The 72,089-nt window shown below is 43.1% G+C and overlaps 1 protein-coding gene and 2 long non-coding RNA genes across 3 annotated transcripts; 1 reads left to right on the plus strand and 2 right to left on the minus strand.

Annotated features, from left to right (window-relative positions):
* Positions 1-5,138: 5,138 nt before the first annotated feature.
* Positions 5,139-25,940, plus strand: col1a1a (collagen, type I, alpha 1a). The gene is made up of 49 exons (XM_079644802.1): positions 5,139-5,378; positions 7,317-7,508; positions 8,365-8,387; positions 8,654-8,680; positions 10,109-10,201; positions 12,152-12,220; positions 12,402-12,446; positions 13,110-13,163; positions 13,250-13,303; positions 13,513-13,566; positions 13,661-13,714; positions 13,800-13,853; positions 14,487-14,531; positions 14,634-14,687; positions 14,833-14,877; positions 15,033-15,086; positions 15,709-15,807; positions 15,908-15,952; positions 16,046-16,144; positions 16,264-16,317; positions 16,405-16,512; positions 16,788-16,841; positions 16,937-17,035; positions 17,121-17,174; positions 17,262-17,360; positions 17,464-17,517; positions 17,609-17,662; positions 18,115-18,222; positions 18,313-18,357; positions 18,713-18,811; positions 18,902-19,009; positions 19,144-19,305; positions 19,631-19,684; positions 19,772-19,879; positions 19,969-20,022; positions 20,358-20,411; positions 20,501-20,662; positions 21,204-21,311; positions 21,694-21,801; positions 21,889-21,942; positions 22,500-22,607; positions 22,691-22,744; positions 22,833-22,940; positions 23,032-23,085; positions 23,178-23,285; positions 23,372-23,651; positions 23,747-23,937; positions 24,063-24,305; positions 24,503-25,940. The coding sequence occupies exons 1-49, from the start codon at positions 5,297-5,299 to the stop codon at positions 24,647-24,649; spliced, it is 4,335 nt and encodes a 1,444-aa protein (XP_079500928.1). The 5' UTR covers positions 5,139-5,296; the 3' UTR covers positions 24,650-25,940.
* Positions 25,941-32,923: 6,983 nt separating this feature from the next.
* LOC307016399 lies at positions 32,924-38,742 on the minus strand. Its single transcript, XR_013801795.1, has 3 exons — positions 37,724-38,742; positions 34,368-34,538; positions 32,924-33,568 (listed from the first exon to the last, which is right to left on the minus strand). It is a non-coding gene; the product is annotated as an uncharacterized lncRNA (long non-coding RNA).
* A 7,423-nt stretch (positions 38,743-46,165) lies between these two features.
* LOC307014527 lies at positions 46,166-53,377 on the minus strand. Its single transcript, XR_013801242.1, has 3 exons — positions 52,523-53,377; positions 47,804-47,974; positions 46,166-46,888 (listed from the first exon to the last, which is right to left on the minus strand). It is a non-coding gene; the product is annotated as an uncharacterized lncRNA (long non-coding RNA).
* Between the last annotated feature and the right edge of the window lie 18,712 nt (positions 53,378-72,089).

Consider the following 72,089-nt stretch of genomic DNA (forward strand, 5'->3'; position numbering starts at 1 on the left):
CCTGTAGGAACTGATCTGAACCGAAACCATGCCAACGACAAACCTTCACTTTCCAAACCGTCTGAATCCACTGACAGCTAACTTTCGAGCGCTCCGTGGATCCAGTGTTTGCTATGACTCAGGAATCAGAGTCTTTGTGTTCATGTTTAGAGTTACAGAGACTCTTTAATGTACGTCCCAATATCTTCTACGCCAGTGCTTCTCAAACTGTGTTCAGTACTGTACCCCCTTTGAAACGTTTCTCAGCCACGTACCCCCTGACCGACCCTGAACATTTTTGATCGAAAAAGCCTATATAAATAATTCCAATGTAGTGATGTTCCCTCAGTGTGTGATTTATTAACTCTTCGTGCATTCCAACAAACTAAGGATATTTTCATTTTATGCATGAAAAAAAAAAAACATTTTTATAAAACACATTTTTCCAAGGAGTTTTTCAACTGAAGTAATATATGTTTAACAAACTAATGAACAAAATGATATAATTTGAAAAACTATCAAATACAATACACACATTTGACATGTTTATATGAGGACCCCCTCAAGGTGGTTCTAGGAATATTTTATACAAAATTGTGTTTTCTATTTGACTTATTGTACTAAGATTATTTTGTAATCATGCATGGGTTTTTATTAACCTTTATTTTTATTTTTTTTAAATCTCACGTACCCCCTGCAGTACCCCCATCGTACCCCTAGGGGTCCGCGTACCCCCATTTGAGAACCCCTGGTCTACGCTAAGAAAAGGATCAATCATCAACACGGTTTGTCCAGAATAAACACAAGGAGTGTTTTTGTTGCGTGCAAAATCAATTTGAACGCATTTTGTGTTGGCCCAAAAAAAGCATTTCAGCCAAACATACTTTCATCATATTCTTAGAAAGCTTGTTTTGAACATGCAATAAACATACCATAATATATAATCAGCATTTAACGTGGTATATTCAGACAGTTCACCAACAAGGAAACACATGAGCAGATGTGACAGTTTCAAACAGCAGAGATCAAACCTGAGCTGACAGAAATGCTCCGTTTTAGTTTAATACACACAGTTAAGCTCACACACACTATTGTATGAACATATAGGTTCACCTGCTGAATTAAAAACAGAGTTTACATTTCGAAAAAGTGAGCATCTTTATAAAAAGTGAGATTCTTGAAAAAAGTCAAATTTTATTTTTTTAAGAAATTTAGATTTTTGAAAGAAAGTGAGAATTATGAAAGGAGTCAGTGTGTGGATGGGGTGTAAGGAATGTAAAATTGTTGGGGGGGGGAATAAGTTTGAATTGTTTGGGACAAATCAGGATTTTGAGAAAAAAATTGCGAATCTTTGAAAAACATAAATAAATCTGGATTCTGAGAACTTTCTAAAGAAAATGATCAGAGCCATGTGTTCGAACATTCACCGTGTGACCCTACAGACACGCTCACAGAGAAGAGATAACATCTGATCAACAATATGCTCTTCTTAGGTTTCTCCTAACACTGTAATCCTGCTAAAGTAATCTGATTACATTATGTCACTGTGAGGAAGTTACTGATGTCCGTGTGCTGAGAGGGAATCTTGATGAGTTTGTTAGGGAGTGGTCGTAAACAGCAAAATGCATGAAAGAGAAAAAGTGTTGAAGCCACGGGAACAAAAAACTATTGGTGTCTATTTTTATTCTGTAACTTTGAGTCCGTAAGTCTACGTCTTTGCATTGTCTCGTCTTTTAAAAGAATATTGAACAAGAAAAATCTAAATGTGTCTATCCGTGTGTGTGTGTGTGTGTGTGTGTGTGTGTGTGTGTGTGTGTGTGTGTGTGTGTGTGTGTGTGTGTGTGTGTGTGTGTGTGTGTGTGTGTGTGTGTGTGTGTGTGTGTGTGTGTGTGTGTGTGTGTGTGTGTGTGTGTGACGCCTCTGGAGGTCGACCCGGGGAATGATGAGGTGGCGCTTTCCTCCCTTTCTTCTTCCACTCTGCCTCGTTTCTTCCTGAAAGACAGATTTGCATTCCATCCTCTTCCCTCTAAAAAAAAAGGAACAGGCAGACACATGGATAATGGGAAGGGGTGTGTTTGTGTGTGTGTGTGTGTGTGTGTGTGTGTGTGTGTGTGCGCGCGCATGTGTGTGTGTGTGTGTGTGTGTGTGTGTGTGTGTGTGTGTGTGTGTGTGTGTGTGTGTGTGTGTGTGTGTGTGTGTGTGTGTGTGTGTGTGAGAGAGAGAGAGAGAGAGAGAGAGAGAGAGAGGGAGGGAGGAGGAGCAGTGAATTAGAGGCTTGCTTGGCAGTCCTCAGACTGTGCAACGTGTCTGCTGCGCTGCTTCAGGATCAGATGTTAGCGCTGCAGCTCCTCTCCATAATGTCTGCTTTCTGTTTAATTACAGCTCACCTGCAGCCGGGCCGGCGCTGCACAGCTTCTTCAGCGAGGGGGGGGCGGCGGTAGAATCGCCAGTATGAACCTTTATTTGGGGAAATATGCAGCCACTTTAAAAAGGGCTTTTATTATTTAGAGCCAATAACAATCATAATGTCTGCAAACCCCGCAATTGTGCAGGTATTTCAAAACAGAGGCGGGCTCAACAGCTCGTTTAAAAAAAAGCAAACATCTGGTTCACGTGTACGAATTAGTGAAGCCTTTTTTACAATGAGCTGCTTCACCCTTTCATCCATCTATCTGTGGGTAATTTGGGTTTGTGGAAGAATAGAGTAAGCATTAAAGATTAAACTCAAGTTGTCCAAGTACATATCCTTGTGGAACGCCATGTCTACCTACCTACCTACCTACCTATCTATCTCTCTATCTCTCTATCTATCTATCTATCTATCTATCTATCTATCTATCTATCTATCTATCTCTCCATGTATCTATCCATCTCTCTATCTATCTCTCTATCCATCCCTCTATCTATCCTATCTATCATCTTGAGCATTTTCTATCCAAATCACATGTTTCTTTAATTTAGCCTCCGTAAGATTCTTCTAATATTAGCTTCTGGTTGTCTTTAAGGCCAAACATTCAGCTTCTGATCTCCAGGATAGTCTTAAAAACATGCATCACTCTTTTAAAAGGCAACACAATTTAGCTCAGACTACAATGAGATGTCAAATTAAACATGCCCATTAAAAAAAAATGAGTTTTTGTTTATTTGAGATGAGATGTTCGATGCTGCATTAGCTTCTACTAGAATAACACCCGTGTTGCATTGTGGGTGATGTAGGACAGTGATTGAAGGGTTCTGCTGATCATTGGTTTGAGCTGTTATGACAGTGAGTGCTATCCAGAGCTGCAGCCCCCCCTCAGGACGCTGCTGTGGATGTGAAAGCTGATACAGGAGAACTCAACAAACATGAAATGAGATAACAGTTTTCAGCATTCTCAAAAAGTAAAGTTTGCAGTTCATGTATCTGGATCTGAGTTGTGTTTAGAGGGCCATTTGTGATACTTAAAGGAAATATCTCCAGCACACTGATTTTCTACAAATTCATGGAGTCATTTTGTGCAAAAGAGTTGAGATAATTAGCTCATGGACTGTTTTATTTTTTGGTTTTTGCTCGGGCTAGGGTTAGGGTTGGGGTTAGGGTTAGGGTTGGAAATCCCATCCAACCAGAAGCTCAAAAGAGAGATATCAAGTACATAGTATAATATAAGAATATACATATACAGTTAAAGTAACTAGGACTTGCTTTCCCTAGTTTGGGCAAAGCTCAAAACAATTCTGGATCCTACACTTCCCATAATGCAACTTGATATTATCTTTTCAATAGACCAGTCCTGCCAAGTAGAGGCCTCCTTCTTCCCGTCTCCATGCATCACGTTTGTGACAATTTGATGTTCAAAATGTTCTCAATATGCTGTCAATGTAAAGTCGTAAAGGAGACGTGATATATCCCAAACTGAAAATGCACAAACATCGTGTTGCCTCTCTAGTTTTAGCTTTTTGCCGCACAAAGACAATCCTACATACAAAATGAATTTTAAATCACGAGAGCCGTGCAAACAAATAATTATTCCTGTTGTTGTTTGTTCAGTTACTCAAATGTGTATTCTCTCTATCCTGTGAACTCTTACCTGTCCTATCCCGTCTTTCACTTTCCCCACAGGGGTTAATAAAGGTTTATGTTATCTTATCGTATGACCACAAGTGAATTAGTTCCAGAAACAACAGCTAAGTTAACCCTACAACGAAACCAAACACCTCTGAGCCTGCAGACACGCTCAGCGCATGTTTACCCTCAATAACATGTACATCCTGAAGACTGATTTAACACCAACTGCCACACACTACACTGAGCTGCTGTGACCTTAAACTGGAGCCAACCTCCTCGAAGAAGTCTACTGAAATTCAACAAGAATCAAAATCCTGAAGCAGACCAGAACCAGAAATGAAAGTCAGGATTTGACCCATTTCTGCAGGATGAACTGAAGCACTGCATAAACTACATTTAAAAAAAAAAAGGAAATGGATTGAACCGTCCTGTTCTGAGATGCTCATCCATTCTCCCTGAAGAAGTCTACTAAAATCCAACTGAAAATAAAATCAGAAAGTGGACCAGAACCAGAAAACACCAGCTGGTTCAGAGCAGGGCTGGAGGAACAGATCAGTGGAATACCTTTCACCTAAAAACTGACAAACTACAAGCCGCCAAAACTAGACAACATGTTTTCTCATTTTCTGAGCCCAAACTGGAGCCACTTTCCCAACATCCCCTCAGTCAAAGTGAATCAGGAAGAAGACCAGACCCAGAAATAAAGGTCAGGATTAAACAGGTGTCTGCTGAAGTGAAGCACTTGGACCTAAAAACGAATTTAAAACTAAACTAAAACTGGACTAAAACTTTATTTGTGACCCTGAAACTAAAGAAGTGTCCAAGTCATCTGAATGAAAGGTAATGAGGAAGCAGAGCAGCAGCAGAAATCACAGTCAGGATAGAAGCAGTGTGCAGGAGCAGACCCTCGATGCTCCTCAGGGTCAGGTTTCTGCAGCTCGGCCCCCCTCCGCTCGGCTCTGGAGTTATGGAAGGAGGGCCATTCTGCTTTTTTCTGTTTTTTCTGCTTTGAAGGAGGGGTCCGCTCTTCCCTGTTGGGGTGATGAGGGTGCAGTTCCCGGCACCTCCCCTCCTGAAGCCTCCCATATAAAAGCCCTGGTGGAAAGTGAGTGTAGGCAGTAGGGAGTTTTCTGTTGGGGTCGAGGGACAGTGAACAGACGACGGACCCTGCCCAAACACCAGTGTATGAGTGGAGTGTAGCAGGACAAGAAAACATCCCCAACTTTTTTTCCTCTTTCCTCGAAGAGTCTACATGTCTGGTGGCATCTAGACATGTTCAGCTTTGTGGATATGCGGCTGGCGCTGCTTCTGAGCGCCACGGTGCTCCTGGTGCGAGCACAGGGCGAGGACGACCGTAAGTCAGCACTCTAACGGAGAAACCTTTGCCTTTTCCCTTTTTGCTTTTGAAACTTTTTGGTTTGTTTTTTGGATGGTTGTGGATTTTCTCTTCGTGGGTGGACGGCCGCTGAGATCTTAGACAGAGGAGAGAGTTTGAAGAGGAGATAAGAAACTTTGATGGGATCTACTCCTAGATAGATAGATAGAGAGAGAGAGAGAGAGAGACAGAAGGAGAGATAGAGAGATAGATAGAGAGAGAGATAGATAGATAGATAGAGAGATAGATAGATAGATAGAGAGATAGAGAGAGAGATAGATAGATAGATAGATGGAGAGATATAGAGATAGAGAGATAGAGAGATAGAGAGATGGACAGATAGAAAGAAAGATGGATGGATGGAGGAGTCTCTGCAGGACTTTAAACAGTACAGGGTGTACGTAATGCATTGGGCATCTTGAGAAGGCCCCTCTCTCTCTCTCTACCCCCCCCCCCCCTCTGATGCATGCATGCAGAGCGAGTTGCTGCAGGTTTTCCAGTCGTTCCTCCAGGCGAACAGAAATGCATGTCTTATCTAAATTGAACCCCAAAGAGGTTTAGTTTGACTTCTTGTACGTGGCATTTTGTTTATTGAACCCCCCCTTAATGATGATGTCCCCCCACAACAAGACTCCCAAAGGAGGGTAAAAGAAAGAAAAGGTGGGATGGGTTAGGGGCTGGAGGACATAGGGACAGATGTCCTCGGATCTGATTGATGTGGATTCACCGCCTGGAGCCAAGTGATGAGTTGGCCAGGTGAAAGGGGGAGGAGTCAGAGAGGGAGGGGTAGTCTCGTCTGCCGGAAACATTTGACCTCCACAACCTGAGCGCTCTCGCCCCTTTGTGCCACAGTTTAGAGTCAGAGAGAACACAGCTTCTGCAGGACAAAGAAACGGTGGAGAGCTCAGAGTCACTTTTTCCAGATGTTGTCTGGAAAGATCTCAGCTGTTGAGAAGCAGATGTGGTGTCAGAGCGCCACCCAGAGGCAGCTAAAGGTGCTGCAGAAACATCTGGCCGCCACGTCCCCCACCCCTCCTCCTCTTCCTCCTTCCTCCTCCTCTTCTTCTTCTTTCCACTCTTTTTTTTTTTGTTTCCTCTAATTGCAAACACATGCAGTGTTTCCAGCAGCTGGTGCCAAGCCGCCGCTCTGAGCTCAGCGCTGAGGCATGCTGGGAGGTTTCTAACCCCAGAGAGGAGGCCCAGTTTGGGTTCAGCTGAGAAACGCTCAGTGATGCAACGCAGCTCGGAAAAAGTGACTCTGAGTCAGAGCAGAGGAGCCGAGGGTTTTTTAGTGGTGGTTGAAAAGAACATGAAGTCACGTTTACTCCGTGCTGACGTGACCTCTCCGTCACCTGCTGAGTTCAAACCTTCATCATCCTCAGATCTGCTTCAGGTGTTCACGACACTGCCGTCACCTTTCTCCTCTCTTCATCACGCCCGTGGCAATATATTGCATCACGTGTTGTATAGCTTTTACTCAGGGGTTAAGTATTAAGTAATAGGACTCTTCCACAACCAGCTCTGATTGGTCGATGCAGATTGAACCCTGATGCCACGTAGATGGTCTCATTATCACCCTTTTAATGCTAAGAGTGATAGAAATATATAAAAACTACACATTTCATTTGTAACATTATTCTACGTTTTAGGTGGAGTGTTATTGGTTGAAAATATGTGAAATCTGGAAAGCTACGAACTGGGATATTACATCCGTTCAAATGCTTCTAGAGATATTTTATAAATATATTCAGATTTGAGTTAAACGCACTTTCTAGATTCTTATAATCTTTTGTTTGGATGCAACTTTCAATTCCTGCTTCCTTTTAAGACTCTCTTCCACCTCGACACTTGCTTTGCATTTCTGTCCACACATGCATGTATCTCACCTGTCCCTCTACCTGCCCCCCCCCCCCATAGGTACAGGTGGCAGCTGCACCTTGGACGGCCAGGTGTTTGCGGACCGGGATGTGTGGAAGCCTGAACCCTGTCAGATCTGTGTGTGCGACAGCGGCACGGTGATGTGCGATGAAGTTATCTGCGAGGACACGACCGACTGCCCCAACCCCATCATCCCCCACGACGAGTGCTGCCCCATCTGCCCCGACGATGGTACTGCACCCTCATATCTGCATCAAACTACTGCCAAACACATGCGTCACTGCACCCACGTAGATCACGGCACCCACATACACGTATTACTATTTGAAGAATGCTAACAGCGACACAGTTACAGGCCATTTTAAAACACACAATCACAACGCAGTGATACGACGAGTTTAGCCAAAGCATTCACAGACACAGCGGCTTCTTAAAGGACAACCGCCTACATCACTGCACCCACCTACATGCATCACTGCACCCACCTACATGCATCACTGCACCCACCTACATGCATCACTGCACCCACCTACATGCATCACTGCACCCACCTACATGCATCACTGCACCCACCTACATGCATCACTGCACCTCTTCTACACCTGTGCTAGTCTTTATTAGCCCTATCCACATAGCTACATGTCACCTGTCCTAGTGTAGTATATCATAGAACTGCTCTATGCCATTGCAGCAGGTCCAGCTACATTAACCCTGACGGTGCATTTCCATGTCAACAAGATGTAAACAAATATAGATTGCTGTATGCATGTTGCTGTGATTGATGCATTCAGTGCTATTTCCATGACGTTGACCCCTCCTCAGGCACTCTGCAGGTTTAATGTCCCCTGCATTCACTTCTTATTCATTTTACATTTCTTATTAACAAAAAAGCAAAACATTTCCCGTCTTTTTTAAATCCTTCACATTTGGCTGTAACGTGCTGAAATGCTTGATTTGCTCTGCATTCACTCCGTCGGCCTGTTCTGATCGATTCAGGACGTATTTAAGGATTCATGTTTTCACCTCTGTTGTTCTGTAAGATGTCGCTTTCCATTTCTAACCCCTGTTATCCCCCGTCTCTCTGCAGGCTTCCAGGAGCCACAGGTCGAGGTAAATATTCATTTGATTTATTGTATAATCCATAATAATGATGAACCTTATCTGTTCCATGTAGCTATTGATAGCAATATTGATCATTGAGAGTTAGAACATTATATTCATTTAACTAAATGTAAAGATATTTGATCAGATCAAGTTATTTCATAGACTCTTATGTCTAACTCGTATCTTTTTGGGATCTGATCCCATACTCTATGAACCATGTGGGTCATTCTTCTCATTATGTGAACTTTTGTTTTTGTTTTGTTCTCTTCTAGGGACCCAGAGGACCCAAGGGAGACAGGGTACGTCCAACACTCCTTTAGCATTCACTTTTTAATCTGTGGTGGTGCGTTCACTGTCTGAGTGGATTCCTGAGCGTCTGTGGTGGGGTTCGGGTTAGAGCAGCTGTGCTTAGAGAAACGTGTGGAAACAGGATCTTTCTGAAGAAGTAGGAAAGTAACAGCGCTCACATCACTCATGTCAACAGAAGCTAGTCCAGGTAGCATCAGATCTCACTAGCATCGTTTTTATAATGGGTTTTGCAAAGCGTGCATAAAGACACATGGAATCAGGCTCGAATAGAACATTAAATGGCGCATATAGATCCTGAAATGTGTGTAAATTAGGGGCAGGACATGTGCTTTACTGAGAGCAGGGAGCAGGGAGGGAGGCATGCAGGGGGCAGGTTGAAACGTGCACACTGAGGAAGACGCAGGATTGTTAGAAAATGTGAGTTTTGGGACTTTTCACACAGAAAAGCCCAATGATCTGTGATCACCATAATGCTACACACATTAAGGCTTATGGTTGCTTTGCAGAGGTGATGCCAATCTGCTTATTTTATAATGTTTGCTCTGAAAACACAACTTATTTACATTCTGACATAAAGGGGTTTCATTGAGACCGCAAAGACATTTTATAATCTTCTAATAATAACTGAATATCATATTTATTATGAATACGTTCATATTACTTACTATGTCAAATTCATTATGAACATTTATTTTCAGTTGTTGATCAAAAATAGAAGGTTTACCATAAAAAAGTAAATGGTGGTTCTTACCTAATTCCTGTCTGCTGAGGTCACATGACCACGAGTCCATTCCTGATTGGTCAGTCTCACAGGGCTTTGAACTGCCCCTCCTCCAGGTGTAATGCTGCTTCCATCCCTACAGACACACCTGAGATATAAAAGATTACACACCATGATGAATGAAGACTAAAAGCAGTCATGTGATCGGGTTGAACCAATCCAACAGTTTAGATTTTTAGATTTGATTTATTTTGAACGTGTAAAACAATAATACAAAAGATAATTATGATACAAACATAAGCAGTATCAAATTGATCAACACAAATATAATTGACTTACAAATGATATATAAACAAATGATCCACCTCATTACACATCTGAAAGTTAAGTTTACACGTATTGAATCCCACCCCAGGTGAGACACATGCACAGACAGACAGACAGACAGACAGACAGACAGACAGAGAGACAGACAGACAGACAGACAGACAGACAGACAGACAGACAGACAGACAGACAGACAGACAGACAGACACAAAGCAAGGGTCGAGGTGGAAGGGAATCTTAAAAGGAAGCAAACATTTAAATGTGCATCCAAACCAAACAAATCCTAAGAATCTAAAGAAAGTGTGTTTTCAGTGGATTTAAAGAAGGTGATTTATTAGGATCCTGACCCCTTCCTCTTCTCCCCCTGCAGGGTTCCACTGGTGCCTCTGGTAGAGATGGTATGGATGGCCAGCCCGGCCGCCCCGGCCCCCCCGGCCCCCCAGGACCCCCCGGCCTCGGAGGGGTAAGTTGCACATCTTATATTTGCAGTTCTGTATCTGACTCGTTGGGGTCCAGGAGAGCCTCCGTGGGGATGGGACTCATGTGAGAAGCTTCTGGGAGTTGTGGCGTCTGAAGCACGTCTTCCTCTGTGGGGGTCAGACAAACAAATGAAGAAAGCAAAGCCATAGAAGTATTGGTTAGTTTTGACTCCACTACCCATAATCCCTATTGTAGTTTGGAGCATTCACACCTCAGGGCTTTGGTTTGACTTTCTTTGCTCATCAAAATGGAGCAGTACCAACCCGTAAGAGGCTGTCAACACCGCTTCAGAGAGGACAGGAAGTGCCGAGAGACTGGATCCCACTCCAACAGATCAAACTCAAGCGTTTCATTGATCTCTAAAAACCCATCTTTAGCTTCAGATAACTGTCTGCGTTTGGCTTTCAGACTGAGGTCAGACTGAGGTCAGACTGAGGTCAGACTGAGGTCAGACCTTCATTCGGGGCAAACAGAGATATAGAGTTGGTCTTGAATGATGCTCAAACTCTTACCACATCTATGCTAACATTCCCAAAGCTTCACAATCTAAGTTAGCATGCTAAGATCTGGTTAGTCAGCAACTTGTATACTAAACTAACATTCCAATTGACCCTCATCATAATTAAGCTGACTAAACTAATATTCCCACTAATTGTGATTTGTAGCTTAGCATACTGAGCTAACAATTGCTGGCTAATGTTGGTTTATTATGTAGAATTGATCATTGACTCATATACTACTTCACTATGCTAAGCTAACAGGGCATACAGTGTTACCCCAGTGTTATTAAGCATGCTAACAGAGAGACATTAACTAGCATGCTAACAGAGAGACATTAACTAGCATGCTAACAGAGAGGCATTAACTAGCATGCTAACAGAGAGACATTAACTAGCATGCTAACAGAGAGACATTAACTAGCATGCTAACAGAGAGACATTAACTAGCATGCTAACAGAGAGACATTAACTAGCATGCTAACAGAGAGACATTAACTAGCATGCTAACAGAGAGACATTAACTAGCATGCTAACAGAGAGACATTAACTAGCATGCTAACAGAGAGACATTAACTAGCATGCTAACAGAGAGACATTAACTAGCATGCTAACGGAGAGACATTAACTAGCATGCTAAAAGAGAGACATTAACTAGCATGCTAACAGAGAGACATGAACTAGCATGCTAACACATATTGCTAATAGTATCACTGTCTAATCCAGAAAGCTTCATTCCAATAAGTTTATGATTGATTTCTTTCCTATTTCTGGTTGTGTGTGCAACATGCTAATATGACATACCATGCCAGTCAGATGTAGCATGCTTGTTTAGAGCTAGCCAATGACTCAAAGGCTTATTCGCCACCGAAGACTACCGTTTCACAATTGAATTAAGCATGCTCTGATTCACTTTGTTTCTGACTTCCATCCTAACCTACCACAAAATATAAACAACAGACTTCCATCGAACGCGCTAAGCTAACAGAGCCGCTAAAGCCATCAGCTGCAATATCTCATATAAAGCTCTTCAGCATCTAAAGTCGAGATCAAGACAGATGGATTTATTCTTCATTCATCCCAGACTGGGAGGTTGTTTGGGATACATTAGCAAGAGATCAGCTCAAAGGGTTTGGGTGATCCCGGCTGAACTGACATGATGAGATATCTCAGAACACAGATGGAAACAGGAGACTGGTTTATATGTTCAGAAAGCAGCTTTCCCTTTTAGGATATCATTCATTTGGGATATTTCGGCTGGGATGCCCTAAAGTTCATTTAGTTCAATATTATACCCAGAGTGCATCCTGTATCAGATAAAGGTCCTGCACAACACAGAAAGTGCATTGTCTTCATGTCATCATAACCTAAGCATCATCCTGTGTGTCCCCTGAGAGCTGGATTGTAATATTTAAACCTCTTTTCCCTTTTTCCAGAACTTCTCTCCTCAGATGTCCGGAGGCTATGACGATAAATCACCTGGCATGTCTGTGCCCGGACCCATGGTAAGACACTCACCAACACACTCACACACACACACACACACACACACACACACACACACACACACACACACACACACACACACACACACACACACACACACACACACACACACACACACACACACACACACTGTTAATCAGAGCGATGCAGTGTCTGATGTTGCCTCTGTTTGGTTGACAGGGACCCATGGGATCCCGTGGACCCCCCGGAGCTCCTGGATCTAGCGTAAGTACCCACTTCCTCTATTCAAAACCCAAAAAGCCTGATCTTTGATCATAGAGAAGTAGAGGGCACTCTAAAGGACTTTGAAAATGCTGCAGAAAGTGTTTTGTGTGTTCAGACCGAATGTAATTCACAAGTGCATCCACATGAAATGGAAAGACGCGGGGGAATTCAAAACGGTCTGAAACGCACGGAACTGAAAGCAAAAGAATAAATCTGTGTTTCCTTCATTGATCTCCATGTTCCTCACTAAAATAGGGACTTGTCAGACCCAGGAAGGATCCTTCAAACTTTGCAGCCAGTGGGTTAGCTTTGAGCTTCTGGGATTTACCAAAAGAAATATGATATATTAAAATAAATGTCTTGATCAAATCTGGACTTTGCAGCAGAATCCTGTGAATTTAGTCGGAGCCAGAACTCCATTTATTCATTTTTCTATTCAATTAGTTTTCCCGACAAAGTGGGCAGACCACATTAAACACCTTTCTGGGACAAATGAACCTGAAACGAAACCTAGCAAACGGATCTGAAACAAGCTCAAATGAAATTAAGAAAGTCAACACTTATTTAAAGTCAATTGGAATTGAACCAGGTTGGATTTAGATTGGATTACATGTACAGTATTGGTGTTGTATTAATGGTGTTTATGCCCCCCCCCCCCTACAGGGACCTCAGGGATTCACCGGTCCCCCCGGTGAGTCTGGAGAGGCTGGATCTTCTGTAAGTATTGGCATAATGGACATTGATATTTACCCACAATTCACCTTGAGAGTCTGTCCTCATTCTCAGTGTTTCTGTCTCTGCAGGGTGCCATGGGACCCCGTGGCCCCGCCGGACCCTCTGGCAAGAACGGAGAGGATGTAAGTCCTTCTGCTCATATTCATTGATCTCAGAGTAATGATGATGCACTCTTCAGGTAGCTGCACTTTCCCTAAGTCTGCTCCCCAAATGCTTCAGTCAGGGTTTGAATGGCTGACCTTTACTTACCTGAATATCTTTACAATCTAGTGTTGCTAACTTCCTTTTAGTAAAACATCAGCACCAAAGACTAACTTTCTCCATCTCTTAGGGTGAGTCTGGCAAGCCCGGTCGCAACGGTGAGCGTGGACCATCCGGCCCACAGGTGAGTCACCATGCCAATTAGCACATCTTATATTCTAATTGATGCAATGTTGAAGCAAACTGTGATCATGAACGTGTCTTCTCCTTCCTCTCAGGGCGCTCGTGGATTCCCAGGAACTCCAGGTCTGCCCGGCATCAAGGGACACAGAGTGAGTCCAAGCTCCGGTTCAACAAGACACCACCATAGCATCTCCGCTAGCCGAGCGCTAACTTTAAACCTCTCTCTCTCTGCAGGGATTCAGCGGTCTGGATGGAGCCAAGGGAGACGGTGGACCCGCTGGACCCAAGGTGACTGCCTCTCTCAGAAACATGACAGTACTCTTAAACCCACATGCATCTGGGTATCTGTAAAGCCTACCAACACACCAACTCTGTAATCACACACCTGGTCAGTATCTATAGGCAGCCTTGGGTCAGAAAACATGGGATTCAACAAAGCCAGCACAAGCAGGCTTATAAGAGTATAACACACACAGATCTCCACTCAGCATGTCGAGCACTGCCTTTACAAAGGTGCACCATACTTTTCTTGCAAGCCAATGAAAGCAAGTGGGGCTTTTCCAAAGGGCTCGTAGAGAAAGTCATTATTATGATTATATATTAAGAGCATTAGTGTATTGTGCCCCCTTGGAGGGGGACACAGAGGGGGCTACAGAAGTTGAGGAAACCTTGATTTGAGTCCCTTACATAAGGGGACCTTGTCCGGCTTCGTAAATACCCATAACTTGCAAACTGCACTGACCCAGTTTCTTCTGCAGAGTTTCTGTAATAAATATGTGATTTTGAAGCCGAACTCAAGAACACTTGTCCTCCTCACGGCTAGAGCCAACTAGCATGAGCAGGAATGGAAGCAGCCATATGAGATTGGCATTGAGTAATGACGCCACACTCCTTCCTCACCTCACCTGTTTCTGTCTTTAGGGAGAGGCTGGATCTGCTGGTGAGAACGGTACCCCCGGAGCTATGGTGAGCAAAACAAACGCCCCCTATCCGACACACGGATGCTATCTTGGATTTCCCCTCCTTTCAGATTGACGCCATTTTAAAACTAACTTTTCTCTGTCACAGGGACCCCGTGGACTGCCCGGTGAGAGAGGTCGCAACGGTGCTTCTGGAGCTGCTGTGAGTACACACACACACACACACACACACACACACACACACAAACATACAAATACAATACTGCAATCATCATGAGTTGGTCATTGAACACATCATCGTTGGTCATTGAACACATCATCCAATTCTCTGTGTCTGTGTGCTGCAGGGAGCTCGTGGTAACGACGGTGCCGCTGGTTCTGCTGGACCTAACGTAAGTATACTTGCTTTTCTTACTCTCAAAATGTTCTCAGTGGTTCTCCCGAAAGTACCGCTTCGATCGACCCTGGGTTAAAAACCCCAGGGGGATTCTCAGAGAAAGACTCTGCTGCCGTGACCTGAACCTGTGTGTGTTTTGTTTCCTCCCAGGGACCCACTGGCCCATCTGGACCCCCTGGATTCCCCGGTGGCCCTGGATCTAAGGTACAACACCAACACCCATTATGATCCAATCATCTCTAACAACCTCCATTCCTAATGTCTCACAACATCTTCCTCAATCCTCCATGGCCTGTCAATCCCAAGTAACACCACACCATGCCATTTCTCGTTCTCTTCTCAAGAGAGGTAGAAGCAGTCATTAGATACTCATCTGACTCTGTCGTGCTTTCAAGCATTGATCTTTAAATATTTGATCGTTAGTTTGATTTTCAAACAGGGGTTGGATAGGGTTTAAACAAAGTGACAGAATATCAAACACTATGGATATTAAATATAGTTATTTTTGTGTACTGTTGATGGCCAATATTATACAATACAATTCTTAATGTTGAATATTCCTAATTAAGATATGCACCCCGTGTTTGCTGGGTTACATTTCTTGCATAGCATCCGCAAAGGTTTGAATGAATTGTTCACAGATATTGTAAACCTTACGCCATTTAAAACGCCCTCATCTCATCACTTTAAACTCAGTCCAACCCCAACATACACCTGTCTTTGTGTCCGACCTGCATGTTCATCCCGCTGAGGGTCTTTACCCATGATGCATCCCAGCCTTCTGGCGTTGGTTCTGATGATCTAACGGTTGTTTGTCTACCCTCAGGGAGATGCTGGAGCTCAGGGAACTCGTGGAGCCGAAGGACCCGCTGGAGCCCGTGGTGAGGGCGGTAACCCCGGACCTGCTGGCCCCGCTGGACCTTCTGTAAGTACAAACAAAAACCTGCTTTCAAACAATGTCTTCATCATTTCTTCATCATCTTCCGGTCTAAATATAACCCCTTCCCCTTCCTTTCACCTCTCAGGGAAGCCCCGGTACTGATGGAGCTGCCGGAGCTAAGGGAAACCTTGTGAGTGCCCCTGTCTGAACATTTACTTCCTAAAGGTCTGGTTCCTTGCAGTCCAGCATGAAATTAACCAGTTGTGTGTGCTGCCCCCTGCAGGGTGCTGCTGGAGTTGCAGGAGCACCTGGTTTCCCCGGACCCCGTGGACCCCCTGGTTCCCAAGGTGCTGGTGGTGCCCCCGGAGCCAAGGGAAACACTGTGAGTGGAACCGATCATCTCAGTTATTGTTTATACATCACGTGCATATTTGAGTTACATTATTTGAGTTGATGCTGAATTCGTTTTTTGAATCTTTTGTTTCTGCTCGTGTCCCTCAGGGTGAGGCTGGAGCCCCAGGATCCAAGGGAGAGGCTGGAGTCAAGGGAGAGGCTGTAAGTTGAAGTTCACCACAGTCAGCATATTGATGTATACACACACATGTATGAATATGCATCTCTAACGCTGTGTGTGTTGTGCAGGGTGTTGCTGGAGTTCAGGGAGCCCCAGGACCAGGAGGAGAGGAAGGCAAGAGAGGATCCAGAGGAGAGCCCGGTGTTGCAGGATCCCGTGGAGGCCCAGGAGAGAGAGTATGCATCTCATCTTACCTAATGTTCACTATATCATAATGTTTACTTTAATATGACTAATTATGAAGTGAGGGGAAGTCATAGCAGCGCCCCCTGCTGGTGGGAAATGACTCTAAAGAGAAGAAAGACTTGAATGCTAATGCAGGAACAAAGCATACCTAGATATTAGAATACAAACAAAGCTGGACCGACACTGCAATATGCCTCACAGTGTTTTTGCAATGCTTATGCTATTTAGATTATTTTGCAGCTAACTGAGCCTTCCCTTTCTGCAGGGCGCCCCTGGCGGTCGTGGTTTCCCCGGATCTGATGGACCTGCTGGTGCCAAAGTGAGTCAAACACAAATGTTCTCCATTCTTGTATTTAATTGACAAACTGTTGATCTGTTTCTGATCGAACTATCCCTCCCTCCCTCCCATTGTAGGGCGCCAATGGTGAGCGCGGTGGCCCCGGAGCCATTGGAGCTAAGGGTTCCTCTGGTGAGTCTGGTCGTACTGGTGAGTCCGGTCTTCCTGGAGCTAAGGTGAGTTTCCTTCACAATCTGTTGTCAGGAACATCAATAAAGTCCTTGCCCATGCCATGTTTTGACCCCTGACCTCTTCCTGTAGGGTATAACTGGTAGCCCCGGCAGCCCCGGACCCGATGGCAAGACTGGACCTGCTGTAAGTCCAGATTCACTATAACAACACAATCTCATCAACACACAGAGATGTTTTGTGCTTAAATTCAATTCATCTTTTTTATACCAGGGATCCACTGGACAAGATGGTCGCCCCGGACCCCCCGGCCCCGTTGGAGCTAGAGGTCAGCCCGGAGTTATGGGATTCCCCGGACCCAAGGGAGTCGCTGTGAGTCTCTTCACGTAGACCATATATTCCTGAATATTTGACTGAACTGAGAAACTGAAAAGTGGTCTACGCATCCTGTAACATGTTCTACTTCTATGTGCAGGGTGAGGGTGGAAAGCCTGGCGAGAGAGGAGTGATGGGACCTACTGGCGCTCTTGTAAGTTGTCTAAACTGCACACTTTGAGTCCATCTCACTCGACTGTCTTCCTGTAATGCTGTGTCTGAAAGACTGCCATCTCTTTACCCAGGGTGCCCCAGGAAAGGACGGAGATCTTGGTGCTCCAGGACCATCTGGACCTGCTGTAAGTAAAACACTCACTACAAAGACACGAACAAATCTAGAGCACACGCCTCCATCGAGACCGGAGTGGTCCCATTGACTGAGTTGGAAAGTTCTTATACTGACTTTGGTGGGTTTGTTAGCTTCAGGTCTGAATATGGAAACAAAATGGAAGCCACACCAAGATTGTTCTGTATGCTCTTACTACGACTTCTGGCAGCACATATAATGGAGCACAGATTCCCTATTCTTATTCCGATCCATTCCAAGATGTGACTTCCTTAGCGCATGCAACACATCTTCCACCAAGGTTCACGAAAATCCAAGCTGGAGTTTGCAAACAAACAAACCAAGCCTGAAAGCTGTTTCTCAGACGCAACCTCACAACCAAGAGGGAAAACAGATCATACTTTGCCCGACTTCTGGTCACTTCCTGTTGGCACTAACAGTCCTCCCCTTGTTGCTTATGTTAAGGGACCTTCTGGAGAGAGAGGAGAGCAGGGAGCTGGAGGAGCTGGTGGATTCCAGGGTCTTCCCGGACCCCAGGGTGCCATTGGTGAGAGTGGAAAGCCCGGAGAGCAGGTACTGACCCAAACATGACTGATTCAGATACCTGATCATATTGATACTGTCCACTAAATGAATTCATGAATTGCCTCTCTTTGTGCTTAGGGTCTGTCCGGTGAGGCTGGAGCATCTGGACCCGCTGGAAACAGAGTAAGTCATTTAGTAGAGCACCTTTGGAGATAAGTCTGACACGGGCTACAAACGGTTCCTACGTGCTGTTGCCATCATGCTAATAGTCTGAAGCTAGGTACCGGCACACATGCATGTATATGTATGACTCAAGTATGTTTATATATTCATTGAATTCATTTCTTATTTTAAAGTTACCTAACTGTATATCATTTGAATTAGTCCATCTTATCCTATCTGATCTTATCTTCACTACATACAGGGAATATCCTGCCCCTCATAGTTATGCAATCCAGCAAGATCGATCCAAATGATTTCTTTGACCACTCTTGGAACTTAAAGTAACCCAATGATCTCCCCCCCCCCCTCCCCTCAGGGTGACAGAGGTTTCCCCGGAGAGCGTGGATCTCCTGGTGTAAATGGACCCGCTGGAGCCCGTGGATCCCCCGGATCTGGTGGAAACGATGGCGCTAAGGTAAACAACGTTAGCAATGACGGAACACTCTTGATGAAGTTCTGATTGAGTTCTTGTGTAACCCTTTGTCCCCTTCCTCCTCTTCCACAGGGAGATGCTGGAGCCCCAGGTAACTCTGGAGCTCAGGGTCCTCCAGGACTTCAGGGTATGCCCGGTGAGCGCGGTGCTGCTGGCCTTCCAGGACTGAAAGGAGGCAGAGTGAGTCCACAACCATATTCCTAGTAGTCATGATATTTCCAGTCGTACATGTGATGGTATATATAGAACCATCCATAGTAGCAGTCCAGTATTCATGCATGAACCTCACACCCCCCTTTTCCACCCTCACCCAGGGAGACCAAGGAGGCAAGGGTGCTGATGGTGCTGGTGGAAAGGATGGCCCCCGTGGCTTGACTGGACCTATTGGACTTCCTGGACCCGGTGGATCCTCCGGAGATAAGGGAGACGCTGGAGCACCCGGACCCGGCGGACCTGCTGGATCTCGTGGAGGCCCTGTAAGTAACAAGTCCCATTGGCACCACTCTGTTAGAAGATAACGCTTCATCTATGTTGGGAACATCCTGAGTGTCCTCTTCCAACATGAGAGCAGCATGCTAACTAAGGTATCAACTGTAGCTGAGAACATGACAGGATGTGGAACTCCCTCTCTTGGATATCAGCATGTGAAGGACACTGTTCAGGAACTAGTTGATGCTCTGTATGTGATGACTCCTTCCATTCTGGAGAGGATCACAGATACATGGATCCTGAGGCTGAAGCCGGGAACCACAATCTAGCTGCTTGAATCAGTGACTGACTCTTCTTCTTCTTCTTCTTCAGGGTGAGCGTGGAGAGTCTGGACCCCCCGGACCCGCTGGATTCGCTGGACCTCCTGTAAGTCATCTCTTCCAGAATATCTTCACACCAACTGTTCTCCTTTAGTTTGAAGTTGACTCATTTCTGACTTCTCTCCATCCACAGGGTGCTGACGGTCAGCCTGGTGCTAAGGGAGAGTCTGGAGATAACGGTGGAAAGGGAGATGCTGGTCCCCCCGGTGTTTCTGGACCCACTGGTGGCGCTGGACCTCAGGTGAGTAAACTCATCCCGTGACTCAGTGAACATAAGAAGCTGAGGCTAAATGCTGACATGTTTACTGACAAAACGTTGTGTCCTTTCAGGGTCCCAATGGAAACTCTGGCCCTAAGGGAGCCCGCGGAACCGCCGGACCCCCTGTAAGATTTATTTGACTCTTTCTTCTACTCATGAGCAGCTAGTGTAGAAGTCAGACATCATGGTGCTTATACCCAAACAGAGCTGAGAGCGTAATCTGGAGACAGTCCCAACATGTTCAGGCAGCTGTTTATAAATTCATGTACTGTTTTGGATGTGAACAATATACTCATTTCAGAACGAGTTTTCAAAAATGATCTTTCACTCTACTTTTCCAACTTATATCGCAATTGCAAAATAATCCTGCAGCTCTTTGCATCATGTAATGTGCACAGCAGTTTTTGGATTAAAATGTGCACTGATGTGATCCAGCTAACGGGCCTCTGTGTGTCTGCAGGGTGCTACTGGATTCCCCGGTGCTGCAGGTAGAGTCGGAGCCCCCGGCCCCTCTGTAAGTCTTCCCCTTCATTGCATTACATATTATTCTCACTCTCTTATTGTACTGTAGCAATGCTAAATGTCCCCCCTTCTCCCTCACAGGGAAACTCTGGCCCTGCTGGAGCCCCCGGAGCCGGTGGCAAGGAAGGACCCAAAGGAAACCGTGGAGAGACCGGAATTGCTGGTCGCGCTGGTGAGATGGGAGCTGCTGGACCCCCAGGATCTGCCGGAGAGAAGGGTGGTCCCGGTGGTGAAGGATCCTCTGTAAGTTATATTCAAACTTTCATCCATCACTAAGCTAGTGCTGACTTTAAGCCTCTTTAGGGGGGGGGCACTATCGATGAACAAGGTCAAGAATGACATGATAGACACCCTAGCTGAATAGTCAGAGGTTGCTAAAGAGGGGATTCAGGATATCTCTCTGGATCACTCCATAAATCACAAACTACTGCCATTAAAAGGTATTTATTCTGCATGTGTTTTAGGAATAAAGTGTTTGAATGAGTGTGAATGATGTAAACAGGTTTGGTGTGTCAGAGAGTAGGAGAGGCCTTTAAAGGTATGGATGTTAAAATGCATACATGTTGTACTCACAGGTGAACAGGGTAACAACTGTAAACCTTCCCGCTTCAATCCAGACCTTAAGACAGTTATTTGTAATATTATAAGTTATCTGGCAGGTTGTGTTCAATAATGCAAATCGATGAAATCTCCAGACTCATTTGCATAAACTCCTGGATGTTGATGTGTTTCTTTCTGTTGCCTGATGTCTAACCACTGCCTCGCTCTCTGTCCCCCCCTGCAGGGAGCTCCTGGTACTTCTGGACCTCAAGGTATCGCTGGATCTCGTGGTATTGTCGGTCTGCCCGGACAGAGAGGAGAGAGAGGTTTCCCTGGCATGAACGGACCCTCTGTGAGTTCCTAAATTACTCTACAGAACCACAACCTGCACCATGCATCTGAACCAGCGCGCTAAAACCTCTTCAAATCAGAAAATATGACGAATCAAATATGACTCCAAATCCACTTCTAAAGGATGCAATGACCACAAACTATGATTTAGTCAGAACAAACTGTACACATGTGATTCTAAGGGAGTATACATTCACTTTATTAGTAACTTCCTGTCTTGCTGCCTTAAAACATGCAGTAGTTGAACTGATTAAAGTGCATTTACTCAAGTATTAAGGTATAGTTCAAATACCTCAATATTGATGAGACTCACAGCCCAGGTGATATATCAGGAAAGTAACTGAGATGGTTTAAACTTGACTGACTGTGGCTGTCCTCTACAGGGAGAGCTTGGAAAGCCTGGACCTTCAGGACCCGGTGGAGAGCGTGGACCCTCAGGACCCATGGGCCCTGCTGGTCTGGCTGGAGCCTCTGGTGAGACCGGACGTGAGGTAAGAAGAAACACCTGTACCTGTCCACCGTGTTTCTGTCTGAATGCTGAACGGGTTCCTTACAAGTTGACATGCTTTGTGTTTTAGGGAAGCCCCGGTAATGAGGGATCTTCTGGCCGTGATGGACCTGCTGGACCCAAGGTGAGTTCAGAAGGCTTCAAGCCCCGAAGAGTGGACTGACCAATCTTAGATAGACTTGATTCCAGATGGTACAGTGACACATTAGAGTATCATTCAATAGGGGGATTGGGTTTGGATCCAGAGGGTGGCCAGTGCAAGTACACATTCGGACAAAGTACCAGTTCATCCTCATGGTTTCAGAGCAAAGCACCAGACCCTAGGATGGCGTTTAGGCAGAAGCTGGATTTGACTGTGTGTTCCAGTCACTTTTCCAGCAGCAAACTGAGCATACTGAAAAGTCCTTTAGCAAACAGTATGCTACCATGATGCTAAGCTAAGCAGAGCGGTGGAAATAACAAAGTCCATTTGCTCAAGTACTGTATTTAAGTACTACTTTGACATACATTCCTTGAGTACTACCACTTTATGCTACATACTTAGGGTTAACATAATGTGACATGAGGGAGGCAACTATTTTACTTTTTACTTTGCTACATTCATTAAACACTAACTAATAACTTTTTACTTATAGAACACATGATAGGCTGGTGATGACACACATTGTCTTTGGATTTTAGGGAGAACGGGGAGAGGGAGGACCATCCGGAGCCTCCGGTGCCCCTGGACCATCTGGTGCCCCCGGACCCGTTGGACCCGCTGGAAAGAATGGAGACCGTGGAGAGTCTGTGAGTGACCGGAGTTTAGAGAATACATTGTGTTTCAGTGCAGCCTGCTGGCCTCTACATTAAACGGTTCCTCTGTGTTTCAGGGATCTGCTGGCCCTGCTGGTGCTTCTGGTTCTGCTGGACCTCGTGGCCCTGCTGTAAGTAACAACCCTCACAACAATAACAAATGAACTGACAGCAGACAAGAGAAGGCCAAATTCATCATGCCCTTCTTCCCCCTCACAGGGACCCGCTGGACTCCGTGGAGACAAGGGAGAGTCCGGAGAGGCTGGAGAGAGAGGCCTGAAGGGACACCGTGGATTCACCGGAATGCAGGGACCCATCGGACCCTCTGTATGTCCCCTCAACTCTATATCCTCATCATCAACACAATCCATACTTGGACTTGGTTTTTCTTACTTATGTTTCTGTTCTTAATGCATAGGGATCCAATGGAGAGGCTGGACCCGCTGGTACTTCTGGACCCGCTGGACCTAGAGTGAGTAAACCAGATACACAAGCTTTAAACGAGCAGTTTCAAGTGTTTTCAGGGACTTTGACACTTAAGGTTTCTCTTTATTCTGTCTGCAGGGCCCAGCTGGATCTGCTGGATCTTCTGGTAAGGATGGTATGAGTGGTCTGCCCGGACCCACCGGACCCCCTGGAGTCCGTGGTCGCTCTGGAGAGATGGGACCTTCCGTAAGTCCATCACTCTAACCATTGTACACAATCATGTGAAACAAAGCTTCTACCGGCATTGAAATAACCACCTCCTTCCTGTTTAGGGTCCTCCTGGACCTCCCGGACCTGCTGGAGCACCTGGTGCCCCCGGCGGCGGCTTCGACCTCGGCTTCATCTCCCAGCCCCAGGAGAAGGCCCCCGATCCCTTCCGTATGTTCCGTGCTGATGACGCTAACGTTCTCCGCGATCGCGACCTGGAGGTGGACGGCACCCTGAAGAGCCTGAGCCAGCAGATCGAGCAGCTCCGTAGCCCCGACGGCAGCCGCAAGAACCCCGCCAGAACCTGCCGCGACCTCAAGATGTGCCACCCCGAATGGAAGAGCGGTCAGTATTCTAGAGAAACTGAAAAACATAGGATTGCAGAATCTGTATTGCAGGGTTTTTCTGACCCTTTCCCCTCTCAACTCCTCGCTCTGCAGGACAGTACTGGATCGACCCCGACCAGGGCTGCACTCAGGACGCCATCAAGGTCTACTGCAACATGGAGACCGGAGAGACCTGCGTATCCTCAACTCAGCCTGAGGTTGCCAAGAAGAACTGGTACACAAGCAAGAACATCAAGGAGAAGAAGCACGTCTTCTTCGGAGAGGCCATGACCGAGGGCTTCCAGGTAAACATGCTAGATCCAACCAGACCCCTTCCTTATGTCCTGCTCCAATCCCATCGCTACCTGCCTACTAGTTGGTCTTTCCTTCTACCTCCATCTCACCTGTCCACTTCTTATCCCCCACACAGTTCGAGTACGGAAGCGAGGGCTCCATGCCACAGGACGTCAACATCCAGCTGACCTTCCTGCGTCTCATGTCCACTGAAGCATCCCAGAACATCACCTACCACTGCAAGAACAGCGTCGCCTACATGGACGCCTCCGCCGGAAACCTCAAGAAGGCCATGCTCCTCCAGGGCTCCAACGAGATCGAGATCAAAGCCGAGGGCAACAGCCGCTTCACCTACAGCGTCCTGGAAGACGGATGCACGGTGAGAAACTTTATTTCATGCTCTTGTACCAATTGCACCAGTATGTCAGTGAAGTAGTGCATCAGAAGACATGCCTGCTAGCAGCTGCAGCTACTGGATGTCTTTTGGCCAAAACATCAGGCCAGATGTAGAAATCCAGTGTGCAGAAACTGAATGTTGACCCTCCTAACTCCTGTTTCTTTCTTCTTCCCCTCCAGTCACACACCGGTACATGGGGCAAGACAGTCATCGACTACAAGACAACGAAAACATCTCGCCTTCCCATCATTGATATCGCTCCTATGGACGTTGGTGCTCCAGACCAAGAGTTCGGCATTGAAGTTGGACCCGTCTGTTTCTTGTAAAAAGAGAAATCTGGACTTGAAAATGTTGTGTGTGTGTGTGTGTTTTATTTTTTCTAGCAGTCATCTCTCTCAACAAAAAAAAGCCCACCAAAACATTTCTCTATTGCCATTTTTCTGACAAATCTGACCCCTCGCTCCTGATTGGCCATTGCTCCGACGATGGTCCACTCTGCCTAAAACCTGCACTTCAACAAAGATGGCGGCGATGTGGCGGCGTTTGCATCGCTGCGTTTGGGACCACTACTTTTCTGACTCTTGTTTTTTTTTTGTTTTTTTTTACCATCACCAACACCACGGATCCCGTAGAGAAGACATTTTGTTTCACTGGCAACAAGAAAATAATATATGCTTCTGTAAAGTGTAAAATAAATTGACTTCCCCCTCTTCATGCATCCAAAGCCTCTCTGGAGTTTCCAGAAACACACAGACTTTTCACCGCACTGTGGCGAGAGGAAAGAAAGGACAGTCCAACAGACAGAACTCAATTGCATTGTACCACGTTTCAGGTGTTGATGAATAAACGGTGAAACTGACAGCCATGTTTGCCTCTGTTGTTCTGACACCTGCCCCACCCCCTCCTCTTCATCCTGGATTCTGTAGCTGTTGTGATTTGTTTGTTGTCCCAGAGTCACATTAAAACCACCAGCAGAGAAACATGGGTTAAACCTCTTTTATTTTGAAAGAACTCCTATGGCTACCTCAGATCTGCGATGAGCAGCAGCACAGGGCCCAGTGTTAGTGGAGCTAGATTTGGTGGGGGGACGGGGGGGGGGGGGGGGGGTTAGCAACACTTTAGCAGAAGCAGAAGTAGATCAAACTCAAGGTGCTATTCTTCCTTTGGGGGCCCCTGGTTGTCTGGTTTGTCCGCACTATTGTGTAGTGTCAGGCCTCTCCGGCGCGGGGGCCCTCTTGGTGCTAAGTTTTTATTGCTGGTGCCCAGAGAGAGACAAACTTCTTCTATCTCCAGAAACACTCAAACTCCAGCTCTGAGTTCCCAGTGGATCCACATCTTCTCACATCTTTTTTATTTTTTGAACCCCCTTCCTCTTCTTTTCTCCTCTCCACCCCCTGCATCTGTTGTTTGTTTTATTGTGTTCTTGTGCAAAAGTTGAATTTTTTTCAAAAAGAATTGGATTCAAACTGAGTGAGAGAAGGCAGACAGACACAACCATGGGGAAAAAACACCACAAGGATCTGTACCTATTTTGTATATGTATAATAAATTGAGATGTTTTTAATTATTTTGAATGCTGAAATAAAGCATGTTAAGTGGTCTTACATGTGAATCCTGCCTAATTCCCTGACTCCTTTTCTGCCCCCTTAGGACTTCAGTTAAAGCAGATTTTACTTTAGTGACTCACTGAGGACACCAGTTTTAAGGACTCTTAAACTACAAATCCTTGATCTAGGAGCTGGATCAGGTCTTAGTGCTGGCTTTAGTGTTTGTGTTAAAAGGCTCAGACTGGGTTAGGATATATCTGAAGTGATGCTTTTAATCTGAAGATCTCTAAAACAACATTATCTCTAAGAGTGAACACTCCTGACAGGTCAATATGCACAATGTGTGATAGAAAGGAAGTCATAGCCGTGGCCTACCTCCATGTTGTGATCAGATCATCCCTGAGCTGCAGATGTTTGATCCAGGAGAGTAAATCCACATTGGAAAGGTTTTAAAAATCCACGATCCATCGATAAACTAATATTCCTTCACTCATGATATTCCCAGTGTTTCCACCTCTGCAAGGACTGAAGGACTGAAGGTGGACCGGCTCGGGGGTCCAGCCCGGCAGCGGCCGCACAAAGACCCTGCTTGTCCACCTGGAGAAGGGGGGGGGGGGGGAAGCAGGGTTCCCTCCCCGATTATTTCTGAAAGAATCTGTCTTTATTTGAGGCCTGGCAGAGGAATGCTCTCCAGTTTCACTCACAGAGGAGCCTCTGTGTGACAGGAAGTCCTGCTCTCTGAGGGTGGTAATGAGGGGGGAGTGCAGGTAAACAGAGGTAGAAGAGATGGAGATGGACACACAGAGGGACAGGGATTTAAAAGTGTAGAAATACTCAGAAGGTAATGCATTCAAAGTAAGCAACAGTAGGAAAGCATGAGAATAGAGAAGAGGCGTCAGTCAGCTGAGAGAGAGAGGGAGTCAGGAGGGGTCGGGTCGGGGTGGATTCGGGCCGGTAGCACTTTAAACTGCGTGGCCTGTCAGATGTGCAGGGGGGTGCACTCACTCTTACTCCCATCTCCACAGCTCTGATCAGATCACACTCTTCAACACCAACATGCTAATCCCACTGCTAACACTGCTAGCTGCTCCTGTGCTCTGTGCAGCAGGTAACGCATGAACTCAAAGGTTATATAATCGTATCAATCCAACGTGTTATCTCCTCTATCATAGAACTTTAAATGTTTCAGTTTGATGTAAACTACGGCTGTCCTCCCCAGGCGTCTTCACACCTTCAACACAGACTGGCTGCCTTCTCTAGCTTCCAACAGACAGCAGGTGCCACTGTGACTGTTGGCAGGCAATTATCATCGGCTATACTTAACGTGTTGAAACTTAAGATTGGTCTAGACACCAATCTTCAAGACGCTGTAATGTAGAGTTGAATTGGCTGTTCCCCTTCCCATCTTTTGCTCTCTTCCCCTAAAGAGTCGTGTCATTTGTTTGATCGAGGAGCAGGTTATCTGGCCTCCCAGCTGGAAATACATAGATTCTGTTAAATGCTATAACTCTTTAATAAAAACACAACTTTGGTTTAAGATTGTATATTTGTTCTTTTCTTACCAGAAGGTGATTAAGTGTGGAATTTCCACCACATCCTCCAACTCCATGTTTCCCCTGCAGAGCTCTCAGCTGAAGCAGTTCATCAGGATCCGGCTGCTTTGAGTCCAGATGACCTGCAGCCCGGTCACAGAGACCTGATGCTGACGCTCGGTACGACGCGATGATACACGTTGCTTCAGTGTTTATCAAAAACCCTAAAGAAACACATGATCACCTGCTCTAAACACAGCAGCAACAACTGACAACGCTCCAGGGTGAGGCAATGCTTTTAACATCCAGTAGGGGGCAGTGTTTGTCTCTAGAGTCTGCTATATCAACACTATATTCAATGCAAGTAACGTACATTAAAACAACTGTTGTGAGGACATCAAACGTTTTCATGAAACGTTTTTTAAGACAGAACTAACTTGTAAATCTCAAATGAGACGATTTGTGTCTTTGTTTCCCTGTTTCTTAAAAGCGTCCACCCTGTGTGTTACGTCTGGTTTTACTTCCTGTCTCTGTGTTTCCGTCCTGGTTGATCACCTGACTGTGTTCACCTGAGCTTGTCTGCCCTCCCCACCTGTGTCTTAACCTTTTGATTAGTCTTCCTGCATGAATTGAACTTCTGTTGTTTTTAAGTTGTTGTCCGATTCTGGATGTGTGATGTTTATTTGGGTTTACATTATTGGAGTTTCACAGGTGTTAGTTCATAAGAGGTCTAACTACGGTGGCCAACAGAAAGGATGCAGATATAGAAACACAAATGTTCCACATGAAGAATCCTCCTCATATCTGAAATGCGTTAAAAAAGTACTGAATTATAATATAATAAAAAATATGCTAAAAAAAGATAAAAACTAAAAAGGTTACATCATTTTCAAAAATACAGATCAAATAAAGTCATAGTTACGAGAATAAAGTCATAGTTACGAGATTAAAGTCATAGTTACGAGAATAAAGTCATAGTTACGAGAATAAAGTCATAGTTACGAGATTAAAGTCATAGTTACGAGAATAAAGTCATAGTTACGAGATTAAAGTCATAGTTACGAGATTAAAGTCGTAGTTATGAGAATAAAGTCATAGTTACGAGAATAAAGTCGTAGTTACGAGAATAAAGTCATAGTTACGAGAGTAAAGTCGTAGTTACGAGATTAAAGTCGTAGTTATGAGATTAAAGTCATAGTTACGAGAATAAAGTCATAGTTACGAGATTAAAGTCATAGTTACGAGAACAAAGTCGTAGTTACGAGATTAAAGTCATAGTTATGAGATTAAAGTCGTAGTTACGAGAATAAAGTCATAGTTACGAGAATAAAGTCATAGTTACGAGATTAAAGTCATAGTTACGAGAATAAAGTCGTAGTTACGAGAATAAAGTCGTAGTTACGAGAATAAAGTCGTAGTTACGAGATTAAAGTCATAGTTACGAGATTAAAGTCGTAGTTACGAGATTAAAGTCATAGTTACGAGATTAAAGTCGTAGTTACGAGATTAAAGTCATAGTTACGAGAATAAAGTCGTAGTTACGAGAATAAAGTCGTAGCTTCATAAGTGACTGGAGAAGGAGACAGCAGCAGCGTCCTGCACTGACATGAGGAATGTGGAGCATCTTGTGAAGCAGTGCTTTAGTTTAGGTTTCTCAAATAACGAAATACTTAATCTTTTGAATCAGCATCAGATTATCAGAAGTATTAGAACTTTGAAAAGATGTGCAAGAAACGATGTCTATTATTTCATAGAAAGATCCAAACGGACTTGGAGCAGATTGTCTCCTTCCTCCAGGAGGACATGGCTGGTTCTGGCCGACTACGAGGCTTTCGTTGGTTACCTCTACGAGCTGCTCAGAGGGGATTTGCTGTTTCACAAGAAACCATGAGACTTGTAATCAAGGCTTTGGATCCAGAAGGAGTCGAACGATAGCCTCGTAGTGGATCGGAATGAGCTCCCATTGAAATCAGGACAGCAGAAAGCTTACACATCTTCTTCAGACTGAGAACTCATCTCTTTGGACTCCACTTCCAGAGATAGAATTACTAACAAAGCACTTATATACTAATAAAGGGCTGGCTGATCTAAAGCCAGTTGAGTAGCACTTGAAATGTTTGGCTCTATGAAACCTGATGGACTTATATGATTCTGTTTTCTTCAAGGTTGTATCTTGTTGGTCAAACGCACTTATTGTAAGTCTCTCTGGATAAAAGCCTCAGCTAAATGCAATGTGATGTAATGACAGGTAATAACTTCATAATTAACTACGCATGTCACAAAATGAGATGCATTGTGGGACATGTAGTTTACACTACAAAAGCTTGCCCGGTATATGTGTCTGATATAAGACAGGATAACTTCAGACCTAACACTGCAGTGAGATATCAGGTCTTGTTTTTAGACAAAGCTTCATCTTGTTCAGTCAAAACATCTTATTTTGAGTTGTATCTCAGAGGAAACACATATTCTTTTTACATATTTATTAGAAAATCACCAACTAACATCAGGAAACAGAACAATTTTGAGCATTTGTGGTTCATTTTGTAACAGAGCATGTCCTGATTCTGGTGAAAGATAGTTCAACATTAGTTCTCCCAGCGGATTTCAAGTGAAAACAGTTCGTTTTCATTATTGTTTAACTGGTTTTTGGAGCAGCATTTTTTCCAGTGTGTGGGCAACGTGCTTCTGTAAAGCGGCATCTAACTATTATCTAAGTATTATATTCTTTCAGAGCTTATACGGGCCACATGAAATGAAGGCATTGGGCGCTTTCACACCGAAGTACTTTTCCCAAGAACTAGGCCGATAGTTCTTGGGATTTTGGTTTCACACCAAAAAGGATCTGGAACTAGTCCCTCGTTCGCGCAAACCTTTTTACCCCCAGATAGTCCCTGCTAGAGAGGTGGTACTTTCCTGAGGAGGAAAAGGTTCGTGGGTGTGTCGGCCACACTAACAATTTCTGATTGGCTGGGCGAATTGCAAACATTTTATTAGCTCTCATTAGCATTATTAGCATTAGCATTAGCCCAGCGCGCCAACGGAGAGAGACTAACTTATGGCAACACAAAAAAAAACATGGGAGCGGTGGAGATGAGGAGGTGTAGGCGCTTCTGGCGATTTACCCAGCAGCTTCTACTGAAGCCAGTCCCCAACTCCGGGGACTTCGGGCGGCAGTATACGCCGTGAAGTTGTTTGCGGTCTGCCAGTAAACCCAAAGCAGAAGAAGAAGTGACGTTAGCGGCTTCATTTGCCTAATCCTCCCCCAGGGACTTATTCCGGTGTGAACGCGATCCACGAGGACAGTTCCAGGGACTACAGAGTTTGGCGGGACTAAGTACTGTACTGCAAAGTACTTGGCTATTGAGTTTGATACCCCTGATCTACAGGAACCTAGGCATAACAATGCCCTCTCTTCCCACTCTCAATAACAGCTCAGGGACAAAGAGAATAGCCTTTAGCAGTTTAATTAATGCTTCTAATTAGAGAAAGCTAAAAGGACCCTAAATCTACCCAACCAAATACAACCAATCAAACCAAAAGACAACTTGTTATCAAGCTCTACCCGACAACAGGAGAAGAACAAAAGGGCTTCTCTCTCCTACTTTAAACTCAAAAGCTTGTCCCCAAAATAGAATATTTACAAAATGTTTCTACTTATCACACACACACACACACACACACACACACACACACACACACACACACACACACACACACACACACACACACACACACACACACACACACACACACACACACACACACACACACACACACACACACACTACTAAAAACTATCTAAACCCTCAGAGTCCTTTACCTCACTGAGCCTCTCAGTCTGACAGGAGAGCTCTCTCTCCACATTATTGTAGAAACAGCTTCTTATATCCGTTAGCGCAGCAGAAGCTAACAACAATCCCCGCCGGTACCGGTGCACCCCCCCCTCTCTATCTATCTCTCTATCTCTCTCTCTCTCTCTCACTTTGGCTGTGGGCTGCGGGCGCCTGATAAGCCAACATTCCCCACTTTCAAAACTTACAGCGCCCATCGTACAGGGCAAATGGAAAATGTAACCGGGGTGAAAAGGGTGTTATCTTTACTTAATTATGAATGTTGTTACATCAAGGCTGAAAATTCGTTTTTTTTGGTATTATATTTGTATTTAATCTTGTGGAAGTGCAGATCCCCTGCCCTCCACCAGGGGGTGCTGCAGCACCCTCAGCACCCCTACTTCCCACGGCCCTGCACACACACACACACACACACACACACACACACACACACACACACACACACACACACACACACACACACACACACACACACACACACACACACACACACACACACACACACACACACACACACACACACACACACACACACACACTCTTCTACATCAACATGTGTCCCCTCATCTCCATGTCTCTTCTACATCAACATGTGTCCCCTCTTCTTCATGTCTCTTCTACATCAACATGTGTCCCCTCTTCTTCATGTCTCTTCTACATCAACATGTGTCCCCTCTTCTTCATGTCTCTTCTACATCAACATGTGTCCCCTCTTCTCCATGTCTCTTCTACATCAACACGTGTCCCCTCTTCTTCATGTCTCTTCTACATCAACATGTGTCCCCTCTTCTCCATGTCTCTTCTACATCAACATGTGTCCCCTCTTCTTCATGTCTCTTCTACATCAACATGTGTCCCCTCTTCTTCATGTCTCTTCTACATCAACATGTGTCCCCTCTTCTTCATGTCTCTTCTACATCAACACGTGTCCCCTCTTCTTCATGTCTCTTCTACATCAACATGTGTCCCCTCTTCTCCATGTCTCTTCTACATCAACATGTGTCCCCTCTTCTTCATGTCTCTTCTACATCAACATGTGTCCCCTCTTCTCCATGTCTCTTCTACATCAACATAAGTCCCCTCTTCCTCATGTCTCTTCTACATCAACATGTGTCCCCTCTGTGGAAAGAGACTCTGAAAGTTTCAGGAACAAAGATTCTCTCTCTTTTTGATCCATTTCTATAGAAACCCTTAAAATGGGCTGATCAGATTTTGGCCACCTTATGATGTCATAACAATGCTTTGTCTTGTGTAACCATTAGCCAATCAGCAACGAATCATGTTGCATGGTATGGTGAATAACACGTGGTGCTGGTGGATCATGTCTGCAGCTTGATCTCCATGAAGCTGAACGAGTCAGGAAAGAGTCTCATCCCACTGAGAGAAGGTTTTCTGAAGCCTCATAGCGCCCCCTGGTGGCCATGTTGTAAAATGACCCCATGGTTCAGATCAACTCCCTGATAAACACTGAGGAAAAGTGATCGATGCTCATGGAGGATCCATTTAAATGTAATCAATCAAACTCAGGAGGAGTTCAGCTAGCTAGCAGGGATATCAATTATTAGAACTTTATTCAATAATGACAAAAGTCAATGTAGAACTTTTATTTGTATAAATGTATCAGAAACAGAATCAGAATTCCTTTATAAGTCCCACAGCAGGGGAACTTACCATATCATATATCTGAAATGAACCGATGAAAAGGATTGTTCCACTCAAATGAAAGTCCAGTGTTTTCTGGCTGAATGCTTTGCTTCTAAATATCACACATGCATTGATGAACTATCCAGACTCTGGGGAGACTCCTCCTGTGAAGAACAGCTGCAATGTAATAATGCAGGAAACTCAGTTTACACACGAATAATACAAGTGGAAGGACATGTTGAATGTATTGTCCTGTGATCACTTCCTTAATATGTAAGAACAGATGTGGACCTTTGTAGAGGATGATTCCTTCATATCAGAGAAAGAATATATAATCAATAAAGCTCTATTCCAGTTGATGAAACAATAGAAAGGACAGTCCACGCCTAGTTGAGCTAGCCTACAGTAATCACATAAACACAACCTGAACCTTAGAAGAGGGAGAAGAGCTTTTCCACAGATTGATTGTTTCAAGGTTTCCTGTAACAGAGGAAGTTTAGCTTCTTGCTGCAGTCCTCCGTCTCGTAGCGCTTGGTGCTGTTCTTCACCAGGACGCCACAGAAACTCTGAGTCCGGCCACATTGCATCTCCTCGTCCACATCCTGCACGGCTACTCCATCGCCCGTCCAGAACCACTGACCCGCCAGGAAGCGCAGGCCCGTCCACACCTGACCACATTTAGCAGAGAGGTGAGATATTTATGTACACACGTCTTTATTGAACAAGGACCATGCATGTGTGGTGTCAGTGGATTTGAAATGTAGTCATTGTGTTGTAATAAAGGAGGTTTATTATAGCATGACTCCTGAATTACTGGAATCAACTCTGACAATTAACCGACACTAAGCTAAAGCATCCACGAAGCTGCTGTGATCGCCCTCTGTATAATGTGTACTACACATATACTCATATGGTAGTATTCACATTGTGATCGCCCTCTGTATAATGTGTACTACACATATACTCGTATGGTAGTATTCACACTGTGATCGCCCTCTGTATAATGTGTACTACACATATACTCGTATGGTAGTATTCACACTGTGATCGCCCTCTGTATAATGTGTACTACACATATACTCGTATGGTAGTACTCACACTGTGATCGCCCTCTGTATAATGTGTACTACACATATACTCGTATGGTAGTACTCACACTGTGATCGCCCTCTGTATAATGTGTACTACACATATACTCGTATGGTAGTACTCACACTGTGATCGCCCTCTGTATAATGTGTACTACACATATACTCGTATGGTAGTACTCACACTGATTCCATGCTAGTTTTATAGGAGGCTGGATGATTGGATTCATTTGTGTGTATTTCTCTAAACTCCTTAATGTTTCCAGATGAAGATCGAGTGTTAACGCTGACAGCCTTAGAACAAATCTCAGTGTGCAAAATGTCAACACACAGGAGGAGTTTCTCTAAAACACAAACTCTGTGTAGAAAGCTCCGTCACCTGGTCAGTGGAAGCCTCTCCAGCCCTCAGGCGTGCGTAGGCGCGGTCGTCCTGAGTGCGCACGGAGGCCAGGTCGTAGCGGTAGTTCCAGGTGAGGTCCACTGGCTCATCTGGGTGTTCAGCCTCCAGAAGCCTGCAGTGCCTCAAAGCCTGATCCCACGTCTTCCTCTCCTTCACCAGAACCAGATTCTCCTTGTTACACAAGAACCTGTACTTGTTGACACATTGCCTGTCATTCCATTTGTAAGTATCCATGTAAATCACAACACAGCTCTCATCAACACGACGATTTGGTTGATCTGCAAGAAGTAGAAAAAGTGCTTGACATGATTCACATAACAAACCAGAAACATACGGCCCCTGAATATCAGCAGGAGAGGACTCTTTAAAGTAGAGACACTACATATTGATATACACCTGAACATCAGCAGGAGAGGACTCTTTAAAGTAGAGACACTACATACTGATATACACCTGAACATCAGCAGGAGAGGACTCTTTAAAGTAGAGACACTACATACTGATATACACTTGAACATCAGCAGGAGAGGACTCTTTAAAGTAGAGACACTACATACTGATATACACCTGAACATCAGCAGGAGAGGACTCTTTAAAGAGACACTACATACTGATATACAACTGAACATCAGCAGGAGAGGACTCTTTAAAGTAGAGACACTACATACTGATATACACCTGAACATCAGCAGGAGAGGACTCTTTAAAGTAGAGACACTACATACTGATATACACCTGAACATCAGCAGGAGAGGACTCTTTAAAGTAGAGACACTACATACTGATATACACCTGAACATCAGCAGGAGAGGACTCTTTAAAGTAGAGACACTACATACTGATATACACCTGAACATCAGCAGGAGAGGACTCTTTAAAGTAGAGACACTACATACTGATATACACCTGAACATCAGCAGGAGAGGACTCTTTAAAGTAGAGACACTACATACTGATATACACCTGAACATCAGCAGGAGAGGACTCTTTAAAGTAGAGACACTACATACTGATATACACCTGAAAATCAGCAGGAGAGGACTCTTTAAAGTAGAGACACTACATACTGATATACACCTGAACATCAGCAGGAGAGGACTCTTTAAAGTAGAGACACTACATACTGATATACACCTGAACATCAGCAGGAGAGGACTCTTTAAAGTAGAGACACTACATACTGATATACACCTGAACATCAGCAGGAGAGGACTCTTTAAAGTAGAGACACTACATACTGATATACAGCTGAACATCAGCAGGAGAGGACTCTTTAAAGTAGAGACACTACATACTGATATACACCTGAACATCAGCAGGAGAGGACTCTTTAAAGTAGAGACACTACATATTGATATACACCTGAACATCAGCAGGATAGGACTCTTTAAAGGCCCAGTGAAGTGTGCACCTGTGCATGATCTGTTATGCTAATACGTATAGTAATGACCAAAATTGTCCATTGGAACCCATACCAAAAAATGTTGGAATAGCAACAAATTTGACGAGTTTTGAATTTTCCGGGGAAATCTGCAGTCGACCTTCGCCTTCGTGGGCGTGGCTTGAGATCTACTGCGTGACGTCACGAGATGGACGCCGCCGCACTGTTTACATTCACCACCGTTCGTTTTTTCTCTTTTTCAAAGTCGAATTTCTCAACGTTTTTGAGCTAGTATTTTCCTGGAAAGTGTGTCGGAGTCGACTGGAAGTGATTGCCAATCGAGAAAACCTGACAATGGAGGCGACAGTGAAGAAAGAGGGATGAAAAACACAGGGGAAACGATGCATTGCCGCTGGCTGTAGTAATGTCAAGTCTGCCGAAGTGGCGATGTTTCTGTTCCCAAAAGATGAAGGTGAGCCTGGCTGGTGTCATTGTTTCGGAGATTCTTTGATTGATCATGATAAATAAAGGCCAGTGGTCGATTCGAGAGAGAGAGAAAGAGAGACTGAGAGAGTTACAGGGTTGTCGTTAGCATCTGGTGCTAGCTCGGAGCTAACGGAGATTAGCTGTTTCAACAATAAGGAGAGGGAGAGTGCTCTCCTGTGGACTGAGAGAGATAACATCAGCTCAGGGAGGTAAACTGTAGCCTAAGTTATCTCAGTGGGTTTGGTCATCTATGGAAACAAATATTTCCATCTATGTAATATTAGTTGTATAAAATAGGTTAAGAAATCATTCCAATGTTTTTTGATTATTGAAATATATGTTTCATATGATTGTTGAGAGCTGTATCCATAAATCTCTTAATGTTGCCCTCAAAGTGCACCAGATTGATCACTTTCCTCATCTATCCGAAAAGCTGTCCAAATCAATCATTTCTCTCACACTAGTATCACTTTCCAGAGTCTCCGCCATGTTTACAATCACAACTGGGTACATCTTGTGACGTCACAGCCACTATCGTCTGCAACTTCCGTTAGGCTCGGACGGCAAAATTAATAATTCATTAATTCATTAATTATGAATTATTAAAAATTATTTTAGCCATGAACAGGCACAATGATATGTAAGGAATGAAACTGCCATTTCATTTTGGTGCAAAAACATGCACTTCACTGGGCCTTTAAAGAGACACTACATACTGATATACAACTGAACATCAGCAGGAGAGGACTCTTTAAAGTAGAGACACTACATACTGATATACAACTGAACATCAGCAGGAGAGGACTCTTTAAAGTAGAGACACTACATACTGATATACAACTGAACATCAGCAGGAGAGGACTCTTTAAAGTAGAGACACTACATACTGATATACAACTGAACATCAGCAGGAGAGGACTCTTTAAAGTAGAGACACTACATACTGATATACACCTGAACATCAGCAGGAGAGGACTCTTTAAAGTAGAGACACTACATACTGATATACACCTGAACATCAGCAGGAGAGGACTCTTTAAAGTAGAGACACTACATACTGATATACACCTGAACATCAGCAGGAGAGGACTCTTTAAAGAGACACTACATACTGATATACAACTGAACATCAGCAGGAGAGGACTCTTTAAAGTAGAGAAACTACATACTGATATACACCTGAACATCAGCAGGAGAGGACTCTTTAAAGTAGAGACACTACATACTGATATACACCTGAACATCAGCAGGAGAGGACTCTTTAAAGAGACACTACATACTGATATACAACTGAACATCAGCAGGAGAGGACTCTTTAAAGTAGACACACTACCTACTGATATAAACCTGAACATCAGCAGGAGAGGACTCTTTAAAGTAGAGACACTACATACTGATATACACCTGAACATCAGCAGGAGAGGACTCTTTAAAGTATATCATAAAGTTTCGTGCTAGCAAGACTTACCGACTGCCCAGTTGGTGAAATTGGTGATCTCGTCTGTTTCCGACCATTTCCACTCGGAGTCTGAAGAGTTTTTGTACAAACCGATCCATACTTGATGACCAAACGAATCCTCCCACTCTTCTCCGGCTCTGATGGTGGCCAGATCACTGTGGTGTTCTCTGCAAAAGGTCTGTGCTTCCCTCCATGTCTTCAGTTCATTGTAATAATGAAAGCTAGGTCTCAGAGTAGACCCGCACACGGCAGCAAACAGCAGCAGCAGCAGGACGGAGGGTTTTCTCATCATGGTTTCCACAGACCTGCAGTCACATCAGCATTTATATGTATGTTTACTTTGTAGTGTGTATTCATTAGAGAACATTCTATAATGCACTAAGTGAAGTGCTTTCATCAATCATGCAAATGTTATCGATGTCACCTTGTTGATGTTGGCTTATCGTAATGAAATTGGTCAAATATATTTTTGACTAAACTAAATCTCAAATTGCTAAATGAGCGTTTCAACCTTTGAGTACGGCTCTCTACCACCTCTGCTCTTTATCCAACACTTAAACACCTGACTTTACTGCTAACTGAACTGTAGTGCTGCCCTTAAACCCACTGCAGTCTGGAAGCAAGACATCAGTTCAAAGCACAGGGAATAACAAGGAATACAAAATCCAGCACTCACCTTGGATGATGACGGATTGGAAGCCAGCGCTGAGTCTCTGGGTTTTCAGGTGATGATATTTAAAATACTAGATTCACGGACTGGCTGCACCAATCACAGCTCAGATAGGCGAAACACAACACGTGTGCACAACCCATCTGACACGCAGAGCGACCGTGACATCCATGACCTTCACCAGGTCACTGTCTCCCTTTTCCAGTCTAAGAAAGTCCATGTAAAGCAGAGCTTAGCCTCATAGGTTGCTTTTTGAATATTCTTTGTCTCTCAGGAAGGTTTCTATCAGAGTGAAATGACCTGAAAGGCTCTGAGCTGCAGCCATGATAAGAGCTGATTCTCTAGATGATAAGAAAGGAGCTTCAGTGCTTCCTCTGTCATCTCCTTTAGGAAACACTGGACCATCCTTTACCAAAGGTGATGTCTGTCTATTCCTTGACGCTTCAACATTTAAAGTCACGCACCATTCGGGCGTTCACGGAAACGACAGTCAACAACATTTCAAACCATTAGCCAATAACCTCATCTCCCCTTTGGTAAATAACGTTTTGACGATTCTGATTACCAATCCATCACGATGCGTCCATGTGGAACCACGCATTCCTGTACTATTCAAAAAGATGGAGGATATTTTAAAGGAATAGTTAAGGCAAGGCAGGAAGATATCCTTTCAAGTGCGTGTGTGTCTGTGTCACACACTCACACAGTATTTATTTACCGCCACACTTCAGCACTACACAAAACGTTTCATTTGATAAACAAATTCAACACCTTGAGTTGTCCTTCAACAGAAATATGGTCCCTGTGTGGGAGAGGAATCTCTCATTTATAAGGAAATGTTCAATATCTTAACGACAGAGGTGGGTTAGCACGCATTCGTTTAATTATTAATAAATGGGCATGCCTTTAAAATCTATAAACCTGGAGTCAACATGAAGGAGAATCTGTCCATCACAGTCCCCATCGATTTGTTATTCCTTTACCCAACAACTCCTCTTGGACCATCTGGTCATACTGTAACACATGCAAGTGGCAATTAGAGCAAATCATGTCTCAAATGTTACCAAATGAACTCTACGCTGATGATTAGCGTGAATAGTGTCTGCTCCACTGATGTTTTCAATCCTGTGCTCCAGGCCTTCACCATTGAACCTGATGAGTTTCTGCTTTCTTCAATACACAAAAACAGGATTAGGGCTTTGTGCAAAAGAAAGATTACAGATCTGTACAAAATATACTTTTTGGGGAGTTCTGAGATTAAATTCAGAATTCAGAATAATTTTTCTTGTAATTCTGATTTCTTTCCCCGGAAATTAGACTTTTTCCCAAAAATGTGACCTATTTTCTGGGAATGCCCTGATGCCCCTGGTCAACACACTCTCACTCCCTAAACATCCAGGATCTTGGTCAGGGTCCCGTGGCGTGCAGTTGGGACGCGCCGAGGCTCCTTCAGCTTCATAAACGGACGCAAAGAGCTTTCAACGGATTGCAATGTATTCCCATCGGTGGCGGGATTTGACGCTCAGGGAAGCACCGCATCTGTTTATGACGGCAGCTCTTAAAGGCAATGTGAGCGTCCATTCCCATTGGTTAACGGAGAATTGTACACCCGGAAGTAAGTATTCTCCTTACTGTCGATTGATCTGACAGTGATATCTGCACTACTCATCAACTCAAAAACACCAGATTACCTTTGTTAATTACACAACATTGATAGGTTTAAATTGTGTAAGATGCTTTTGTGTTTTTCCCCTTCAATTCTGAGAAACAACTTGTTTCCTCTGAAATGTGGAGCGCCAAAGAGACTACACTACCCACAATCCCCAGCTATTGTTGTGACGACGCCTGTCCGCTTTGCGACACACCCCGTGATTAATCTTCAAGCTCTAGGATTGGATGTTGGAGTGGCAGTGCGCCAAGGTTACGCCGAGCGTCAAACAGCTGTTTGAAATGGAACGAAACCAAGCCAGACTATTCAGAACTGGATTTGAACGGGACCAGCACCGCCCCCCCCCCCCCCCCCCCCCCGGGTATTGTGCTTTGCAAAATGTTCTATGGGACGTCTCTACTGAACGTTTTCGTTTTTCCCTCAAGTAGAAGTTTCCAGTATTAAACACATTGGTGTTATCAAATGTAAAACATGTAATTAATAAATGGGTGAAAATCGCTTGTGTCCATAATGGGCAGCGTTAATATATACCCACGTGACAGCTCATTGTTACTTTGTGATTCTACTCCACTACAATTCAGAGGTTAACCTGGTATTTTTACTCCACTACATTTATTTGAGTTACTTTGCAGATTCTGATTAATGATGTGAAATATAAACAACCCTTAAATCAGACTTTAGTTACACCTGAGTCAAACTCAGGGAAGGTGATTGTCCAACCCAGTCTCACATCTAAACGTGTAATAACCAGTGGTTAATTTGAGCCGGATCCTGCCGGAACAGGATCCGGCTCCTCTTCATTTTGGCCACCCTGTGTTCCGGCACCTATTTGGGGAGATCCGGTACCTCTCACAAAAAATAAAAAATAAAAATGGTTTAAATGAAATAAAATATGCAGATATTAATTTACAGAAAAAATCCCAAGAATTTCATGTCTTTTATTAAGATTAAGATTTGAAAGAGTCGGAGATCTGTGTTGACGCACTGAAAAGCTGGACCAACGGACAAACGTCTTTCACTTTTGAAATTCGCCACATGAGGAGCACGTCGCAGAGAGGAAGAAACGGTGATTCAATGCAAGCATGTCAAAAAGACAGTTAAATTTACTGTCTTTCTTCAAAAAGAAGGAAGAGGTAATAGACACTTCAAAACGAGTCAGAAAAGCCTCCACAAGCAGCGACGAGGGCAGCTGCAGCGGTCATGTTGATGGTCAAAACCAGGAGGAGGTTAGCGCCGCAACAGCTAGCCAGCTAGCTAACCGACAGCTAGCCAAGCCCAGGCAGCGGGTCAGGTTCACCGCCAGCCGGAACAGGAGCCAGCTACCGTCAGCCAGGTGGACCACCAACAGCAACGGGTGGGTACCCTGGCATCAACTAGCCCGGTACAACAGCCGGAGCAAGAGGCGAGCGGAACCGCGACATCAGCTGGCTTACAGCAGGAAGATTCAGTAGGAGAGGAGAGCGCATTGAGCGTAGAAGAGTGTGGGACGTCCAGCGACAGGTCAGTTTTTTCTAACTGTGGCCAAGAACTTGGAGGACCGTATGTTATCTCAAGGAGGCCGGATGCCAGATAAAACTGGATATAACAAGTTCATTGAGGAGTTGAAGGTGCTTTACGCACAATACTGGCCCGAGGACGCAGGTGCGCTGTATGGAGAGACTGAGGTCGAGTCACTGTGTCAGCGCTTCAACATTGCCAACCCGCGCGCAGTCATACGGGCCTACAGAACGTACAGAGACTCAGATGGTAAAGACACCCCCGATGAGCTGATGGAGTTACTTGTTGCTGTCAACAGCATTCCCATTGCAAGTGCTGAATGTGAGCGCGGATTTTCTCAAATGAACTTGATTTGCAATCCCAACCGTAGCTCTTTGCTCACATCCACCATGTCATCTTTACTCTTCCTAAATCTTGTTGGACCCCCCCTGGCTAAATTCAATCCAGTCCCGTACGTGAGGTCCTGGGTGGCCAAAGGACACAGAACTGCCACAGACACACGCAGTAAAAGCAGAAAAAAAGAGATAGAGGACAATCCGGACATGCTCGTGATGTGGGGTGTTTTAAACAACTAAATATGGTGAGCAAACATACTGTCTATTAATAGGCCGCCGTGCCAATCTTTGAATAGGCCTAATACATATTACACGTTAAACCTGTTGAGAAATTAATTGCTGGCTATATACTGAAGTCCCACCTGTGATAAATTATAAATGATCGTCATAACATTTATACCATGGATACTATTTGAAATTGAGGCTTGTAAGTCCCACAGCGTTGCAAGTGGACATTGTCATGTTGTTTTCAGCACCTTTTCTGTATACGTTCCAGGACCTGTACGCGTCTCGTCATCCCTGAGCTGTCATATGTACTTTGCGTTCCGGCACCTTATGATTTACAAATTAAGCACTGGTAATAACTACGTTGGTCCAAAATGTAGGACGTAGTATTTCTACAAAAACTCCTCTGAAATTGTAAGATCCCTACATTTTTATTCACCATTCATTCCAATCGCTGACGTCTATGTCACGTGATCTTTACATTTCTCCCTGCAGAGAAAAAAAACATGGCCGAACTTCGTTTTATTCTCGGCGGAAAATGACTATTTTAAAGTTAGTTTGGCCATTAAAATGCGTTTTGATGTCATTTGATGCGAGAAATATGAGTTGTTATTTCAGATGATGTGTGCAGTGGATGCACATGATCTTTAGTTTGCTAGTTATTACGAAGATTACTTCAGGAAATTGTGTCCCGACAACGTTTTCATTGTTACCAAGGTGGTTGCTAGGGACGCTGCTATCGATATTATTTCTGTTATGTTGTGTAACTGTTTAATGGTGTTATCTTTATTGCTACCCCCCTTCCCCGTCAATGTATAGTGTTGGTCCACAGCGCAAACGTATTAGTTTAACTAAATCTGCATCTAAAATGGTGGCATAGATACGTTATTTCCCCCTGTGCAATTCCAGTCTCACATCTCACATCACATCGTCATAAACAAATACCGGAAACGTAGGCAAGGTCCTCAGCTCGGTGATTGGATGGTTTAGCCGCAATGCACGTTGGGAAATGGTGTTTATGTGATGTGAAATCCGAAAAAAAAAAAAATAATAATAATAATAATAATACTTTATTCCGAGTGTTCTTGCTTTTCTCTTTGAAAGTCATCACATAACGGCATTGTAATACACGGTTCAGCTGCATTACATATTACAGATCTGCCGTAGTTCTCTATTTATAAAGCCCTGATGATGAGACTTCTAGACAAACAGGAAGAACTGCCGCCAAAACTGAAAACGTGACGTGGATCATAAATATATCAGCAATTAAAAACATCTTACATTTCTTTTCACACAACACGTCTCCTCGCAGGATCAACACTAATTCAGCTGACTTTTATATTTGATCCAATCAGTAGATAGGCTGTATTTACACCATAAAGGTGCACAGCTGATAGAAAGGGACACCTGGTGGTTAAAGCATGTTATTGAATTTTATTATTTGTATTATTAGATATTAATAGGATCCCTATAAAGTATATTCATTACTCGTTATTCTCTACTAATAGTTAATTAAAGACTGTATATAATGACTAGTTTGCACATCCCTTTCAAGATCTCAAGATTTTCTAAGGTTTATTGACATCATATTCACAAACGGTGTAGTTATGCAATGAATGAAAAACTTGGGTGGCAGGTTCCTCAATAGCGCATTACAAGACATCTATCAATATGTGTGCCTCCAGCAATGTTAACTTGAAGCACTTATTTTATACATATTATCCTCTTCTAAGATGTTTGTAGACAGTATAAGAAATGTGCAGAATATGACAGTTTAATGGTCATATTCTGCCCTAGGCAAGATTTTAGCTGGCGCCGCACCACATTTATTCTCTTATTGTTTTATAACTATAATGATCATATAAAGGTGTGCCTTTGCCTCACTGAGCTGAGGTTATCAGAGCCGCTCAGTCTTTCAGGAGAGAGCTCTAAAGCTCTCCCCCCCGCGGCCGCTTACACAGTAAATTCCAATGTTAATAAAAGCACAAAGAAGCTGTATACGTTTTTTGGGAGTTTGATTTATTTTAAATTAACACTAATACAAAATGAAAACCTATAATTGCATTCTAAAACCTTTATTTAAAAAAAAGAACTATTTCACATAAACCTCAGTTTTTTTACTGTAGCTGGGGCAGTTCAACTTGGTTTCGGAGGGGGGGGTGCGCCATAGTTTATCGGCGCTGTACGCAATATAGGCGTAGTTATGCTAGTATAAGATAATAAGATGTACTTTGTTGATCCAAAATCGGGAAATTGTGTTGTTATGAAATTTAAAAATATATATTTTTCATTTCTAACGTTTTTTCTCCCCAATTTGTGGCACCCCCGATCGGTTGATGCACCTTAACATTTGCCTATACTCCCTATGTCAAGGGCCTGTCCTGTCCATTAATATATGGATGAGTGGGGGGGAAATGGCTGGACACATGCCGTGGGGGGACACCCGAGACCGGGCAGTGTCCCTGGTAGAAGGAACCGGGTGAAATAACCAAAAAAAGAAAAACTAATAAAACCGGGGAAAAGAAAATGGCCGAAAATAGGCACTCGTGAGGCGGGGGTACCCTGTCAACTCCCGTTACATTCCTCCACAAGTCGGAATCTTTATCAAAAAATCTTAATTTTTATCAAAAATCCGATTTCCTATCAAAAAAAATGTGATAACATTTTTTGGGAGAAAAAGTCAGATTTTTTAGAAAAAGTCAACATTTTGAGAAAAATTCAGATTATTTTGAAAAGTCCACATTTTTTGATTTTTTGAAAAAATCAGATTTTTCAGATTTTGAGAAAAAAACCTACAAATTCTCTTTTTTAGTTTTGACTACTTCCATTCTTGAGAGGATAATAAATACATGGATCCTGAGATTGAAGCTCAAGCCGCTGACCAGTGAGATTTTTCTTACAGATGGTCCCAGTGGAACCAGCAGAGCAGAGCGAGGGCCAGACTGGTCCAAGAGGCCTTCAGGTGCTCAGAAATGGACACCATGGTCCTCATGTGGTCCAGGCTGGTGAGGGGACAGGAACTATACTGACCCCCCAGTGTTGACACCAGGTGTACTACAAATATGTTGGATCTCCCAATATCTGAATGTCATCATCAGGACTAAAACCAGGGACAGTTTCATCCCAAAGGCCATAAGACTGTTAAACACCTGAACATTCATCTGGCTGCTACTTAGTAATATTCCAATCACTTGTATCTGGACTCCTATTGCACTATTTCACTTTTTGAATTACATCACATGTCACTTGTTAGAAACTTTATCCAAAGCGACTCACATACTCAATACTGTGGACAATCCCCACAGGAGCACTTTGGGGTGAAGTGTCTCAGGGACACAACGACATGCTGACTGCAGTGGGGTTTGAACCTGAAGCCTGATCCCAACACTAGCGCACTACCCACTGCACCACACGCCTCGAATGACTATTTACTTGCACTATTTCTTTCAGTTTTATTTTGTTGCACTGTTGGAGGAGCCTGTGACCTAAGATTTTCATCGTGGTAACTACACTGTAGCTATGTTGGTATGACCAATGAAAGCCTTGAACCTTGTTGATGTGTTCCTATGTACGGGATGGCTGTGAGATGTTGACAATGAACAGTTGTAACGTGTATGATATTGTCATGACTGAATAACTGCGGTGTATTATTTGTGAAGAACCAGTTCTTTACATGTCAGTTTGTACTTCCCCCAGTCCGGACACAAGTTTCTAAACGGGCCTCTGCACGGCGTCCTAAACACTCATGTTGCATGGTATGGTGAATAACACGTGGTGCTGGTGGATCATGTCTGCAGCTTGATCTCCATGAAGCTGAACGAGTCAGGAAAGAGTCTCATCCCACTGAGAGAAGGTTTTCTGAAGCCTCATAGCGCCCCCTGGTGGCCATGTTGTAAAATGACCCCATGGTTCAGATCAACTCCCTGATAAACACTGAGGAAAAGTGAACGATGCTCATGGAGGATCCATTTAAATGTAATCAATCAAACTCAGGAGGAGTTCAGCTAGCTAGCAGGGATATCAATTATTAGAAGCTGATTCAATAATGACAAAAGTCAATGTAGAACTTTTATTTGTATAAATATATCAGAAACAGAATCAGAATTCCTTTATAAGTCCCACAGCAGGGGAACTTACCATATCATATATCTGAAATGAACCGATGAAAAGGATTGTTCCACTCAAATGAAAGTCCAGTGTTTTCTGGCTGAATGCTTTGCTTCTAAATATCACACATGCATTGATGAACTATCCAGACTCTGGGGAGACTCCTCCTGTGAAGAACAGCTGCAATGTAATAATGCAGGAAACTCAGTTTACACACGAATAATACAAGTGGAAGGACATGTTGAATGTATTGTCCTGTGACCACTTCCTTAATATGTAAGAACAGATGTGGACCTTTGTAGAGGATGATTCCTTCATATCAGAGAAAGAATATATAATCAATAAAGCTCTATTCCAGTTGATGAAACAATAGAAAGGACAGTCCACGCCTAGTTGAGCTAGCCTACAGTAATCACATAAACACAACCTGAACCTTAGAAGAGGGAGAAGAGCTTTTCCACAGATTGATTGTTTCAAGGTTTCCTGTAACAGAGGAAGTTTAGCTTCTTGCTGCAGTCCTCCGTCTCGTAGCGCTTGGTGCTGTTCTTCACCAGGACGCCACAGAAACTCTGAGTCCGGCCACATTGCATCTCCTCGTCCACATCCTGCACGGCTTCTCCATCGCCCGTCCAGAACCACTGACCCGCCAGGAAGCGCAGGCCCGTCCACACCTGACCACATTTAGCAGAGAGGTGAGATATTTATGTACACACGTCTTTATTGAACAAGGACCATGCATGTGTGGTGTCAGTGGATTTGAAATGTAGTCATTGTGTTGGAATAAAGGAGGTTTATTATAGCATGATTCCTGAATTACTGGAATCAACTCTGACAATTAACCAACACTAAGCTAAAGCATCCACGAAGCTGCTGTGATCGCCCTCTGTATAATGTGTACTACACATATACTCGTATGGTAGTATTCACACTGTGATCGCCCTCTGTATAATGTGTACTACACATATACTCATATGGTAGTATTCACATTGTGATCGCCCTCTGTATAATGTGTACTACACATATACTCGTATGGTAGTATTCACACTGTGATCGCCCTCTGTATAATGTGTACTACACATATACTCGTATGGTAGTATTCACACTGTGATCGCCCTCTGTATAATGTGTACTACACATATACTCGTATGGTAGTACTCACACTGTGATCGCCCTCTGTATAATGTGTACTACACATATACTCGTATGGTAGTACTCACACTGTGATCGCCCTCTGTATAATGTGTACTACACATATACTCGTATGGTAGTACTCACACTGTGATCGCCCTCTGTATAATGTGTACTACACATATACTTGTATGGTAGTATTCACACTGTGATCGCCCTCTGTATAATGTGTACTACACATATACTCGTATGGTAGTACTCACACTGATTCCATGCTAGTTTTATAGGAGGCTGGATGATTGGATTAATTTGTGTGTATTTCTCTAAACTCCTTAATGTTTCCAGATGAAGATCGAGTGTTAACGCTGACAGCCTTAGAACAAATCTCAGTGTGCAAAATGTCAACACACAGGAGGAGTTTCTCTAAAACACAAACTCTGTGTAGAAAGCTCCGTCACCTGGTCAGTGGAAGCCTCTCCAGCCCTCAGGCGTGCGTAGGCGCGGTCGTCCTGAGTGCGCACGGAGGCCAGGTCGTAGCGGTAGTTCCAGGTGAGGTCCACTGGCTCATCTGGGTGTTCAGCCTCCAGAAGCCTGCAGTGCCTCAAAGCCTGATCCCACGTCTTCCTCTCCTTCACCAGAACCAGATTCTCCTTGTTACACAAGAACCTGTACTTGTTGACACATTGCCTGTCATTCCATTTGTAAGTATCCATGTAAATCACAACACAGCTCTCATCAACACGACGATTTGGTTGATCTGCAAGAAGTAGAAAAAGTGCTTGACATGATTCACATAACAAACCAGAAACATACGGCCCCTGAATATCAGCAGGAGAGGACTCTTTAAAGTAGAGACACTACATATTGATATACACCTGAACATCAGCAGGAGAGGACTCTTTAAAGTAGAGACACTACATACTGATATACACCTGAACATCAGCAGGAGAGGACTCTTTAAAGTAGAGACACTACATACTGATATACACCTGAACATCAGCAGGAGAGGACTCTTTAAAGTAGAGACACTACATACTGATATACACCTGAACATCAGCAGGAGAGGACTCTTTAAAGAGACACTACATACTGATATACAACTGAACATCAGCAGGAGAGGACTCTTTAAAGTAGAGACACTACATACTGATATACACCTGAACATCAGCAGGAGAGGACTCTTTAAAGTAGAGACACTACATACTGATATACACCTGAACATCAGCAGGAGAGGACTCTTTAAAGTAGAGACACTACATACTGATATACACCTGAACATCAGCAGGAGAGGACTCTTTAAAGTAGAGACACTACATACTGATATACACCTGAACATCAGCAGGAGAGGACTCTTTAAAGTAGAGACACTACATACTGATATACACCTGAACATCAGCAGGAGAGGACTCTTTAAAGAGACACTACATACTGATATACAACTGAACATCAGCAGGAGAGGACTCTTTAAAGTAGAGACACTACATACTGATATACACCTGAACATCAGCAGGAGAGGACTCTTTAAAGTAGAGACACTACATACTGATATACACCTGAACATCAGCAGGAGAGGACTCTTTAAAGTAGAGACACTACATACTGATATACACCTGAACATCAGCAGGAGAGGACTCTTTAAAGTAGAGACACTACATACTGATATACACCTGAAAATCAGCAGGAGAGGACTCTTTAAAGTAGAGACACTACATACTGATATACACCTGAACATCAGCAGGAGAGGACTCTTTAAAGAGACACTACATACTGATATACAACTGAACATCAGCAGGAGAGGACTCTTTAAAGTAGAGACACTACATACTGATATACACCTGAACATCAGCAGGAGAGGACTCTTTAAAGTAGAGACACTACATACTGATATACACCTGAACATCAGCAGGAGAGGACTCTTTAAAGTAGAGACACTACATACTGATATACACCTGAACATCAGCAGGAGAGGACTCTTTAAAGTAGAGACACTACATACTGATATACACCTGAACATCAGCAGGAGAGGACTCTTTAAAGTAGAGACACTACATACTGATATACACCTGAAAATCAGCAGGAGAGGACTCTTTAAAGTAGAGACACTACATACTGATATACACCTGAACATCAGCAGGAGAGGACTCTTTAAAGTAGAGACACTACATACTGATATACACCTGAACATCAGCAGGAGAGGACTCTTTAAAGTAGAGACACTACATACTGATATACACCTGAACATCAGCAGGAGAGGACTCTTTAAAGTAGAGACACTACATACTGATATACACCTGAACATCAGCAGGAGAGGACTCTTTAAAGTAGAGACACTACACACTGATATACACCTGAACATCAGCAGGAGAGGACTCTTTAAAGTAGAGACACTACATACTGATATACACCTGAACATCAGCAGGAGAGGACTCTTTAAAGTAGAGACACTACATACTGATATACACCTGAACATCAGCAGGAGAGGACTCTTTAAAGTAGAGACACTACATACTGATATACAGCTGAACATCAGCAGGAGAGAACTCTTTAAAGTAGAGACACTACATACTGATATACACCTGAACATCAGCAGGAGAGGACTCTTTAAAGTAGAGACACTACATACTGATATACACCTGAACATCAGCAGGAGAGGACTCTTTAAAGTAGAGACACTACATAGTGATATACACCTGAACATCAGCAGGAGAGGACTCTTTAAAGTAGAGACACTACATACTGATATACAGCTGAACATCAGCAGGAGAGGACTCTTTAAAGTAGAGACACTACATACTGATATACACCTGAACATCAGCAGGATAGGACTCTTTAAAGGCCCAGTGAAGTGTGCACCTGTGCATGATCTGTTATGCTAATACGTATAGTAATGACCAAAATTGTCCATTGGAACCCAAATCAAAAAATGTTGGAATAGCAACAAATTTGACGAGTTTTGAATTTTCCGGGGAAATCTGCAGTCGACCTTCGCCTTTGTGGGCGTGGCTTGAGATCTACTGCGTGACGTCACGAGATGGACGCCGCCGCACTGTTTACATTCACCACCGTTCGTTTTTTCTCTTTTTCAAAGTCGAATTTCTCAACGTTTTTGAGCTAGTATTTTCCTGGAAAGTGTGTCGGAGTCGACTGGAAGTGATTGCCAATCGAGAAAACCTGACAATGGAGGCGACAGTGAAGAAAGAGGGATGAAAAACACAGGGGAAACGATGCATTGCCGCTGGCTGTAGTAATGTCAAGTCTGCCGAAGTGGCGATGTTTCTGTTCCCAAAAGATGAAGGTGAGCCTGGCTGGTGTCATTGTTTCGTAGATTATTTGATTGATCATGATAAATAAAGGCCACTGGTCGATTCGAGAGAGAGAGAAAGAGAGACTGAGAGAGTTACAGGGTTGTCGTTAGCATCTGGTGCTAGCTCGGAGCTAACGGAGATTAGCTGTTTCAACAATAAGGAGAGGGAGAGTGCTCTCCTGTGGGACTGAGAGAGATAACGTCAGCTCAGGGAGGTAAACTGTAGCCTAAGTTATCTCAGTGGGTTTGGTCATCTATGGAAACAAATATTTCCATCTATGTAATATTAGTTGTATAAAATAGGTTAAGAAATCATTCCAATGTTTTTTGATTATTGAAATATATGTTTCATATGAGTGTTGAGAGCTGTATCCATAAATCTCTTAATGTTGCCCTCAAAGTGCACCAGATTGATCACTTTCCTCATCTATCCGAAAAGCTGTCCAAATCAATCATTTCTCTCACACTAGTATCACTTTCCAGAGTCTCCGCCATGTTTACAATCACAACTGGGTACATCTTGTGACGTCACAGCCACTATCGTCTGCAACTTCCGTTAGGCTCGGACGGCAAAATTAATAATTCATTAATTCATTAATTATGAATTATTAAAAATTATTTTAGCCATGAACAGGCACAATGACATGTAAGGAATGAAACTGCCATTTCATTTTGGTGCAAAAACATGCACTTCACTGGGCCTTTAAAGAGACACTACATACTGATATACAACTGAACATCAGCAGGAGAGGACTCTTTAAAGTAGAGACACTACATACTGATATACAACTGAACATCAGCAGGAGAGGACTCTTTAAAGTAGAGACACTACATACTGATATACAACTGAACATCAGCAGGAGAGGACTCTTTAAAGTAGAGACACTACATACTGATATACAACTGAACATCAGCAGGAGAGGACTCTTTAAAGTAGAGACACTACATACTGATATACACCTGAACATCAGCAGGAGAGGACTCTTTAAAGTAGAGACACTACATACTGATATACACCTGAACATCAGCAGGAGAGGACTCTTTAAAGTAGAGACACTACATACTGATATACACCTGAACATCAGCAGGAGAGGACTCTTTAAAGTAGAGACACTACATACTGATATACACCTGAACATCAGCAGGAGAGGACTCTTTAAAGTAGAGACACTACATACTGATATACACCTGAACATCAGCAGGAGAGGACTCTTTAAAGAGACACTACATACTGATATACACCTGAACATCAGCAGGAGAGGACTCTTTAAAGTAGACACACTACCTACTGATATAAACCTGAACATCAGCAGGAGAGGACTCTTTAAAGTAGAGACACTACATACTGATATACACCTGAACATCAGCAGGAGAGGACTCTTTAAAGTAGAGACACTACATACTGATATACACCTGAACATCAGCAGGAGAGGACTCTTTAAAGTAGAGACACTACATACTGATATACACCTGAACATCAGCAGGAGAGGACTCTTTAAAGTAGAGACACTACATACTGATATACACCTGAACATCAGCAGGAGAGGACTCTTTAAAGTAGAGACACTACATACTGATATACACCTGAACATCAGCAGGAGAGGACTCTTTAAAGTAGAGACACTACATACTGATATACACCTGAACATCAGCAGGAGAGGACTCTTTAAAGTAGAGACACTACATACTGATATACACCTGAACATCAGCAGGAGAGGACTCTTTAAAGAGACACTACATACTGATATACACCTGAACATCAGCAGGAGAGGACTCTTTAAAGTAGAGACACTACATACTGATATAAACCTGAACATCAGCAGGAGAGGACTCTTTAAAGTATATCATAAAGTTTCGTGCTTGCAAGACTTACCGACTGCCCAGTTGGTGAAATTGGTGATCTCGTCTGTTTCCGACCATTTCCACTCGGAGTCTGAAGAGTTTTTGTACAAACCGATCCATACTTGATGACCAAACGAATCCTCCAACTTGTTTCCGGCTCTCATGGTGGCCAGATCACTGTGGTGTTCTCTGCAAAAGGTCTGTGCTTCCCTCCATGTCTTCAGTTCATCGAAATGAGTAAAGCTAGGTCTCAGAGTAGACCCGCACACGGCAGCAAACAGCAGCAGCAGGACGGAGGGTTTTCTCATCATGGTTTCCACAGACCTGCAGTCACATCAGCATTTATATGGATGTTTACTTTGTAGTCTGTATTCATTAGAGAACATTCTATAATGCACTAAGTGAAGTGCTTTCATCAATCATGCAAATGTTATGGATGTCACCTTGTTGATGTTGGCTTATCCTAATGAAATTGGTCAAATATATTTTTGACTAAACTAAATCTCAAATTGCTAAATGAGCGTTTCAACCTTTGAGTACGGCTCTCTACCACCTCTGCTCTTTATCCAACACTTAAACACCTGACTTTACTGCTAACTGAACTGTAGTGCTGCCCTTAAACCCACTGCAGTCTGGAAGCAAGACATCAGTTCAAAGTACAGGGAATAACAAGGAATACAAAATCCAGCACTCACCTTGGATGATGACGGATTGGAAGCCAGCGCTGAGTCTCTGGGTTTTCAGGTGATGATATTTAAAATACTAGATTCACGGACTGGCTGCACCAATCACAGCTCAGATAGGCGAAACACAACACGTGTGCACAACCCAGCTGGCATGCAGAGCGACCGTGACATCCATGACCTTCACCAGGTCACTGTCTCCCTTTTCCAGTCTAAGAAAGTCCATGTAAAGCAGAGCTTAGCCTCATAGGTTGCTTTTTGAATATTCTTTGTCTCTCAGGAAGGTTTTCTATCAGAGTGAAATGACCTGAAAGGCTCTGAGCTGCAGCCATGATAAGAGCTGATTCTCTAGATGATAGGAAAGGAGCTTCAGTGCTTCCTCTGTCATCTCCTTTAGGAAACACTGGACCATCCTTTACCAAAGGTGATGTCTGTCTATTCCTTGACGCTTCAACATTTAAAGTCACGCACCATTCGGGCGTTCACAGAAACGACAGTCAACAACATTTCAAACCATTAGCCAATAACCTCATCTCCCCTTTGGTAAATAACGTTTTGACGATTCTGATTACCAATCCATCACGATGCGTCCATGTGGAACCACGCATTCCTGTACTATTCAAAAAGATGGAGGATATTTTAAAGGAATAGTTAAGGCAAGGCAGGAAGATATCCTTTCAAGTGCGTGTGTGTCTGTGTCACACACTCACACAGTATTTATTTACCGCCACACTTCAGCACTACACAAAACATTTCATTTGATAAACAAATTCAACACCTTGAGTTGTCCTTCAACAGAAATATGGTCCCTGTGTGGGAGAGGAATCTCTCATTTATAAGGAAATGTTCAATATCTTAACGGCAGAGGTGGGTTAGCACGCATTCGTTTAATTATTAATAAATGGGCATGCCTTTAAAATCTATAAACCTGGAGTCAACATGAAGGAGAATCTGTCCATCACAGTCCCCATCGATTTGTTATTCCTTTACCCAACAACTCCTCTTGGACCATCTGGTCATACTGTAACACATGCAAGTGGCAATTAGAGCAAATCATGTCTCAAATGTTACCAAATGAACTCTACGCTGATGATTAGCGTGAATAGTGTCTGCTCCACTGATGTTTTCAATCCTGTGCTCCAGGCCTTCACCATTGAACCTGATGAGTTTCTGCTTTCTTCAATACACAAAAACAGGATTAGGGCTTTGTGCAAAAGAAAGATTACAGATCTGTACAAAATATACTTTTTGGGGAGTTCTGAGATTAAATTCAGAATTCAGAATAATTTTTCTTGTAATTCTGATTTCTTTCCCCGGAAATTAGACTTTTTCCCAAAAATGTGACCTATTTTCTGGGAATGCCCTGATGCCCCTGGTCAACACACTCTCACTCCCTAAACATCCAGGATCTTGGTCAGGGTCCCGTGGCGTGCAGTTGGGACGCGCCGAGGCTCCTTCAGCTTCATAAACGGACGCAAAGAGCTTTCAACGGATTGCAATGTATTCCCATCGGTGGCGGGATTTGACGCTCAGGGAAGCACCGCATCTGTTTATGACGGCAGCTCTTAAAGGCAATGTGAGCGTCCATTCCCATTGGTTAACGGAGAATTGTACACCCGGAAGTAAGTATTCTCCTTACTGTCGATTGATCTGACAGTGATATCTGCACTACTCATCAACTCAAAAACACCAGATTACCTTTGTTAATTACACAACATTGATGGGTTTAAATTGTGTAAGATGCTTTTGTGTTTTTCCCCTTCAATTCTGAGAAACAACTTGTTTCCTCTGAAATGTGGAGCGCCAAAGAGACTACACTACCCACAATCCCCAGCTATTGTTGTGACGACGCCTGTCCGCTTTGCGACACACCCCGTGATTAATCTTCAAGCTCTAGGATTGGATGTTGGAGTGGCAGTGCGCCAAGGTTACGCCGAGCGTCAAACAGCTGTTTGAAATGGAACGAAACCAAGCCAGACTATCCAGAACTGGATTTGAACGGGACCAGCACCGCCCCCCCCCCCCCCCCCCCCCCCCGGGTATTGTGCTTTGCAAAATGTTCTATGGGACGTCTCTACTGAACGTTTTCGTTTTTCCCTCAAGTAGAAGTTTCCAGTATTAAACACATTGGTGTTATCAAATGTAAAACATGTAATTAATAAATGGGTGAAAATCGCTTGTGTCCATAATGGGCAGCATTAATATATACCCACGTGACAGCTCATTGTTACTTTGTAATTCTACTCCACTACAATTCTGAGGTTAACCTGGTATTTTTACTCCACTACATTTATTTGAGTTACTTTGCAGATTCTGATTAATGATGTGAAATATAAACAACCCTTAAAGCAGACTTTAGTTACACCTGAGTCAAACTCAGGGAAGGTGATTGTCCAACCCAGTCTCACATCTAAACGTGTAATAACCAGTGGTTAATTTGAGCCGGATCCTGCCGGAACAGGATCCGGCTCCTCTTCATTTTGGCCACCCTGTGTTCCGGCACCTATTTGGGGAGATCCGGTACCTCTCACAAAAAATAAAAAATAAAAATGGTTTAAATGAAATAAAATATGCAGATATTAATTTACAGAAAAAATCCCAAGAATTTCATGTCTTTTATTAAGATTAAGATTTGAAAGAGTCGGAGATCTGTGTTGACGCACTGAAAAGCTGGACCAACGGACAAACGTCTTTCACTTTTGAAATTCGCCACATGAGGAGCACGTCGCAGAGAGGAAGAAACGGTGATTCAATGCAAGCATGTCAAAAAGACAGTTAAATTTACTGTCTTTCTTCAAAAAGAAGGAAGAGGTAATAGACACTTCAAAACGAGTCAGAAAAGCCTCCACAAGCAGCGACGAGGGCAGCTGCAGCGGTCATGTTGATGGTCAAAACCAGGAGGAGGTTAGCGCCGCAACAGCTAGCCAGCTAGCTAACCGACAGCTAGCCAAGCCCAGGCAGCGGGTCAGGTTCACCGCCAGCCGGAACAGGAGCCAGCTACCGTCAGCCAGGTGGACCACCAACAGCAACGGGTGGGTACCCTGGCATCAACTAGCCCGGTACAACAGCCGGAGCAAGAGGCGAGCGGAACCGCGACATCAGCTGGCTTACAGCAGGAAGATTCAGTAGGAGAGGAGAGCGCATTGAGCGTAGAAGACTGTGGGACGTCCAGCGACAGGTCAGTTTTTTCTAACTGTGGCCAAGAACTTGGAGGACCGTATGTTATCTCAAGGAGGCCGGATGCCAGATAAAACTGGATATAACAAGTTCATTGAGGAGTTGAAGGTGCTTTACGCACAATACTGGCCCGAGGACGCAGGTGTGCTGTATGGAGAGACTGAGGTCGAGTCACTGTGTCAGCGCTTCAACATTGCCAACCCGCGCGCAGTCATACGGGCCTACAGAACGTACAGAGACTCAGATGGTAAAGACACCCCCGATGAGCTGATGGAGTTACTTGTTGCTGTCAACAGCATTCCCATTGCAAGTGCTGAATGTGAGCGCGGATTTTCTCAAATGAACTTGATTTGCACTCCCAACCGTAGCTCTTTGCTCACATCCACCATGTCATCTTTACTCTTCCTAAATCTTGTTGGACCCCCCCTGGCTAAATTCAATCCAGTCCCGTACGTGAGGTCCTGGGTGGCCAAAGGACACAGAACTGCCACAGACACACGCAGTAAAAGCAGAAAAAAAGAGATAGAGGACAATCCGGACATGCTCGTGATGTGGGGTGTTTTAAACAACTAAATATGGTGAGCAAACATACTGTCTATTAATAGGCCGCCGTGCCAATCTTTGAATAGGCCTAATACATATTACACGTTAAACCTGTTGAGAAATTAATTGCTGGCTATATACTGAAGTCCCACCTGTGATAAATTATAAATGATCGTCATAACATTTATACCATGGATACTATTTGAAATTGAGGCTTGTAAGTCCCACAGCGTTGCAAGTGGACATTGTCATGTTGTTTTCAGCACCTTTTCTGTATACGTTCCAGGACCTGTACGCGTCTCGTCATCCCTGAGCTGTCATATGTACTTTGCGTTCCGGCACCTTATGATTTACAAATTAAGCACTGCTAATAACTACGCTGGTCCAAAATGTAGGGCGTAGTATTTCTACAAAAACGCCTCTGAAGTTGTAAGATCCCTACATTTTTATTCACCATTCATTCCAATCGCTGGCGTCTATGTCACGTGATCTTCACATTTCTCCCTGCAGAGAAAAAAAACATGGCCGAACTTCGTTTTATTCTCGGCGGAAAATGACTATTTTAAAGTTAGTTTGGCCATTAAAATGTGTTTTGATGTCATTTGATGCGAGAAATATGAGTTGTTATTTCAGATGATGTGTGCAGTGGATGAACATGATCTTTAGTTTGCTAGTTATTATGAAGATTACTTCAGGAAATTGTGTCCCGACAACGTTTTCATTGTTACCAAGGTGGTTGCTAGGGACGCTGCTATCGATATTATTTCTGTTATGTTGTGTAACTGTTTAATGGTGTTATCTTTATTGCTACCCCCTTCCCCGTCAATGTATAGTGTTGGTTCACAGCGCAAACGTATTAGTTTAACTAAATCTGCATCTAAAATGGTGGCATAGATACGTTATTTTCCCCTGTGCAATTCCAGTCTCACATCTCACATCACATCGTCATAAACAAATACCGGAAACGTAGGCAAGGTCCTCAGCTCGGTGATTGGATGGTTTAGCCGCAATGCACGTTGGGAAATGGTGTTTATGCGATGTGAAATCCGAAAAAAAAAAAATAATAATAATAATAATACTTTATTCCGAGTGTTCTTGCTTTTCTCTTTGAAAGTCATCACATAACGGCATTGTAATACACGGTTCGGCTGCATTACATATTACAGATCTGCCGTAGTTCTCTATTCATAGAGCCCTGATGAGAAGACTTCTAGACAAACAGGAAGAACTGCCGCCAAAACTGAAAACGTGACGTGGATCATAAATATATCAGCAATTAAAGAACATCTTACATTTCTTTTCACACAATACGTCTCCTCGCAGGATCAACACTAATTCAGCTGACTTTTATATTTGATCCAATCGGTAGATAGGCTGTATTTACACCATAAAGGTGCACAGCTGATAGAAAGGGACACCTGGTGGTTAAAGCATGTTATTGAATTTTATTATTTGTATTATTAGATATTAATAGGATCCCTATAAAGTATATTCATTACTCGTTATTCTCTACTAATAGTTCATTAAAGACTGTATATAATGACTAGTTTGCAAATCCCTTTCAAGATCTCAAGATGTTCTAAGGTTTATTGACATCATATTCACAAACGGTGTAGTTATGCAATGAATGAAAAACTTGTGTCGCAGGTTCCTCAATAGTGCATTACAAGACATCTATCAATATGTGTGCGTACCTCCAGCAATGTTAACTTGAAGCACTTATTTTATACATATTATACTCTTCTAAGATGTTTGTAGATAGTATAAGAAATGTGCAGAATATGACAGTTTAATGGTCATATTCTGCCCTAGGCAAGATTTTAGCTGGCGCCGCACCACATTTATTCTCTTATTGTTTTATAACTATAATGATCATATAAAGGTGTGCCTTTGCCTCACTGAGCTGAGGTTATCAGAGCCGCTCAGTCTTTCAGGAGAGAGCTCTAAAGCTCTCCCCCCCCGCGGCCGCTTACACAGTAAATTCCAATGTTAATAAAAGCACACAGAAGCTGTATATGTTTTTTGGGAGTTTGATTTATTTTAAATTAACACTAATACAAAATGAAAACCTATAATTGCATTCTAAAACCCTTATTTATAAAAAAGAACTATTTCACATAAACCTCAGTTTTTTTACTGTAGCTGGGGCAGTTCAACTTGGTTTCGGAGGGGGGGGTGCGCCATAGTTTATCGGCGCTGTACGCAATATAGGCGTAGTTATGCTAGTATAAGAAAATAAGATGTACTTTGTTGATCCAAAATCGGGAAATTGTGTTGTTATTGTTGGAGATTTAGAGGATGTTGAAAACCAACCTCGTCTCCGCGTGTCGTTTGATAAGCTGGGTGAATTCGGGAAAAGGAAGGGATTAAGAAACACCAGAATACAAGTTAAACAATAATCTTGCTTTAATGATATACAGTAACAACCCAAAATACACATACAAACACAAAGACAAAGGAAGTACTTCCTGCTCTATCTCTGTCCTACCCTCCTGGTCAGCCTGAAGAAAAGAAGAGGCTGGTCTAAAGAAACCATAGGCTTATATCCAAAACCCCAGGAGGAGCTATGCGGCTGCCCCCCCCCCCCCGAGGGGTCCTCCACTTAGAAAAGACAGCCAATCAGCGCGAGCCAGAGGCGACCCTTACATTCGAGATAACAAACCCCTCCTTGCAAGTTTCACATACTTTTGGCATTTTATAAAGATAGTTTTAAGATATAGTTGTTTATAGTTGGATTATACAAATAACACATGTGAGTTACCTTAACCTCAAACAATAATAACAAGAGGAAAACATCAGCTCTGATCTCAAGCAGTAAAAAGTACCGCACACTCATTTAGCCTGCAGCTCTTCCAGACACTAGAGCTATTGTTCTTTAAGAATATTCCCTGCAGAATCTTTATTTCAAATAAAAGGTTTCACATTGCATATTTCCAGCTTCCTTTACACATACTGCTATTATTAATACAAAGTAATCAACCACACACATCTATTTAAAACAAGTAGATTTCCCTGATCATTTGACATGCTGCTTCCATTTCCCACAGAGTAATAAAACATGTTTAAGCTCATTTCTCCACACTGTTTGTAGCCCTCCAGTACCCACATATGAAAGAATAAAAGCAGAGGAATCAAATAAAACACTAATACAGGAATAGTTGATAAATGATTATACAGGACATCTGATCACAGTAAGAAATACACACACATATTCTCTAGGAAGTGACCCTTGTTATAGGTCAGAATGTCCTGTCCCCTGAAAGTCATGAGTTTTGGTTGATTAACAGAAGTTTAATTGTTCTTGTGGCTTAATGGCTTCCCTGAACTTCCCTTCACCCCAAAGTCAGCTTACTAGGAATGAATACATTTTATTGATAAGCTCAAAAGGACGTTTATCTTGGTTACTGCTGGGTGACCCAAGTCTCCAGGCCTGCAGGATGTGTAGGAGATAAACGTTAATTCTACAAGACTTTAACTACATTATCTGAAAATGTATCTGGGACTTCCCCTGTTAATTGCAAGGACTATTGATAATTAACAGAGAGACCCTAGGGGCCTCTTCTTGGTATCTGCTAGGCAGAAGTCACTCAATGCAGAAATCACAAGTTTAACACATATTCTATATAAGGTGACATTAAAATGAATATACCAGATTGAACTTTCCTGCCCTAACACGTTACTTTAATCCTTCAAATAACTCAAATAATACTTCATTATGAAATTTAAAAATATATATTTTTTATTTCTAACGTTTTTTCTCCCAAATTTGTGGCGTCCCCGATCGGTTGATGCGCCTTAACATTTGCCTATACTCCCTATGCCAAGGGCCTGCCCTGTCCGTTAGTATATGGATGAGTGGGGGGATAACGGCTGGACACAGGCCGTGGGGGGACACCCGAGACCGGGCAGTGTCCCTGGTAGAAGGAACCGGGTGAAATAGCCAAAAAAAGAAAAACTAATAAAACCGGGGAAAAGAAAATGGCCGAAAATAGGAACTCGTGAGGCGGGGGTCCCCTGTCAACTCCCGTTACATTCCTCCACAAGTCGGAATCTTTATCAAAAAATCTAAATTTTTATCAAAAATCTAAATTTTTATCAAAAATCAGATTTCCTTTCAAAAAAATGTTGATAACATTTTTTTGGAGAAAAAGTCAGATTATTTTGAAAAAGTCAGATTTTTCAGATTTTGAGAAAAAAACCTACAAATTCTCTTTTTTAGTTTTGACTACTTCCATTCTTGAGAGGATAATAAATACATGGATCCTGAGATTGAAGCTCAAGCCGCTGACCAGTGAGATTTTTCTTACAGATGGTCCCAGTGGAACCAGCAGAGCAGAGCGAGGGCCAGACTGGTCCAAGAGGCCTTCAGGTGCTCAGAAATGGACACCATGGTCCTCATGTGGTCCAGGCTGGTGAGGGGACAGGAACTATACTGACCCCCCAGTGTTGAGACCAGGTGTACTACAAATATGTTGGATCTCCAAATATCTGAATGTCATCATCAGGACTAAAACCAGGGTCAGTTTCATCCCAAAGGCCATAAGACTGTTAAACACCTGAACATTCATCTGGCTGCTACTTAGTAATATTCCAATCACTTGTATCTGGACTCCTATTGCACTATTTCACTTTTTGAATTACATCACATGTCACATGTTAGACACTTTATCCAAAGCGACTCACATACTCAATACTGTGGACAATCCCCACAGGAGCACTTTGGGGTGAAGTGTCTCAGGGACACAACGACATGCTGACTGCAGGGGGGTTTGAACCTGAAGCCTGATCCCAACACTAACGCACTACCCACTGCACCACACGCCTCGAATGACTATTTGCTTGCACTATTTCTTTCTGTTTTATTTTGTTGCACTGTTGGAGGAGCCTGTGACCTAAGATTTTCATCGTGGTAACTACACTGTAGCTATGTTGGTATGACCAATGAAAGCCTTGAACCTTGTTGATGTGTTCCTATGTACGGGATGGCTGTGAGATGTTGACAATGAACAGTTGTAACGTGTATGATATTGTCATGACTGAATAACTGCGGTGTATTATTTGTGAAGAACCAGTTCTTTACATGTCAGTTTGTACTTCCCCCAGTCCGGACACAAGTTTCTAAACGGGCCTCTGCACGGCGTCCTAAACACTCATGTTGCATGGTATGGTGAATAACACGTGGTGCTGGTGGATCATGTCTGCAGCTTGATCTCCATGAAGCTGGACGAGTCAGGGAAGAGTCTCATCCCACTGAGAGAAGGTTTTCTGAAGCCTCATAGCGCCCCCTGGTGGCCATGTTGTAAAATGACCCCATGGTTCAGATCAACTCCCTGATACACACTGAGGAAAAGTGAACGATGCTCATGGAGGATCCATTTAAATGTAATCAATCAAACTCAGGAGGAGTTCAGCTAGCTAGCAGGGATATCAATTATTAGAAGTTTATTCAATAATGACAAAAGTCAATGTAGAACTTTTATTTGTATAAATATATCAGAAACAGAATCAGAATTCCTTTATAAGTCCCACAGCAGGGGAACTTACCATATCATATATCTGAAATGAACCGATGAAAAGGATTGTTCCACTCAAATGAAAGTCCAGTGTTTTCTGGCTGAATGCTTTGCTTCTAAATATCACACATGCATTGATGAACTATCCACACTCTGGGGAGACTCCTCCTGTGAAGAACAGCTGCAATGTAATAATGCAGGAAACTCAGTTTACACACGAATAATACAAGTGGAAGGACATGTTGAATGTATTGTCCTGTGACCACTTCCTTAATATGTAAGAACAGATGTGGACCTTTGTAGAGGATGATTCCTTCATATCAGAGAAAGAATATATAATCAATAAAGCTCTATTCCAGTTGATGAAACAATAGAAAGGACAGTCCACGCCTAGTTGAGCTAGCCTACAGTAATCACATAAACACAACCTGAACCTTAGAAGAGGGAGAAGAGCTTTTCCACAGATTGATTGTTTCAAGGTTTCCTGTAACAGAGGAAGTTTAGCTTCTTGCTGCAGTCCTCCGTCTCGTAGCGCTTGGTGCTGTTCTTCACCAGGACGCCACAGAAACTCTGAGTCCGGCCACATTGCATCTCCTCGTCCACATCCTGCACGGCTTCTCCATCGCCCGTCCAGAACCACTGACCCGCCAGGAAGCGCAGGCCCGTCCACACCTGACCACATTTAGCAGAGAGGTGAGATATTTATGTACACACGTCTTTATTGAACAAGGACCATGCATGTGTGGTGTCAGTGGATTTGAAATGTACTCATTGTGTTGGAATAAAGGAGGTTTATTATAGCATGATTCCTGAATTACTGGAATGAACTCTGACAATTAACCGACACTAAGCTAAAGCATCCACGAAGCTGCTGTGATCGCCCTCTGTATAATGTGTACTACACATATACTGGTATGGTAGTACTCACACTGTGATCGCCCTCTGTATAATGTGTACTACACATATACTCGTATGGTAGTACTCACACTGTGATCGCCCTCTGTATAATGTGTTCTACACATATACTCGTATGGTAGTACTCACACTGTGATCGCCCTCTGTATAATGTGTACTACACATATACTCGTATGGTAGTATTCACACTGTGATCGCCCTCTGTATAATGTGTACTACACATATACTCGTATGGTAGTACTCACACTGATTCCATGCTAGTTTTATAGGAGGCTGGATGATTGGATTAATTTGTGTGTATTTCTCTAAACTCCTTAATGTTTCCAGATGAAGATCGAGTGTTAACGCTGACAGCCTTAGAACAAATCTCAGTGTGCAAAATGTCAACACACAGGAGGAGTTTCTCTAAAACACAAACTCTGTGTAGAAAGCTCCGTCACCTGGTCAGTGGAAGCCTCTCCAGCCCTCAGGCGTGCGTAGGCGCGGTCGTCCTGAGTGCGCACGGAGGCCAGGTCGTAGCGGTAGTTCCAGGTGAGGTCCACTGGCTCATCTGGGTGTTCAGCCTCCAGAAGCCTGCAGTGCCTCAAAGCCTGATCCCACGTCTTCCTCTCCTTCACCAGAACCAGATTCTCATTGTAACACAAGAAACTGAGTTTGCTGTCACAATAATAGTCAAACCATTTTTGAGAATTTGTGTAAATGAAAACACAGTTCTCATTTATCCCACCATTTGGTTCACCTGCAAGAAGAAGAAAAAGTGCTCGACATGATTCACATAACAAACCAGAAACATACGGCCCCTGAATATCAGCAGGAGAGGACTCTTTAAAGTAGAGACACTACATACTGATATACACCTGAACATCAGCAGGAGAGGACTCTTTAAAGTAGAGACACTACATACTGATATACACCTGAACATCAGCAGGAGAGGACTCTTTAAAGTAGAGAAACTACATACTGATATACACCTGAACATCAGCAGGAGAGGACTCTTTAAAGTAGAGGCACTACATACTGATATACACCTGAACATCAGCAGGAGAGGACTCTTTAAAGTAGAGACACTACATACTGATATACACCTGAACATCAGCAGGAGAGGACTCTTTAAAGTAGAGACTCTACATACTGATATACACCTGAACATCAGCAGGAGAGGACTCTTTAAAGTAGAGACACTACATACTGATATACACCTGAACATCAGCAGGAGAGGACTCTTTAAAGTAGAGACACTACATACTGATATACACCTGAACATCAGCAGGAGAGGACTCTTTAAAGTAGAGACACTACATACTGATATACACCTGAACATCAGCAGGAGAGGACTCTTTAAAGTAGAGACACTACATACTGATATACACCTGAACATCAGCAGGAGAGGACTCTTTAAAGTAGAGAAACTACATACTGATATACACCTGAACATCAGCAGGATAGGACTCTTTAAAGTAGAGACACTACATACTAATATACACCTGAACATCAGCAGGAGAGGACTCTTTAAAGTAGAGACACTACATACTGATATACACCTGAACATCAGCAGGAGAGGACTCTTTAAAGTAGAGACTCTACATACTGATATACACCTGAACATCAGCAGGAGAGGACTCTTTAAAGTAGAGACACTACATACTGATATACACCTGAACATCAGAAGGAGAGGACTCTTTAAAGTAGATACACTACATACTGATATACACCTGAACATCAGCAGGAGAGGACTCTTTAAAGTAGAGACACTACATACTGAGAGGACTCTTTAAAGTAGATACATTACATACTGATATACACCTGAACATCAGCAGGAGAGGACTCTTTAAAGTAGAGACACTACATACTGATATACACCTGAACATCAGCAGGAGAGGACTCTTTAAAGTAGAGACACTACATACTGATATACACCTGAACATCAGCAGGAGAGGACTCTTTAAAGTAGAGACACTACATACTGATATACACCTGAACATCAGCAGGAGAGCACTCTTTAAAGTAGAGACACAACATACTGATATACACCTGAACATCAGCAGGAGAGGACTCTTTAAAGTAGAGACACTACATACTGATATACACCTGAACATCAACAGGAGAGGACTCTTTAAAGTAGAGACACTACATACTGATATACACCTGAACATCAGCAGGAGAGGACTCTTTAAAGTAGAGACACTACATACTGATATACACCTGAACATCAGAAGGAGAGGACTCTTTAAAGTAGATACACTACATACTGATATACACCTGAACATCAGCAGGAGAGGACTTTTTAAAGTAGAGACACTACATACTGAGAGGACTCTTTAAAGTAGATACACTACATACTGATATACACCTGAACATCAGCAGGAGAGGACTCTTTAAAGTAGAGACACTACATACTGATATACAGCTGAACATCAGCAGGAGAGGACTCTTTAAAGTAGAGACACTACATACTGAGAGGACTCTTTAAAGTAGATACATTACATACTGATATACACCTAAACATCAGCAGGAGAGGACTCTTTAAAGTAGAGACACTACATACTGATATACACCTGAACATCAGCAGGAGAGGACTCTTTAAAGTAGAGACACTACATACTGATATACACCTGAATATCAGCAGGAGAGGACACTTTAAAGTAGAGACACTAAATACTGATATACACCTGAACATCAGTAGGAGAGGACTCTTTAAAGTAGAGACACTACATACTGAGAGGACTCTTTAAAATAGAGACACTACATACTGATATACACCTGAACATCAGCAGGAGAGGACTCTTTAAAGTAGAGACACTACATTCTGATATACACCTGAACATCAGCAGGAGAGGACTCTTTAAAGTAGAGACACTACATACTGATATACACCTGAACATCAGCAGGAGAGGACTCTTTAAAGTAGAGACACTAGATACTGATATACACCTGAACATCAGCAGGAGAGGACTCTTTAAAGTAGAGACACTACATACTGATATACACCTGAACATCAGCAGGAGAGGACTCTTTAAAGTAGAGACACTAACTACTGATATACACCTGAATATCAGCAGGAGAGGACTCTTTAAAGTAGAGACACTACATACTGAGAGGACTCTTTAAAGTAGATACATTACATACTGATATACACCTGATCATCAGCAGGAGAGGACTCTTTAAAGTAGACACACTACATACTGATATACACCTGAACATCAGCAGGAGAGGACTCTTTAAAGTAGAGACACTACATACTGATATACACCTGAACATCAGCAGGAGAGGACTCTTTAAAGAAGAGACACTACATACTGATATACACCTGAACATCAGCAGGAGAGGACTCTTTAAAGTAGAGACACTACATACTGATATACACCTGAACATCAGCAGGAGAGGACTCTTTAAAGTAGAGACACTACTGATATACACCTGAACATCAGCAGGAGAGGACTCTTTAAAGTAGAGACACTACATACTGATATACACCTGAACATCAGCAGGAGAGGACTCTTTAAAGTAGAGACACTACATACTGATATACACCTGAACATCAGCAGGAGAGGACTCTTTAAAGTAGAGAAACTACATACTGATATACACCTGAACATCAGCAGGAGAGGACTCTTTAAAGTAGAGGCACTACATACTGATATACACCTGAACATCAGCAGGAGAGGACTCTTTAAAGTAGAGACACTACATACTGATATACACCTGAACATCAGCAGGAGAGGACTCTTTAAAGTAGAGACTCTACATACTGATATACACCTGAACATCAGCAGGAGAGGACTCTTTAAAGTAGAGACACTACATACTGATATACACCTGAACATCAGCAGGAGAGGACTCTTTAAAGTAGAGACACTACATACTGATATACACCTGAACATCAGCAGGAGAGGACTCTTTAAAGTAGAGACACTACATACTGATATACACCTGAACATCAGCAGGAGAGGACTCTTTAAAGTAGAGACACTACATACTGATATACACCTGAACATCAGCAGGAGAGGACTCTTTAAAGTAGAGAAACTACATACTGATATACACCTGAACATCAGCAGGATAGGACTCTTTAAAGTAGAGACACTACATACTAATATACACCTGAACATCAGCAGGAGAGGACTCTTTAAAGTAGAGACACTACATACTGATATACACCTGAACATCAGCAGGAGAGGACTCTTTAAAGTAGAGACTCTACATACTGATATACACCTGAACATCAGCAGGAGAGGACTCTTTAAAGTAGAGACACTACATACTGATATACACCTGAACATCAGAAGGAGAGGACTCTTTAAAGTAGATACACTACATACTGATATACACCTGAACATCAGCAGGAGAGGACTCTTTAAAGTAGAGACACTACATACTGAGAGGACTCTTTAAAGTAGATACATTACATACTGATATACACCTGAACATCAGCAGGAGAGGACTCTTTAAAGTAGAGACACTACATACTGATATACACCTGAACATCAGCAGGAGAGGACTCTTTAAAGTAGAGACACTACATACTGATATACACCTGAACATCAGCAGGAGAGCACTCTTTAAAGTAGAGACACAACATACTGATATACACCTGAACATCAGCAGGAGAGGACTCTTTAAAGTAGAGACACTACATACTGATATACACCTGAACATCAACAGGAGAGGACTCTTTAAAGTAGAGACACTACATACTGATATACACCTGAACATCAGCAGGAGAGGACTCTTTAAAGTAGAGACACTACATACTGATATACACCTGAACATCAGAAGGAAAGGACTCTTTAAAGTAGATACACTACATACTGATATACACCTGAACATCAGCAGGAGAGGACTTTTTAAAGTAGAGACACTACATACTGAGAGGACTCTTTAAAGTAGATACACTACATACTGATATACACCTGAACATCAGCAGGAGAGGACTCTTTAAAGTAGAGACACTACATACTGATATACACCTGAACATCAGCAGGAGAGGACTCTTTAAAGTAGAGACACTACATACTGAGAGGACTCTTTAAAGTAGATACATTACATACTGATATACACCTAAACATCAGCAGGAGAGGACTCTTTAAAGTAGAGACACTACATACTGATATACACCTGAACATCAGCAGGAGAGGACTCTTTAAAGTAGAGACACTACATACTGATATACACCTGAATATCAGCAGGAGAGGACACTTTAAAGTAGAGACACTAAATACTGATATACACCTGAACATCAGTAGGAGAGGACTCTTTAAAGTAGAGACACTACATACTGAGAGGACTCTTTAAAATAGAGACACTACATACTGATATACACCTGAACATCAGCAGGAGAGGACTCTTTAAAGTAGAGACACTACATTCTGATATACACCTGAACATCAGCAGGAGAGGACTCTTTAAAGTAGAGACACTACATACTGATATACACCTGAACATCAGCAGGAGAGGACTCTTTAAAGTAGAGACACTAACTACTGATATACACCTGAATATCAGCAGGAGAGGACTCTTTAAAGTAGAGACACTACATACTGAGAGGACTCTTTAAAGTAGATACATTACATACTGATATACACCTGATCATCAGCAGGAGAGGACTCTTTAAAGTAGACACACTACATACTGATATACACCTGAACATCAGCAGGAGAGGACTCTTTAAAGTAGAGACACTACATACTGATATACACCTGAACATCAGCAGGAGAGGACTCTTTAAAGAAGAGACACTACATACTGATATACACCTGAACATCAGCAGGAGAGGACTCTTTAAAGTAGAGACACTACATACTGATATACACCTGAACATCAGCAGGAGAGGACTCTTTAAAGTAGAGACACTACTGATATACACCTGAACATCAGCAGGAGAGGACTCTTTAAAGTAGAGACACTACATACTGATATACACCTGAACATCAGCAGGAGAGGACTCTTTAAAGTAGAGACACTAACTACTGATATACACCTGAATATCAGCAGGAGAGGACTCTTTAAAGTAGAGACACTACATACTGAGAGGACTCTTTAAAGTAGATACATTACATACTGATATACACCTGATCATCAGCAGGAGAGGACTCTTTAAAGTAGACACACTACATACTGATATACACCTGAACATCAGCAGGAGAGGACTCTTTAAAGTAGAGACACTAACTACTGATATACACCTGAACATCAGCAGGAGAGGACTCTTTAAAGTAGAGACACTACATACTGAGAGGACTCTTTAAAGTAGATACATTACATACTGATATACACCTGATCATCAGCAGGAGAGGACTCTTTAAAGTAGACACACTACATACTGATATACACCTGAACATCAGCAGGAGAGGACTCTTTAAAGTAGAGACACTACATACTGATATACACCTGAACATCAGCAGGAGAGGACTCTTTAAAGAAGAGACACTACATACTGATATACACCTGAACATCAGCAGGAGAGGACTCTTTAAAAGCCTAACATCCTATATCCTAAAGTTTCGTGCTTGCAAGACTTACCGACTGCCCAGTTGGTGAAATTGGCAATCTCATCTCTTTCCGACCATTTCCACTTCCATTCTGGAATCTCTTTGTACAAACCGATACATGCGTAAGAACTGATATTGACCTCCAACTTGTCTCCGGCTCTGATGGTGGCCAGATCACTGTGTTGTTCTCTGCAAAAGGTCTGTGCTTCCCTCCATGTCTTCCTTTCATCGAAATGAGTAAAGCTAGGTCTCAGAGTAGACCCGCACACGGCAGCAAACAGCAGCAGCAGCAGGACGGAGGGTTTTCTCATCATGGTTTCCACAGACCTGCAGTCACATCAGCATTTATATGGATGTTTACTTTGTAGTGTGTATTCATTAGAGAACATTCTATAATGCACTAAGTGAAGTGCTTTCATCAATCATGCAAATGTTATGGATGTCACCTTGTTGATGTTGGCTTATTGTAATGAAATTGGTCAAATATATTTTTGACTAAACTAAATCTCAAATTGCTAAATGAGCATTTCAACCTTTGAGTACGGCTCTCTACCACCTCTGCTCTTTATCCAACACTTAAACACCTGACTTTACTGCTAACTGAACTGTAGTGCTGCCCTTAAACCCACTGCAGTCTGGAAGCAAGACATCAGTTCAAAGTACAGGGAATAACAAGGAATACAAAATCCAGCACTCACCTTGGATGATGACGGATTGGAAGCCAGCGCTGAGTCTCTGGGTTTTCAGGTGATGATATTTAAAATACTAGATTCACGGACTGGCTGCACCAATCACAGCTCAGATAGGCGAAACACAACACGTGTGCACAACCCAGCTGACACGCAGAGCAACCGTGACATCCATGACCTTCATCAGGTCACCGTCTCCCTTTTCCAGTCTAAGAAAGTCCATGCAAAGCAAAGCTTCGCCTCATAGGTTGCTTTTTGAATATTCTTTGTCTCTCAGGAAGGTTTCTATCAGAGTGAAATGACCTGAAAGGCTCTGAGCTGCAGCCATGATAAGAGCTGATTCTCTAGATGATAGGAAAGGAGCTTCAGTGCTTCCTCTGTCATCTCCTTTAGGAAACACTGGACCATCCTTTACCAAAGGTGATGTCTGTCTATTCCTTGACGCTTCAACATTTAAAGTCCTGCACCATTCGGGCGTTCACGGAAACGACAGTCAACAACATTTCAAACCATTAGCCAATAACCTCATCTCCCCTTTGGTAAATAACGTTTTGACGATTCTGATTACCAATCCATCACGATGCGTCCATGTGGAACCACGCATTCCTGTACTATTCAAAAAGATGGAGGATATTTTAAAGGAATAGTTAAGGCATGGCAGGAAGATATCCTTTCAAGTGCGTGTGTGTCTGTGTCACACACTCACACAGTATTTATTTACCGCCACACTTCAGCACTACACAAAACGTTTCATTTGATAAACAAATTCAACACCTTGAGTTGTCCTTCAACAGAAATATGGTCCCTGTGTGGGAGAGGAATCTCTCATTTATAAGGAAATGTTCAATATCTTAACGACAGAGGTGGGTTAGCACGCATTCGTTTAATTATTAATAAATGGGCATGCCTTTAAAATCTATAAACCTGGAGTCAACATGAAGGAGAATCTGTCCATCACAGTCCCCATCGATTTGTTATTCCTTTACCCAACAACTCCTCTTGGACCATCTGGTCATACTGTAACACATGCAAGTGGCAATTAGAGCAAATCATGTCTCAAATGTTACCAAATGAACTCTACGCTGATGATTAGCGTGAATAGTGTCTGCTCCACTGATGTTTTCAATCCTGTGCTCCAGGCCTTCACCATTGAACCTGATGAGTTTCTGCTTTCTTCAATACACAAAAACAGGATTAGGGCTTTGTGCAAAAGAAAGATTACAGATCTGTACAAAATATACTTTTTGGGGAGTTCTGAGATTAAATTCAGAATTCAGAATAATTTTTCTTGTAATTCTGATTTCTTTCCCCAGAAATCAGACTTTTTCCCAAAAATGTGACCTATTTTCTGGGAATGCCCTGATGCCCCTGGTCAACACACTCTCACTCCCTAAACGTCCAGGAGCTTGGTCAGGGTCCCGTGGCGTGCAGTTGGGACGCGCCGAGGCTCCTTCAGCTTCATGAACGGACGCAAAGAGCTTTCAACGGATTGCAATGTATTCCCTTCGGCGGCGGGATTTGACGCTCAGGGAAGCAACGCATCTGTTTATGTCGGCAGCTCTTAAAGGCAATGTGAGCGTCCATTCCCAT

The sequence above is a fragment of the Notothenia rossii genome (genome assembly GCF_949606895.1).
Source record: "Notothenia rossii genome assembly, chromosome: 8".
Taxonomy (NCBI): Eukaryota; Metazoa; Chordata; class Actinopteri; order Perciformes; family Nototheniidae; genus Notothenia; species Notothenia rossii.

Coding starts and splice junctions, on each gene's coding strand:
- col1a1a (XM_079644802.1), top strand. CDS start 5,297: ATGTTCAGCTTTGTGGATATGCGGCTGGCGCTGCTTCTGAGCGCCACG. Junction 10,202..12,151: donor GACCCCCCGGCCTCGGAGGG/GTAAGTTGCACA, acceptor CCCTTTTTCCAG/AACTTCTCTCCTCAGATGTC. Junction 19,880..19,968: donor CTGGTGGCGCTGGACCTCAG/GTGAGTAAACTC, acceptor GTGTCCTTTCAG/GGTCCCAATGGAAACTCTGG.